The sequence below is a fragment of the Culex pipiens genome, chromosome 3 (assembly GCF_016801865.2).
Source record: "Culex pipiens pallens isolate TS chromosome 3, TS_CPP_V2, whole genome shotgun sequence".
In the NCBI taxonomy this organism is placed as follows: Eukaryota; Metazoa; Arthropoda; class Insecta; order Diptera; family Culicidae; genus Culex; species Culex pipiens.
In genome coordinates this window covers 36459920-36532008 of record NC_068939.1, presented here as the reverse complement: position 1 = coordinate 36532008, position 72089 = coordinate 36459920, and the positions used below count along the sequence as shown (strand labels likewise).

Sequence of the window (72089 nt, the reverse complement as noted above, 5' to 3'; positions counted from 1 at the left end):
GAAGGCTTGATTGTTGAGGCAATTGCAAACCTCTTTTTACACCTTAGCTTCCATCCACCCCGGGATTCGAACTGACGACCTTTGGATTGTTAGTCCAACTGCCTACCAGCGGCTCCACCGAGGCAGGACCCAGGGAGACGACTCCTACACCTGGACTGAGCTAACGACCTAACCTTTTTTAGGTTAGTCCGGGACCAACAGTTACTTCCCTTCCGACGGAAGGCGTGATCAGACAAATCTCGTCTCGAAAAATGCCACCGGGACCGTCTGGGATCGAACCCAGGCCGACTGGGTGAGAGGCAATCACGCTTACCCCTACACCACGGTCCCGGCTCTTCAAAGAAAACAGATTTTAGAATATAACCGTTCCATTTTTTTTGTATTACCAGCTGCTGAAATTGTGTGGGGTGGGGTGTACCAATGACCTAAAATGGCTTCTGTGGTCAAAGGAGGGTTCCACATAGTTTGAACCAAATGAAAAAAAAACAAAAATGAAAATGCATTAAGAGCTGATTTTGTTAAGAATTGCTCTAAAAACAATCCACGATTTCAAATGAATTAATCATAAAAAAAACAAAGATAATTTGTTTTCAGAGAACAATCGAAATTGAAATTATAAAATGTTTGTAATAATTTGATGTAATTTAAAAAATGGAATTGCTTGAACGCAACTTTGTGCTGAATCAATTGATTTTTAATTGATATTTTTCTCCACTCCACAAAATTTGCTAACATTTAGTTATAACCAGTTGGTTTAAATTTTCAGATAAATCTGACTGCTTCTAAAAATATTTTGTTATTTTGTCATGAAATTATTTTTTTTTTCAGAACTCTCCAAAGTTCTACTGTAAAAAATATTTTAAAATAGTATGTTTTATTACAAAATACGAGTGCCCATTTGTCACAAACAAAATAAAACATGTTGCTCACAAAACAATGCCATATTAACAATTGATGAGACGGATATCAAACAACATAAAAAAACTCGTTTCCAAATGTAACCAAGTCAATGATCTTTGAGGCTTCGGCGAAAATAATGTTTTAGACAAATATTTGAAAAGAACTTATCTACAAGCATGCAATTTTAAATTTATTTGTTTTTTTTTATGGAGATTTCTGTTGATCACCAATCCAATCCGTTAATAAAAACTGTCAAAATTAGTATCCCATTGTGTGTTTTCAACGCAAATATTATGTATCTCATTTGATTGTGAGCATCATATAGCGACGATGCTCACATCAATAAAGACCCCGAAAATTGGCATCATTTTTTATTCAAAGGTTAGTGGGTTCAAGTAAGGTAACAGTTTTCTTTTTTGAATCTAATATTTTGCCATAAATTTATTTATTGTTTATCATCAAATAGTGCATCAATCTGACTGGATCTAATAGTGTTAAGTGTATTTTTGGTCATAAACATATGAGTTGACATTATCGGTCTTTACCTTACCCAAAAAAAAAGAAAATGATATGCTGATGAAGAGAAAGAAATCTAGCATTATCAGGCCTCATCATCACATATGCCATTCAACTTGGACTGGACCAAATTTTGCTGTTTTTTTTCTATTATCTTCTCGTGAATGATTACGTAAAAGACAGTCGTATGAAGCTTTTTTTGGGCAAATGAACTTAATCTTAATTCGCCGCGTGAACTCAATTGCAAGTGCGTGTAAATATGCGTGGTCGTGATTTTTTTTAACTTGGATTGCATTTGGGTCGTAATGTGAAATCATTAATGATTGGTGATTAAATTATGTTTAAGAATGAATTTTTATTACGTCGTTCTTATTTTTTTTAATTTAAAATAAAACTATTAACATTTTACTAATGCAAATACAGACCAAGATTGATTTACCAATGTTTATTTGTTTGTTTATTATTTTTTATTTGCTCAGAAAAATGTTTTTGGCAACTTTGTTGTATTTTTGTTGCTTTGTTTATTGTAATATTGACATCAAAAATTGTAGAAAAATCTCTAACCCAAGATGACATAAAGTGTAAACTTTTGAACTTTTCCACCTTCCAAGCCGCGGAGGAAGCTTTCTGCTTCTCACCCAAAGCAAATCGGTTCCTCTTCTCGCAATTTTCTGTTGGCTGTTCCGCGGCTGAGGAAGTGCACAAATCGCGCCACTGGTCTTTTCTCGCCCCAGCTGATTCCAAAGTGTTTGGATGGATGACGACACACAAACGAGATGAGATTTTCGACAAGGAAAGTGAAACAGAAACGACAAATCTACAATTCTTCGGGTCAGCTTCCGCACAAATGAAAGCATTGCCATTTTTCGGTCAGTTACCGATTCGTTTGCAAGTTTCTTTTTGATATGTTGTAGAAACGGAAATGAAATGAAAAATATATTTTAAAAGTTCTCGAGTTAAATTTATATTACAATTTTCTGAGAATATTTAATTTCAGAATTTGACTATTTTGAAGTTTATATCAGTAAACACTAAAGTTTCGTCAAGGTATGATAGATTTAGGCTCCCTGAACCAGCTCAAATTGACATAATTGATTTTTTGTGAATTCCCTGCCAATAAATAAAATTGAAAATTTGGGGAATAGATGCTATCACGGCGTGTTTTCTGGGCAACCTTAAGGAAAAAAAATAGTCTTCGCTACTTTCAAATGTGTTTTATAGGAAATTTTCTCAGCTTCCCAATGCGTCTAAGAGCGAAATGTTTCATCGGGAAATTTCTGAGATATCTCTATTTTAAGTTTTTTTGGTTTTAAATTTCTTTTTTATTTATTCAAAACTTTATACTAACAGTCCTGGAAACTTGTCAAATGATGTGTTTCTTGTGTCATTTACTCATCAAAATGTGCTGAATAAGGCAAGAAACAACTTTGAAGAAGGTTGCAAACCGCTAAACATGTTTAAAATGAAGTTTTAACCGAATTTTTGAATATGTGGGATTTATTCAGAAATTAAAATCATGAAACTGCATTAATATATTATTGTTACAAGAACAAATAGATTATTACATAATTGTTATGTACAAATAACACCGGTCTGCTCTGATTTAGCTTGGAATTAGCTGATTGAACCGATTTTTTACAGGTTCCAGATTGATAGGGTATTACAAGATTTTTATGAATAAATATCGAAAAACGAAACTATTGGCACTACGCCCCCCGGGGCATGGGCTTCCTCTAACGTGGGATTTCTGCTCCAGCGCCTCTGACGAGACAGGAGAAAAATGAATGAATAAATATCATATTTTCTTTATCAAACATTAACTAGTTCCATGGATACAAAATATGTTTAATACTCGAAATTGAACTGCAAACTACTGTTGCAAGCTTAAGGCTATCGGGCAGCAAATCCAAATTTTTTCGGGAGAATATTTCTTTCTCGAATTCTAAGATGTTTTTCAAAAAACCGTCTTTAACACATGTTGACAACATCCCAAAGTATCTCTGGGTAAAATTTGAACATGATTCATTGAGTTTTACGTAAAATATTGGCTATTTAGTGACATATTTTGGTAGTATGTCGAATTCGCATGAATATTTTGTACTTATAAAACACAAATTTAGGCATGATATTTTATTAGGTTGTAGTCGAGATAATTCCCTACAATTTGGTGTATAGAAAGTCATAGTTTGCCTAACAAATATTTGCATATTTGGCTATTTCCGAAAAAAATTTGAAAGCAAATATTTCCACGTGTTCCTTTGCACTCTCACGCTCTCTCACGCTTTTCTGCTGTAGGGTCCGATTACAGTGATGCCAGAATAATTTCTTGTATTTCTTCGTAAAAGTTTATGGTACAATATTTTTTATTTTGAACATAATATTTGGTGAAACTATTTTTTGGGGAAAGTCGACAAAATAGCATGTGACCACCAGTTATGTCGATTTCTTGTTATGTCGACTAAGGGTTTTGTGATCATGGTATGTTGATTGTCGAAAAATATTTTATCATCAAACCTTCGGACATCTACTAGTATGAGGTATTTTTGACTTGGAGGTCATGCTTGCGTAGCTTCAGGGTGTCTCGGGGAATTTTGTATGTAGTGATGTTTTAGGTCATCCAAAGATACTCTATTGTTCCTGTAGAGATGTTTGAAGTTCTCCAAGAACTTCCGGAAGTTACGGCCCAAGGATCTACCGTCGTAACAAGATAGAGGTGGTTGGTTCCTGACCTCACGTCATATACGGATAGCCTCAGGGAGGTTCAGGGACTTGTCAACCGATACGTGGTGATGTTCTGGGTCTTCTATAGAGTCCCGGGAGTTACGGCCCATGGATCTACCGTCGTAACAAAGTAGAGGTCGGTAGTTTTTGACCTCAGATCATATCCGGATATCTTCAGGGAGACTCAGGGACTTGTCTACCGATACGTGGTGATGTTCTGGGTCTTCTGTAGAGTCCCGGGAGTTATGGCCCATGGATCTGCCGTCGTAACAAGGCGGAGGTGGGTAATTTTTGACCTCAAATCATATCCGGATATCTTCAGGGAGGTTCAGGGACTTGTCTACCGATACGAGGTGATGTTCTGGGTCTTCTGTAGAGTCCCGGGAATTACGGCCCATGGATCTACCGTCGTAACAAGGCAGAGGTTGGTGGTTGTTGACCTCAGATCATATCCGGATATCTTCAGGGAGGTTCAGGGACTTGTCTACCGATACGTGGTGATGCTCTGGGTCTTCTGTAGAGTCCCGGGAATTACGGCCCATGGATCTACCATCGTAACAAGGCAGAGGTTTTTGACCTAAGATCATATCCGAATATCTTCAGGGAGGTTCAGGGACTTGTCTACCGATACGTGGATACGTGGTCTTCTTTAGATTCCCGGGAGTTACGGCTCATGGATCTACCGTCGTAACAAGGCAGAGGTCGGTGGTTGTTGACCTCAGAATCATATCCGGATATCTTCAGGGAGGTTCACGGACTTGTCTACCGATACGTGGTGATGTTCTGGGTCTTCTATAGAGTCTAGGGAGTTACGGCCCATGGATCTACCGTCGTAACAAGGCAGTGGTCGGTGGTTTTTGACCCCAGATCATATCTGGATAGCCTCATGGAGGTTCAGGGACTTGCCTACTGATACGTGATGATGATCTGGGTCCTCTGTAGAGTCCCGGGAGTTACGGCCCATGGGTCTACCGTCGTAACAAAGTTGAGGTCGGTAGTTTTTGACCTCAGATCATATCCGGATAGCCTCAAGGAGATTCGGATACTAGTCTACCTAAATGTAAATGTATTTTTGATTTTCTGTAGTGTCCCAGGAGTAAACTATATAAAAATACAAAAATACAAAAATACAAAAATACAAAAATACAAAAACACAAATATACAAAAATACAAAAATACAAAAATACAAAAATACAAAAATACAAAAATACAAAAATACAAAAATACAAAAATACAAAAATACAAAAATACAAAAATACAAAAATACAAAAATACAAAAATACAAAAATACAAAAATACAAAAATACAAAAATACAAAAATACAAAAATACAAAAATACAAAAATACAAAAATACAAAAATACAAAAATACAAAAATACAAAAATACAAAAATACAAAAATACAAAAATACAAAAATACAAAAATACAAAAATACAAAAATACAAAAATACAAAAATACAAAAATACAAAAATACAAAAATACAAAAATACAAAAATACAAAAATACAAAAATACAAAAATACAAAAATACAAAAATACAAAAATACAAAAATACAAAAATACAAAAATACAAAAATACAAAAATACAAAAATACAAAAATACAAAAATACAAAAATACAAAAATACAAAAAATACAAAAATACAAAAATACAAAAATACAAAAATACAAAAATACAAAAATACAAAAATACAAAAATACAAAAATACAAAAATACAAAAATACAAAAATACAAAAATACAAAAATACAAAAATACAAAAATACAAAAATACAAAAATACAAAAATACAAAAATACAAAAATACAAAAATACAAAAATACAAAAATACAAAAATATAAAAATATAAAAATACAAAAATATAAAAATATAAAAATATAAAAATATAAAAATATAAAAATTTAAAAATATAAAAATTCAAAAATATAAAAATATAAAAATATAAAAATATAAAAATATAAAAATATAAAAATATAAAAATATAAAAATATAAAAATATAAAAATATAAAAATATAAAAATATAAAAATATAAAAATATAAAAATATAAAAATATAAAAATATAAAAATATAAAAATATAAAAATATAAAATATAAAAATATAAAAATATAAAAATATAAAAATATAAAAATATAAAAATATAAAAATATAAAAATATAAAAATATAAAAATATAAAAATATAAAAATATAAAAATATAAAAATATAAAAATATAAAAATATAAAAATATAAAAATATAAAAATATAAAAATATAAAAATATAAAAATATAAAAATATAAAAATATAAAAATATAAAAATATAAAAATATAAAAATATAAAAATATAAAAATATAAAAATATAAAAATATAAAAATATAAAAATTTAAAAATATAAAAATATAAAAATATAAAAATATAAAAATATAAAAATATAAAAATATAAAAATATAAAAATATAAAAATATAAAAATATAAAAATATAAAAATATAAAAATATAAAAATATAAAAATATAAAAATATAAAAATATAAAAATATAAAAATATAAAAATATAAAAATATAAAAATATAAAAATATAAAAATATAAAAATATAAAAATACAAAAATACAAAAATACAAAAATACAAAAATACAAAAATACAAAAATACAAAAATATAAAAATACAAAAATATAAAAATATAAAAATATAAAAATATAAAAATATAAAAATATAAAAATATAAAAATATAAAAATATAAAAATATAAAAATATAAAAATATAAAAATATAAAAATATAAAAATATAAAAATATAAAAATATAAAAATATAAAAATATAAAAATATAAAAATATAAAAATATAAAAATATAAAAATATAAAAATATAAAAATATAAAAATATAAAAATATAAAAATATAAAAATATAAAAATATAAAAATATAAAAATATAAAAATATAAAAATATAAAAATATAAAAATATAAAAATATAAAAATATAAAAATATAAAAATATAAAAATATAAAAATATAAAAATATAAAAATATAAAAATATAAAAATATAAAAATATAAAAATATAAAAATATAAAAATATAGAAATATAAAAATATAAAAATATAAAAATATAAAAATATAAAAATATAAAAATATAAAAATATAAAAATATAAAAATATAAAAATATAAAAATATAAAAATATAAAAATATAAAAATATAAAAATATAAAAATATAAAAATATAAAAATATAAAAATATAAAAATATAAAAATATAAAAATATAAAAATATAAAAAAATATATAAAAATATAAAAATATAAAAATATAAAAATATAAAAATATAAAAATATAAAAATATAAAAATATAAAAATATAAAAATATAAAAATATAAAAATATAAAAATATAAAAATATAAAAATATAAAAATATAAAAATATAAAAATATAAAAATATAAAAATATAAAAATATAAAAATATAAAAATATAAAAATATAAAAATATAAAAATATAAAAATATAAAAATATAAAAATATAAAAATATAAAAATACAAAAATACAAAAATACAAAAATACAAAAATACAAAAATACAAAAATACAAAAATACAAAAATACAAAAATACAAAAATACAAAAATACAAAAATACAAAAATACAAAAATATAAAAATATAAAAATATAAAAATATAAAAATATAAAAATATAAAAATATAAAAATATAAAAATATAAAAATATAAAAATATAAAAATATAAAAACAAAAAAATATATTATTATTCAAGAAAAAACTTATCTGATGTAATATTGAAATAAATTATTCGGGAATGTAACAGGTAATCACCAGCTCAACTAATTTGAGGTTGCTATAACCAAATATGACTTCAAAAATACCCCAAAGCACACAGAACGACGCCATCTTGGATTACACATTCCCTGTGTACTTTGGAGTATTTTTGAGGTCATATTTGAGTTTAGCGACCCCAAATTAGTTAAACTTGAGATGCTGATTGCTTGCTAAACTTCTGTATAAACATTTCCAATATTCTACTACCGCCATATTGGACGCCATCTTGGATTACACATTCCCTGTGTACTTTAGAGTATTTTTGTGGTCATATTCGAGCTCAGCGACCCCAAATTAGTTAAATTTGAGATGCTGATTGCTTGCTAAACTTCTGCACAAATATTTCCAATATTCTACTACCGCCATATTGGACGCCATCTTGTATCACACATTCCCTGTGTACTTTAGAGTATTTTTGAGGTCATATTCGAGCTCAGCGACCCCAAATTAGTTAAATTTGAGATGCTGATTACTTGCTAAACTTCTGTATAAACATTTCCAATATTCTACTACCGCCATATTGGACGCCATCTTGGATTACACATTCCCTGTGTACTTTGGAGTATTTTTGAGGTCATATTTGAGTTTAGCGACCCCAAATTAGTTAAACTTGAGACGCTGATTGCTTGCTAAACTTCTGTATAAACATTTCCAATATTCTACTACCGCCATATTGGACGCCATCTTGTATCACACATTCCCTGTGTACTTTAGAGTATTTTTGAGGTCATATTCGAGCTCAGCGACCCCAAATTAGTTAAATTTGAGATGCTGATTACTTGCTAAACTTCTGTATAAACATTTCCAATATTCTACTACCGCCATATTGGACGCCATCTTGGATTACACATTCCCTGTGTACTTTAGATTATTTTTGAGGTCATATTCGAGTTCAGCGACCCCAAATTAGTATAATTTGCTTTTTGATACCAACAATAAGCACCTGTTTTGAATTCGTGTCTTGCCTATAGTGTAAAACACACAGTCTGGCAGCACGGCACAGCAATGAGAGAGTTTTCGTCGCATTCGCCGCTCGCGCTGAGAGCGACAATAACGTAAACAAAAAAGCGAAAAAATCGTCCCGCCGGCCTGACCTCAAGCCTTAAGGAGACTACTTTTCATTAGTATGAAATGATTGTTTTAGTTTTTTTGTATTAAATGATCAAGGAATTAGCAATATTCTAAAAGTTTATAAGATTGTCATCTTCAATCTTATCTTTAAAAAAATGTTTTATTCCTTGATTTTTGTTCAAATAGTTTGGAAAGAAAGTTTCTGTTTTTTTTTTTTGTTAAAATAATGAATAATATTGTTCAAACAAAAAAAGTTTGGGACGGTGTTTTCAGCATTCTGAATTGGAAGACTCGAGTTTTACTACAACTTTAAGTGCATTTTCAACAGTAAACATTTAATAAAATTTTATATTTATTTTATTCTCTTGAAAATATGACTTTTGAAGCTTGCAACAGTAATACATTTTCGATTTTAAATCATATTTGTATTTATGTTCCTGGTTATTTTTGCTTAAGAAAATATCAAATTTATTCATTAAAATTCAATAATACCATGAACAATCACAAACCTGCCAAAGTTTTGGATGAACAAGCTAAATCAGAACAGACAAGTGATATTTGTACACACAAAATGTTTAATAATCTTATAATTCTTGTAAATAATATATTTTTACATTGTTTTATGATTTCTGAATTAATCCCATATATTCAAAAACTCAGACAAAACATAATTTTTAAAATGTTTAGCGGTTTGCAACCTTCTACAAAGTTGTTTCTTGTCTTATTCTGCACATTTTGATGAGTAAATGACGCATGAAACACATAATTTGAGAAGTTTTCTGAACTGTTAGTGTAAAGTTTCCGATAAATAATAAAGAAATTTAAAACCAAAAAACTTAAAATAGAGATATCTCAGAAATTTTCCAATAAACATTTCGCTCTTAGAAGCATTGGAAAGCTGAGAAAATTTCCTATAAGACATATTTGAAAGTAGCGATGACTATTTTTTCCTGAAAAGTTTGTTCTAGAAAACACGCCGTGGCTATGGAATCATCTTAGGCAACCATGCGCACTCCCTTAGTTTTGCTACCCCACAGATAAACGTGGGTGCGCATGGTTGCTTAGGATGATTCATTCTATTTACAAATTCATTTATTTGCAGGGAATTCACTAAAATGCAATTCCGTCGATTAGAGCGTGTTCATGGAGACCTAATCTATCATACCTTACCTACCGAAACTGAAGTGTTTCCTAGCATCAACTTCAGAAATGCCGACTCGTGTTTTGTGATATTTCAAAGCTCTTTTACTTTAAGATTGCCCTCGACCTTCCCGCTACTGTTCTGATTCAGCGATCATCAGAGTTGGACTATAGTCACACTTACATAATCTTGAACCAATCATCCTCAACCCACGATCGCATGCATTCTATTTAAAACGAGCAAATGTTCCAAGACTCAGACAGTGACAATCGTGTCCGGTGCCAATTCCCGCGGGTCGTCCTTGAATGACGTATCAATGTACAAAAGCAGTGCATCACATCGTTTAAAAGCTCGCAAAGACATCAGACTAACTAACCAGCACCCTTAATCGGTTCTTCGCGGACCTTCACCTTGTCACACACCGCGAACGATCGATCGAACGACATTGGCGATGGTCGTTGGGCAAGCAAGGGAATGCCTTTTGTGGTGGCTACCTCCCCCCCATCTGACGAGCAATTCTAATCAAAGTGCGGCGCGAAAATCAATCGCTAGCAGAACTTGGCCGCTCCATTGTTTTCAGAGTTGCTGATTCTCCTCAATGAAGGCATAAAAGCTCATGTGTTTAGGATCGTGACTCTAATAAATTAATGAAATCAAGATGCGGCGAGGCGGCGAATAAAAGCGAGAGTCTGGGAAATCAAATCGAATCGCACATCGAAAGCAATTATAAAGGAAAGGGAGAGCTTCTTGAGCTTCCAAGGGGATCATGACTTGGACGATTCGGTGACTAGTCGTGCTCGCGTGGAGAGTGGCCAGATAATAACACACCCCTGACCCTCCTCTGACTAGGCGATTCATTCATGGGTGAGATTTACTGGCATCACGGGCTGACACTACGATGGTAACGGTATCGAATCATGCAATTGTTGTTTCTGGCAATAATCAGATATCATGATGCATCTATCCAGGGAACTATCATTGCCGATCGATGCAGGGGGCTTATGTAAGTTTGATTAGTGGTTTTATTTTAAAGTACCTTGAGAACAAACGTCGACACGTTTTACGATCAGTATCGTTAGAATGTTCCATAATCATACAGACACGTCGAACGTTGATTGATAACACGGTGTTGACTGATGGCATTACAAATCGCTTGAAACATTCAATCATAATCCATTAAGATTCTGTTTAATCCGTTATTATCCAGGAAATGACGCAAAATAGCTGAAAATGGCTCTCACAAATCAGACAGCATGCTCAGCTAAAGTGCATCTAAAATATGATGCAGAGTTTTCTAAAGTAATGTTTTTAACTAGTCAGTGAAAATTATACTTTTTGACAACACTGTCAAGTAATTACGATTTTCTTGTGCATTTTTTTTAAACATGTTTAAAAAATGTTTCAACTTGGTACTAAAGCCAGTTGTCAATTTTTATGTACAACGGGAAAAAACACGATTAAAAACTATTTTTGCTCATTTTTTTTCATTTTAATACAAAAAAAATATTGACAAGACAACATTATTTCGTTTGACCAACTATGGTTCCCTTGGAACGAGCTTTCAAGTAGGAACTTTTCTGTCAAGAAGGACCGTGAAGTTATTTTTTTTTAATTGAATTAAAAATTCATTTTAAATCCTTTGCGGTCGTTCAAAGAGTCATTGTACTCAGAAAAATAAGCTGCATCGTTGTGAACAATAATATCACAAATTTAATTTTTATTTTAGGACCCAATTCCAGAAAAATATAAGTTTGCCAGCATTTTTTTTTTTTTTTTGTTATTGATTTTTTCCGCTTTCGCCTTATCTTACCTAGTGTAGGGAAATTCCAGCTCAAATCAGAAATTTTTCTGGTACTTTTGTACCCGACCCTCTCCGATTTCAATGAAACTTTGTAAATATGTTATCTTAGGCTTATATAAGCCATTTTTCTGTACATAGAGCGAATTGTACTCGAAAAAGACATTTGAGAAGGGCGTAAGTTATTTAAGTATTTTTTGTATTTTTCTTATTTAAAAATTACTGTGTCTCGAAACCATTGCATCGTATCAAAAACTGGCCAAAGACAAACTTGGAGGAATTTGGGTCCTAAAATGAAGCATAATTTTTTTGATATTAGTGTTCACAACGATAAAGCTTATTTTTCTAAGTACAATGACCCTTTGTTCGACCACACAGGAATTAAATGGATTTTTAAATCAATTTAAAAAAACGAACTTCGCGGCCCTTCTTGACAGAAAGAAAAGGTCCTTCTTCACAGCTCGTTCCAAGGGAACCATAGTTAATCCATCGAAAATATATTGTCTTGTCGATTTATTTAATTCCTTTAAAATGAAAAAAAGTAATCAGAAATGGGTGTTAATAGTGTGTTTTACCGTTGTGTATAAAAATTTAGATAGAGCTTTAGGCCCCTATTGAACGGGCTTGCTGAAAAAAACACACTGAAAGAAAAATACACATCACTTCTATCAGATTTTTCAATTATTAAGTTTAAAAGATAAATTTTATGGTGATGTAACAATTTTTTTTCGTTCAATTTTTTTGAGGAAATAGTCTAAAAAATTGTGTAGCAAAAAGACTCACGAAAAACGCAGGATGGTATGTCTCTCCTAAAAAATACAAAAATCCTTTACTTTAACTGTAAAGGAATATTTTTTTCAATGTGGTAGAAACCTGGATAGTAAATAAGCATACGTAAATATTAAAACGAGTCAAATCAAAAAGCTGTCAAAGGCAAACTTATGGGTAATTGGACGAGCTTTCCGGTAAACATATTTTTGAGCCTGAAAAATCAAATCTGTCATATATAAATCACCAAAAACCTTTGAAAAAGCTTTATTTTTAAAACCGCTGTATCTTAACAAGGATTGGAAATAGGTCAATGGTCAATAAAGAGTCAATTTTGACCGAAAAAAAAGTTACATAACATTAAAATTTAACTTTTAAACATAAAAATTTAAAAATCTGATAGAAGTGGCGTGTATTTTTCTTACAGTGTTTTTTCCAGAAAGTCCGTTCAATTTGCTACAAGTTTTGATGCGACGGATTCAAGATACAGTATTTTTTAAATTTCAAAGTACAAAAATATTTAAAAAATTAACCAAGGATTGGAAATAGGACATTGGTCAATAAGGAAACATTATGTAAAATTGTCTGGAGAATCGATTCCCACTATCGCTTTTTGAAAATTTTAGGACCTTTAAACCTTTTAACTTTTAAACTTAAAAAAAAAAATCTCATAGAATTGGCGTGTATTTTTCTTTCAGTATATTTTTTTTAAAAAAATCGCCAAGTTTCCTACAAGTTTGTCCTTGATCATTGTTTGATACAATGCAACGGCTTCGAATTACAGTAATTTTTAAATTACGATATACAAAAATACTTAAATAACTTACGCCCTTTTCAAATGCCATTTTCGATTACAATTGACTCCATATACACAAAAATGGCTTATGTAAGCCTAGGAAAACATGTCTGCAAAGTTTCTTTGAAATCGGAGAGGCACGGCGTGGCTGAAACAAATATTATAAACCGAGATACCCCATCGGAGATTTACACGCAGAAAGTTGTGTTTTACCCAGTGTTGCGTTCCTCACGCGCTCACGCGCTCGTGAGCGCTCACTTTTCGCTCATTCGTGAGGAGGAGCGCTGCGCGAGCTAGCTCACGTTTGCCCGCGCTCACGTTTGCTCCGATTTTTTCAGCTCGCGTTTGCTCCACGCTCGCGCTCACGCTCATATTTCGCTCACGGAGCGCTCATTTTGGACGTGTTGCTAATCATTTAACGTTTATGAGAAAGTTTTTTTTTCAATTCTAGATGGAATTTTTGCGTAAGGTGCAGTAAGGCTGTGGAAATATGACTTTGTGAACAAATTGTATGATATATGAATTGGAATAGCTTATTTTCATCAATCATGTTTTTACATAAAAGGTTGGATTCGCAAGGGTCAAATAATTTTTTAGACATACAGTTGAATGTATAAATATTTTAGAATTTAAAGGCCTTATTGTAGCAGAGAGGGGCGGAGGGGTATAGACGCCTAAATAAAAGGGCCTGTAAACCTTAGAAAAACTTACAGAACAATGAATTGATTCAAGAGGATTTATGCTTTTGTGAGTTCGATTCAAGGTTAAATGCTTGGTTGATTAAAATATAACATTAAACTGTTTTATGTACCTAATCAGTGTTTTGACTACATTTCCAGATTGCGGGTCAGAATGAGCTACCATTAAAAAAAGTTATTCCGTTTATTAAATCTTTCAGTGATTCAATGATTAGAAACGAATAATCTTTATTTCGCAAACATTTTAGAAAATAGGGTAACATTTTTGAAACAGTTCTATTTTAAATATATGCCTCAAAATTCCTAAGGGTTGAAATAACCCTTTTGACTCAAATCAAATAAATTGTCAATATTTTTCACCACGAAAAGGTTGGCTCTTCTTCCAACAAGTGGATTTTATTCAACATTTTCGCAACCAAACCTCTGAAAATATTCAATTACAAGTTATATATGATTTTTTGAACATGGATGATTGTAACTGTTTAAAAGATTATTTAAAAATAAATAAAATATACATAAATTGTCAATATTTGTGTACATAACAACAATACAATATGGTCCAATATGGATTTGATTTGTGAACAAACAGTGCATCTCTTCACGTCAATGAATGTTTACATTATGAATTTAGTTTTTTGTTCCTTGTTCGAAAAATGTCTAGATTTTAAATAGAACGTAAATATCGGTTCGCTGATCAAATCCATTTCATTGCCTACTTTTGTTTGTTCGACCACTTTCTTGATTGTTTTTGCTGCCTGTGCTAAGATAGTTCTAGAAACTTCGTTTCAAACAGGCAGATGCTTCAACAGGAAAAAACAACTACCTACTTTGGCTCACCAGCTCACGTGAGCGCAAAACGCTCCGGTGAGCGTGAGCGAGCACGAGCTACCTGATAAAAACTCACGCTCCAGCTGGAGCGAGCAAGCCTTCCGTGAGCGCTCGCTCATTCGCAACCCTGGTTTTACCGGCCCGAATCAGAATCACAAATATGAAAATATTCTATCGGTAAAAATTTCGTTTTCCAAAATTTTAAGGTTTTTGATTTTTTGAGCGGATTTTTTACTTATCTTTCCTTAAAGGTGGATCGATCTTATGAGCAGTTCTCTACGAAATCGGTCTATTTTTTTTTATTTTACAATCCGACTGAAACTTATTTTGTGCCTTCGGTATGCCCAAAGAAGCCATTTTGCATCATTAGTTTGTTCATATTATTTTCCACACAAATTTGGCAGCTGTCCATACAAAAACGATGTATGAACATTCAAAAATCTGTATCTTTTGAAGGAATTTTGTGATCTATTTGGTGTCTTCGGCAAAGTTGTAGGTATAGATATAGACTACACTGAAAAAAAATTGTACACGGTAAAAAAAATTGGTGACTTTTACTTAATTTTGTGTCACTAAAAAACACTATTTTTATTTTTTTAATCAAGACTAACATTTCAAATGGGCCAAATATTCAATATTATGCCCTTTTAAAACATTAGTCTTGGTTTAAAAAAATTCAAAATATTTTTTTCGAAAAGATCGGAAAATTTCACGAATGTTTCATATTTTAACATTGTAAATTGGACCATTAGTTGCTGAGATATCGACGTTAGAAAATGGTGGGTTGTTTGGATGATAACTGGAAAACATCAATTTTCATGTTTTTACCATGCAAATATGGCAATATCTCAGCAACTAAGGATCGTATCAACAAAGTTCAAAATAGCAAAATATAAAGAATTTTCTCAGCTTTTCAAAAATATTTTTTTCAGATGTAGGCAAACATGTGCATTAATTTAAAAAAAAACGAAAACTGCGACCATTTTCAAAAAAGTCACCTAAAATGGATTTAACTTGAAAACGGTGCACTTTATCAAAATTTCACTAAAGTACGTTTTGATTGCCAATTTGATTTTACATCGAAAAATGAAGTTGAAAAATGTTGGCGACCAATATTTCAATTTTTTGAAAAAAAAAACTGTATTTGATTGTATTGGTTGGCATTTGATGTCCTTTAAAATTGAAAAAAAATACAGTGTTTTTTTTGCAAATCAAATTTTAGAGACAAAAAATTAAATAAAAAATCACCAAAAAAATTTTAACATGTATTATTTTTTTTCAGTGTAGTCCATATCCACATCTACAATTTTGCCGAAGACACCAAATCGATCAAAAAATTCCTTCAAAAGATACAGATTTTTGAATGTTCATACATCGTTTTTGTATGGACAGCTGCCAAATTTGTATGGAAAATTATATGGACAAACTAATGATGCAAAATGGCTTCTTTGGGCATATCGAAGGCACCAAAAAAGTTTTAGTCAGATTAAAAAATACAAAAAAAATCGAATGACCGAAATCTGAGAGAACTGCTCTTATAATAAGATTTTATGTAAAAAATCTCTTACCTTTAAAACGTTTTTTAAGGTTTGTACATCTCCTTTGATTGTCTTTCGACACTTTAAAGACGTCCGACTTTTATGCGAACTTCGTTTGACCTTCGTTCGAAGTCTCCTTAGGACATTCGTATATTCTTGGATTCGTATAAACAGTACGGACTGTATTTTAAATATCATGATTTCATGCTTAGATTTTTTTATGCATTATTTTCATTATTTTAATCTAAAATTTAAGCATGCATGAATACAAAATTTCACAAATTTCAATTGAAGAATTAGAGAATTTGAATATCAAGCATCTCAGTTTTTTTTTAATTTTTGAATTTTTCAGCTTAAGATTTTTTTAATAAATGCAATTTTTATATTTCAGAATAAGTTTTTTTTATATTGTGGTTTTTTGACTTCTAGGTTTTGAATGTAAATTTTTTGCATTGAAGATTTTTGAAAAAAATTAATCTAAGATTTTTTTATTTTAAATTCTATTTTCCTAGAGGCATGTTTCCAGACTTAAACACAAACCTTAATTTAAAAAAAAAGACTTCAATGCGTTGGGTTCGTCGCCTTTATTTTAAAGTTACCACCATCCTCGTTACAGCACTGTACACATTACTGTAACCGGATAAAATTGGTTAATGGTATGAAAGGCGACTTCCAAATGCTTTGCTCCGATCGATGACAACAAAATGTGATAAATGACTTGCATAAACAAGAAAAAATTAAAGGATAACATGTATAATGAGCCTCTCTCGGCAGATTCCGGAAGAATCACTTTTTGTTATCTCTTCTGCATTGCAGTGATTGTTTGTTGTTGCTCAACACCTTTCTCGATGGTCGGGGGGAGCGGGTGGAAGCGTAACAATTTCCGCCACAAACACAAACACGAGACAAACAGTTCATTCAGTAACACCGAGTGAAAAAGAGGCGTGGCAAATTGATTGCTTCTGGAGACTCTGCTGGTCAAAGCCAAAGTCATCCATCGACCATCAGCTGGCGTGTATGAATAACATATCCGGTTAAAGTTAATTTTGGAAATATATTTTTTGCTGGCTTCGGTAGCGCTGCGCTGTGACGATGCTTGTTGTTTGTTTACTTTCTTCGAATTAAAGGGGGGAGAGGAAGGTGCATTCATCCCAATTTGCAACCCCCTCAATATATTCATTGTTCGGTTTTTGGCAAGTGAAAATTTCCACACCAATTTACGTAGCCTATGTATGTGTTTTAATAAAACAAAAAGAATTTCTGCGATTTTTTTTTTGTTTATTTCGTAAGAAACTTTTTTTTTAGTTCATGATGATAAGTCACCATGAACATTTTAAACATTTTAAAGAAAAATTTCGACCTATCTGGTTGCAAACCGTGAAAAGATTTTAATAGTTGGTAGAATCCGATTTCCAGGAAAATTCAAACCCTGCCAAATTTCTATAAAAAAAAACTTGTGCTGAACTTAATAATTGGTATTATTAAGATTGTAATTTTAACTGACAAATAAAAACAAATTTTCAATGGAAGTCATTTATTCTTCATCCTTCTCAAGTTGGAATGGATTTTTTTTCCAATTTCAAATCCCAAAAAAAAAAGTTGCGCAACTAACAACTTGCGATGCGCGAGCAGTTCATAATTAAAACCACGGCGATGGTTATTTAAAATGAATGCATCAACAATCGAATTTAATCAATTAAACAGAAAGCATTGTAAATGGGAGCATTTTTTGTTTCTTCTTCATGTGTCGTCTTCATTTTTTTTTTCAATTTCAAATCTCATTATAGCTTTCAGGTGCAAACGAACTTTTTTTGTTGCAAGCATTTTCAATTTCGGACAGCCAACGAAACGGACTGGCTTTTAACCTCTGCGAATTAATTAGCGTCGTTACAAGCGTCAAGTGTCGCACGTTTGCACATAAATAATTCGCCACAAAAATTGGCCCAAATTAGCGGCTCTAATCGATCGCGGTGCATTATTTTTCCTCTCACACCCCAATGATTCGTTAAATAATGGGTGTTGCCTTTCGCGGTTTAAGGTTTGCCTCGATCATTATGGATTAAATAAGCATCTCGAATCTTGTTAAAAATCTGCATACCAAAGATTGGAGGTCTAAGCCAAATCGATACCGCGCGCGATTCGCCACTGTAACGATAATAAAAAAAAAACCTCATTCAAATTGGGCCTGAGCAGCGGCATGGCCAAAGTCGCACAGAAAAACAGAAGGAACTATGAAACAAAACCCTAATCAAGAAAGCAGTTCAGTAGGAGCAGCAGCAGTCAGCAAATCTGCTCGACACACTGCACTGCATTGGCACACGTAACGGATCGGTTTGTGGCTTTTGGGCACGCGGTTATAAAACTATTTAGGCAGTTTGATAATGACAAACAAATAGTGTCGTAAAGTGGGAACTGGAAACTGCATACCGGCCCCATTATAAGATGGACATTTTATAATATTTTATGTAAAGACAGAGGGTTATTGAGTCTGGTCACGGTATTGTTAAATAATGGATTGTTGATTAAGGGGTCGTGCATAAACCACGTGGTCTCCTTAGGGGGGGGAGGGGGTCCGAAATCCGACCGAAAAAAAACATGAAAAGCCATGGGGGGGAGGGGGGGGGTCGACGGCTGACCACGTGGCCTTTAAAAAAAATCTTTTCTTAAAAAAAAAAACAAAAAATACGCGCTTTGAATTTACTTCTATGCATACATTTTTTGTTACACTTCAAAACCATACAAATATTTTTGTTTAAAATTATTACTTATATTTCAATGTCACACAATTTCATTTTTTTGTTGATGGTATCAAGTAGCTAAAAATGTGCTTGCAAATTTGCATTGAAAGTAGATGTAGTCTTCGATAGTTCTATTTTGGAACAACTTAAAAAATGAATATTGCTGACAATTTTATAAGATTTTCGTAACAAGGCAAAAAACTAAATAAGTTGAAGTTACCGTTCCAACGTTTTAGGGAGGCTTTGGCATCCGTGTATATTGGACATGCGTTGGGCGTTCCAGTGTTAATAATTACAAAGATATTGAAAAGATTGAAAAATTAACTTATTTAATATTTTTATTGTATTTATTTTGAGGTAATATCTCCAACCAAAAGTTGGATCAAAAATCTTAAATCGTATATAATTGTCTTTTTAAAAAACTGAAAAAAATGTAAAATAAATTCCAAATTTTAGCTCAATCTTTTTTAAATTTATCAAAACGCGTAGTCGATAGCAAAATCAATTCAAAGTAAGCGTAAGACTAAAACAATTTGGATGTCCATGACTAAAAGAATGATTTTTAGCGCGTTGTCTACAACTTTTCCAAAGACACGAAATCGATTTTCGAGCAATTCTATACAAAATCGGTCTTTATTCTTAAATTTTAATTTTTTTGATTTTTTTAATCCGTCTGAAACTTTTTTTGGTGCCCAAGCCATTTTGCATCATTTTTTCCATATAGTTTTCCATACAAATTTGGCAGCAATGAAAATTAAAAAATCTGTATCTTTTGAAGAAATTTTTGGTCGATTTGGTGTCTTTGGCAAAGTTGTTGGTATGGATGAGGACTACACTGAAAAAAATGATAAATGGTAATTTACTTTGCTGATTTTTAATTTCACTTGTTGTCACTAAAACATGATTTGCAAAAAAAAACACTATTTTTATTTTTTTTTTAATTTTGCCAACTTTTCAGAAATTTTCAGAACGGGCAAAAAATTGTTGTTTGAGTTATGAATTTTTGAATCAATACTGATTTAAAAAAAATCGAAATATTGACCGCAACTTAATTTCAATTTTATTTTTCGATGTAAAATCGAATTTGCAATCTGAAATTTTCATAAAGGCCCATGTTTGCCTAATTTTGAAAAAAAAAATTTTTTAAATGCTGAGAAAATTCTTTGTTGCTTTGTTGCTAAGATATTGCCATGCAAAGATTTTAAAACAGAAAAATGGATGTTTACTACCCAAACAACCCATAACTTTCTTATGTCGTTATCTCAGCAACTAATGGTGCGATTTTCAATGTTTATAAATAAAACTTTCGTGAAATTTTCCGATCTTTTCGAAATCAATATTTTCAAAAAAAAAATTAAGACTAACACTTCAAAAGGTCGTTATATTGAATGTTTGTCCCTGTCTCTGATTCTTGTATGGAGAAAAAAATTAAACAGCTTGACTTTTTTGGACACACTGAATCATTGGAATCAATCATGCTTAATTAAAAAGAAAAGTTGCTTTAGTTTGGATTTTTATGAATGTTTGGAATAAAATAAATATCTAGTATCCTAGTTTCATAACTAGATATTTTCCTTAAAATAAAAGAAAGTATTTTTTTCCTGAAACAAAACTTTTCTATTTAATTAATTTCTATTTTAAGAAAATATTTTAAAGCGCTTTTAAATTAAATCATGAATGCTGTTTATATATCAAACTAGCTTTAATTCTTAAAGCATATTTATTCTGGATGCAATTAATTGCACTGCAATTCCATAATTAAGAATACATATGTTTTACTAAGGTGCTTGTTTTGTTGAGAGTATTTTTTACTTTCTGTACCATTTCAATAAATTGTTATACTGTTATTATTTACCTTAAACTTTGTGATATCATACCTTTTTCACACTTTTAAGTGAATTTCTGTTTTTTTATATATTATTAAATTGGTTTTAATGGTGTTACAGCACCTACACAAATTAAAATGTTTTCTGTTTGACCCAATGTCACCCCCTCTAAAGGGTGAGTTTGAGTTAATTTTAAAACGATTGGCATTTATGAACGGTGTGATTATACTAGCCATATTCTGGGAAAATGTTCGTAAATTCAGGAGCATTCCCCAACAATATTTATTTCGATATAATTTGAAATATTTTTATTGTGTTAAAATAACAACAGTAATATCGTTTTTTGACCAAAAGTCACCACCACTGACGGTACATCATTTGTGGATAAACATTTTTGAAATCTATACTTATTTTGTTTTTTTTTAAGATTTTTCACCTGGGAGGAAAAAGCCACGTGGGGGGGGGGGGGGGGTTGGCGTGAAACCACGAAAAACCATGAGGGGGGAGGGGGGTGTCAAAAATTCTCCAAAAAAAGGCCACGTGGTTTATGCACGACCCCTAACCTGAAAATCACAATTATTATCATGTGTACTCTTTATAACAAATCTTATACACATCCAATCATGGCTTCGTTACATCTCAGATTCTTGATTTCGGAAAGATTTTAACTTAACTTGAAAAAAAATCTGCTCATTCGGAAATATCCTCTAAGCATCGCTTATAACTTTTTGGGTTAAAATCGTACCCCTCTCTATGCTCTTTTAAATGTATTGTGTAGAGCACCAGTTTTATAAAACAACTGAGCATTTCTCCACCAAACCGGAAATGGATTCTATTTTATTTTTGAATTGGGTATTGTGGATTTAGCTCTGGCATCTTCTCACGGTCATTGGAAACGGTCGTGGATAGACCTAGGGGTTTCCAGTTGGAGTGAAAAAATTCAATTTGTAGAAAAGTTATGGATTAAAATTTTGCTTTTTTATCACTTCTCCGACATCAGGAATAATTGTTTGAACATGTTCGCAATTTTTTTATTCGGTCGGAAAAATAATATTTTTCTTGAAAAAACGTTCATTTTTAATCACATGATCACCCCTAATTCTGGCTCGATGCCGCCATCATGTGACCGCGTGCTCCGTTTGTTTGTCAACAAAGCTGCAGCTGGATGGTGAGACGAAGTGAGGGGGGAAGCAATTTTGACATTTTTATGCCCGCATCTGGCCCGCCACCTATTTCATCGGTCGTTGAGTCGCCGGTCGTTTCCAGCGACCGAGTCCAGCTAGGAACTGATCGTACAATACTAAAGCCCTATGTCAATTTTTATGTACAACGGTGAAACACACGATTAAAAACCATTTCTGATCACTTTTTTTCATTTTAATGCAAAAAAAAATGACAAGACAACATTTTTTCGATGTATTAACTATGGTCCCCTTGGAACGAGCTGTCAAGTAGAAGCTTTTCTGTCGAGAAGGACCGCGAGGTTAATTTTTCAAAATTGATTTAAAAATCCATTTTAAACTCTTTGTGGTCGTACAAAGGGTCATTTTACTCAGAAAAATAAGCTATATCGTTGTAAACAATCATATCAGCAATCTAAGCTTCATTGAGCAACTCTCTACGAAATCGGCCGACCATTTTTATTTTTTGTATTTTTTGATTTGGCTCAGACTTTGTGGGGGCCTTCCCTATGACCAAATAAGCTATTTTGTGTCATTGGTTCACCCATACAAGTCTCCATACAATTTTGGCTGCTGTCCATACAAAAATTGTATGTAAATATTCAAACAACTGTAACTTTTGAGTGAATTTTCTGATCAATTTGGTGTCTTGGGCAAAGTTGTAGGTATTGTTGAGGACTATTGAGAAAAAAATAGGTACACGGAAAAAATTGCAGATTTTTTAATCAACTTTTTTTCACAAAAACTCAATTTCCCAAAATACGTATTTTTTATTTTTGAGATTTTTTTATGAGTTTTAGGAGACAAAAACCGCAACTTTTGAGCCATAGAGAAACATGGTCAAAAAATCTGCCGCCGAGTTATGAATTTTTGAAAAAAATAATGATTTTTGGAAAAAATCGAAATTTCATGCTAAAATAAATTTGACGTTATTTTTTAATGCAAAATTGAATTTGCAATCGAAAACTACTTTACAGATTTTTTGATAAAGAGCTCCGTTTTCCAGATATAGTCACCAAAAGTTTGTTTTTAGCGAAATATTAGCAGTTTTTCGATTTTTAAAAATAGTGATCATGAGTGACCATTTCTAGAAAAATTTTTTTGAAGTGTTCATAAGGCCGATGCAAATATTTTTAAAAGTTTTTGTCCCTTGGCTCTGGCCGGAGTCAAGGAGGGGGGGGGGGGGGGCAAAAAAATATAAATATTAAAATAATATGCCATAGTTTCAACATTTGCATAGAAAAAGTGTTTTAAAATGTATTTTACACTAGTTCAGTTGTTTTGCAATAAGAGTTTTAAAAAAATGTAAAATTTGACGAAAACAAAAAATTTAGCGAAAAAAAAACTTTAGCGATAGTAGACACCGAAAATTTTCAAAAATTCAAAAGATTTTTAAATCAACCCAAACATGCTAAAAATGATTCTAAACGCAGGGGAATTCATTTTAAATTGATTTTAACTAATTGCACTTAAATTTTCATAAAAATATTGATGTTTTTTGAAAAAATATTTTTTTGCCTCCTGAATTTTCGGGCCAGTTTTGAAGGGGGGGGGAAGGTAGGACCTCTGGTTGCTGAGATACAGCCGCTTTAAGAAAAAGAAACACGAAAATTGAAGTTTTCTAAGTCTCAAAGTTGTAAGTATTGTTGATGACTTTTGAGAAAAAAAAATAGGTACAAGGAAAAAAAAATTGCAGATTTTGTAATCAACTTTTTTTTTACTAAAACTCAATTTCCCAAAATACGTATTTTTTATTTTCGAGATTTTTTGATATGTTTTAGGGGACAAAAATCCGCAACTTTTGAGCTATAGAGAAACATGGTCAAAAAATCTGCCGCCGAGTTATGAATTTTTGAAAAAACAGTGATTTTTGGAAAAAAAAAATCGAAGTTTCATGCAGTTTCATTACAGATTTTTTGATAAAGGGCTCCGTTTTCAAGATATAGCCACCGAAAGTTTGATTTTAGCGAAATTTTTACAGTTTTTAAATTTTTAAAAATATTGACCATGAGTGACCATTTCTAAAAATATTGTTTTAGGAAAGTTCAGAAAATTTGCTATAAAATTGTCTAAGAGACATTGAAGATTGGACCTCGGGTTGCTGAGATAGAGCCGCTTTTAGAAAAAAAGAAACACGAAAATTGAAGTTTTCTAAGTCTCACCAAAACAACCCACCATTTTTGACGATATCTCAGCAACAAAATTTCCGATCTTTTTGAAAAAAATATTTTGAAATTTTTTAAATCAAGACTAGCATTTTAAATGGGCGTAATATTCAATGTTTGGCCCTTTTAAAATGTTAGTCTTGATTTTAAAATTTTCAAAAAAATTTTTTCGAAAAGATCGAAAAATTTCACGAATGTTTCATGTTTTAACATTGAAAATCGAACCATTGGTTGCTGAGATATCGTCATTAGAAAATGGTGGGTTGTTTTGGTGAGACTTAGAAAACTTCAATTTTCGTTTTTTTTTTCTTAAAGCGGCTCTATCTCAGCAACCCGAGGTCCAATCTTCAATGTCTCTTAGACAATTTTATAGCAAATTTTCTGAACTTTCCTAAAAAAATATTTTTAGAAATGGTCACTCATGGTCACTATTTTTAAAAATTGAAAAACTGCAAAAATTTCGCTAAAATCAAACTTTCGGTGGCTATATCTTGAAAACGGAGCCCTTTATCAAAAAATCTGTAAAGTACTTTTCGATTGCAAATTCAATTTTGCATTAAAAAATAATGTCAAACTTGTTTTTGCATGAAACTTCGATTTTTTCCAAAAATCACTATTTTTTTAAAAATTCATAACTCGGCGGCAGATTTTTTGACCATGTTTCTCTATAGCTCAAAAGTTGCGGATTTTTGTCCCCTAAAACATATAAAAAAATCTCGAAAATAAAAAAATACATATTTTGGGAAATTGAGTTTTAGTAAAAAAAAAGTTGATAAAAAAATCGTCAATTTTTTTTTCCGTGTACCTATTTTTTTCTCAAAAGTCCTCAACAATACCTACAACTTTGCCGAAGACACCAAATTGATCAGAAAATTCACTCAAAAGTTACAGTTGTTTGAATATTTACATACCATTTTTGTATGGACAGCTGCCAAAATTGTATGGAGACTTGTATGGGTGAACCAATGACACAAAATAGCTTATTTGGTCATAGGGAAGGCCCCCACAAAGTTTGAGCCAAATCAAAAAATACAAAAAAATAAAAATGGTCGAAATCGGCCGATTTCGTAGAGAGTTGCTCTATTGTCATTTTGACAAAATTGTATGGAAACTTTTGGAAACTTGTATGCACGAACCAGTGTTGCGTTCCTCACGCGCTCACGCGCTCGTGAGCGCTCACTTTTCGCTCATTCGTGAGGAGGAGCGCTGCGCGAGCTAGCTCACGTTTGCCCGCGCTCACGTTTGCTCCGATTTTTTCAGCTCGCGTTTGCTCCACGCTCGCGCTCGCGCTCATATTTCGCTCACGGAGCGCTCATTTTGGACGTGTCGCTAATCATTTAACGTTTTTGAGAAAGTTTTTATTTCAATTCTAGATGAATTTTTTGCTTGAGGTGCAGTAGGGCTGAGGACATATGATTTTGTGAACAAATTTTATGATATATGAATTGGAATAGCTTATTTTCATCAACCTTGTTTTAAAATAAAAGGTTGGATTTGCAAGAGTCAAATCATTTTTTAGACATACAGTTGAATGTATAAATATTTTAGAATTTAAAAGCCTTATTGTAGCAGAGAGGTAAGGGGGGAGGGGTATAGACGCCTAAATAAAAGGGCCTGTAAACATTAGAAAAACTTACAAAACAATGAATTGATTCAAGAGGATTTATGCATTGGTAAGTTCGATTCAATGTTAAATGCTTCGTTGATTAAAATATAACATTAAACTGTTTTATGTACCGTCAGTGGGGGTGACATTGGGTCTGGGGGTGAGATTGGGTCAAAGTGATTTTTTACGGATTTTACCATTCCTCAGATTCTTCTCAATGAAACTGGATTCTGCTAAAAAGGTTGTGTAGGGGACATCTTAAGATGACTTCGCTGAAAAAATCTCGTTCCTAGAACAAATCCGGTTATTTTGGCAGCTGTCTAAAATTGAGGTACGTTTTTGGCCAAAAATGACCTCTCGAAAAATCATTTTTCTAATATTTTTGTTGGGATTGCTCAAAAACTACCCAAATGTTTGAAAATCTCCACTTCAAACATTGTCAATACGATTCCTTCGAACAAGAAACACTGTTGGATGACTTGTTTTTACCATATCGTTGTATTTGAGCATCATTTTAGTTCAAACTATTGGCATTAAAGGTAGTGTTCATCAAAATTTCCCATATTTTGGGAAAATGTTAGTAAACTATCTAAGAACAAATCTACGTTGAAAGATTTTCGATGTTATTTAAATTGTTTTTGTTATTAAGAAATTACAAGAGGTGAATCGTTTTTTGGCCCATAGTCACCCACTGACCACTGACGGTACCTAATCAGTGTTTTGACTACATTTCCAGATTGCGGGTCAGAATTAGCTACTATTAAAAAAAAGTTATTCCATTTATTAAATCTTTAAATGATTCAGTGATAAGAAATGGATGATCATTTCTATAAGGTTAGTCTTTATTTGGTAGAAGTTTCAGAAAATAGGGTAACATTTTTGAAACAGTTCTATTTTTGAATATTAGCCTAAAAATTGCTAATGGTTGAAATAACCCTTTTGACTCAAATCAAATAAATTGTCAATATTTTTCACCACAAAAAGGTTGGCTCTTCTTCCAACAAGTGGATTTTATTCAACATTTCCGCAACCAAACCTCTGAAAATATTCAATTACAAGTTATATATGATTTTTTGAACATGAACGATTGTAACTGTTTAAAAGATTATTCAAAATAATCAAAACATACATAAATTGTCATTTTTTTTGTACATAACAGCAATACAATATGGTCAAATATGGATTTGATTTGTGAACAAATAGTGCATCTCTTCACGTCAATGAATGTTTACATTATGAATTAAGTTTTTTGTTAATTGTTCGAAAAATGTCTAGATTTTAAATAGAACGTAAATTTCGGTTCGCTGACCAAATCCACTTCATTGCATACTTTTGTTTGTTCGACCACTTTCTTGTTTGTTTTTCCTGCCTGTGCTGAGATAGTTCTGGAAACTTCGTTTCAAACAGGCAGATGCTTCAACAGGAAAAAAACAACTACCTACTTTGGCTCACCAGCTCACGTGAGCGCAAAACGCTCCGGTGAGCGTGAGCGAGCACGAGCTACCTGATAAAAACTCACGCTCCAGCTGGAGCGAGCAAGCCTTCCGTGAGCGCTCGCTCATTCGCAACCCTGGCACGAACTAATGATGCAAATGTCTGCTTTGATCGTAGAAAAAGTTCGCACAAAATTTCATCAACAAATACAAAAAAAAATGTAAATTTACTTATACTTGGGAGGATTGCTCAAATGTATTTAAAATTGTTTTTTTTAAATTACATGAAAAATGTTTAGAGTCAAATCGTCTTAATTTTTCACAAATTTAAAAGGGGTAACAAAACTAAAAAATGTAATAATTAACCGACTTTTGCATTTTCGTTTTAATTTGTTCTTACCCGAATATTTAGGTACAACAATGAAAAAATAGCTACTTTCTAAACAAAATTTTAATTTAGGTAACACAAAACAAAACCTTAAGAATTCATTCGTTTGTCGCATCGCATTCCATCTTGGCACCCCTCACGCGCTGCAAGCACTTTAAACGCTTGAAGCTTTCTTCCACTTTCCGACAAGCCACCGGAGCTTTTCGCCAGTGTGTGCGACGCGCGTAGCAGCTGTAGACTTTTCACACTAGTGGCACAGAAATTCGCAAACGAGTGCAGATAGATGGTTAGTTGTAAAATGTTATTTATTTTTGATATTTTCATGTTTAGTTGGATTGAAATGTTGCAATTAAGAAATTGTTCTAATTTAAACTAATGAAACGGTTTTAAGTGTATTTGAGGCGATTGAAAAACTTGATTTAACTTGCTCGCTTGCTCTGCAGACATTTCGCTCCGGCTGTTGACAAATCTGACAGCCCGGCGAAAGCTTCTCCCTCGGAGACGACCGTTGACCGTTTTGAATCGAGTCATCACAATCATCCGCGTCGGTCTTTTAAATTTTCTGTCTCGAAATAAAAAGTGAATTTATTAAAAGTGCGCGTCCTAAATTAATGGAGTGATCTGCGTGGCGTGCCCGATCCACCATGAATCGCGTGATGCGCAGCTACACGCCCGACCTGAAGGTCGCGGGAACGACGCCCTCGCGGATGTCAACAATCGGAACCTCGACGACAACTCCGATCGGTTCCGCCACCCGGCGTCGGTACTCCGTTTCGTCGGTGGTCGGAGCCGGTTCGGCGCTGGTCACTCCGCCGGCGCGGAGTTTCAGCCAGGATGCCGTCGGGACGCCGGTAAACAAACGGATGAGCCTGCACGAGAATCTGATGCTGAAGATCTTGGCCACTCCGGTGGACCAGGCGCTGCACGAGCAGGCCAACTCTTCGGGGGACGAGTCGTTTTGCAGCTCGCTGGGGACGTCGTACTCGATCGAACAGCTGCTCGAATCGGATGGTGAGTTTGGATTGGTTATGGTTTCTGGAAGTTCCGGATTGATTGGTTTGTTGGGTTTGATTTTTACAGATCAGCTTCGCTGCACGACCCCAACGAACGGGTTGGACATTCAGAATAATCCGCGGTTGGCGCGGCTGTATAAGGATTTGCACAGTCCGTCGGCTACGACCCGGGTCCGGGCGTTGAGGGCGCTCAAATCGCCGTCTAAGCGGGACGCTTACGGCCAGTTTGATGTGCCCCACGAGGAGCAGGACATAATTACGGAGGAGGAGCGGCGCACGCCGACGGAGAAAACGATCCAGCAGGTGATGGCCGGCGTTTGCGTGTACATTGAGGTGCGTTCCGGCGCGGACAATCGCAGCGACGGCATCAAGGACGTGGTGGCCTCGCTGGGGGCGAAGGTCAACGATAAGCTGTACAAGGACACGACGCACGTCATCTTCAAGGACGGGCTGATGTCCACCTACCAGAAGGCCAAGAAGATGAACATCCCGGTGGTGTCGATTCTGTGGATCGAGGCGTGCAAGCGCCATCTGTGTATTATGAATCCGGTCAACTTTCCGATCTCGAACCAGGAGCGCTACGATAATCCGGAACTGTTCAAGAAGATTCGGGTAAGAATGGCTTGTTTTGTTGAATTTTAGGAATGTTACAGGAAATTCTTTCTCCCCAAACAGCGCCAAAAGTCGATGCAACCGCGCGCCGAAGAGCTCAACAGTGGCTCAACCGGCAAGAAGCGCCCCACCGAAGGTGGCAACTCTTCCGCCACGTCCACCCGCAAATCTGTGATTTCCCCGCCGGCGAAGCTGCCGGTGCTGCACCGCATCCGCAAGGACGACGGCCTCGAGCGCATCCTGAACGAGTTCCAGATCGACAACGCCATGACCCAGGAACCGCAGGACGATTTCGACAAAATGCTGGCCGGTCCGATGCGGCTGCTGGAGCGGTTCCGTAACTCGCCGGTCACCAGCTCGGGCGGGGGCTCGTCAAAGGCGAAGAAAAGCCAAGAGGAAGAGGTGACCACGCCGGAGGCTCCACCGCGGTCGATCCGTAAGTCGCTCGCGTTCGGCGGATCGGCCGAGAAGGTTACGCCGGGACGACGACGGAGCACCAGCAAGGAAGTTACGCCGGTGGCGAAGCCGACTCCAAGGCAGCGTCGCAAGACGATGCTGTTTACACCACGAGTGACCAGCGTCGAGGAGGAGGTGGAATCGCCGGCGGTGGTCCCGGTCGTTCAGACGTCAACGCGAACCCGCCGGAAGACGTTGGCCGTGTCGATGGACGAAAACAGTCCGGTCAAGCGGCAGGACACGATCCGATCGCCGAAGCCGATGGAACTCTCCAAGCAGAATAGTGAGAACCAGCAGGAGAATGTACCGCCGTCGGCGGCGGCCAGAAATAGCATCTACTCACCGAGCAAGATGGAGCAATCTTCCGACAAGACTGACAAAGTGGTGCGAGTTGAGATGGGATCGTCACCGCGGCGTACTCTCGGTCCCAAAACGTCCGAAAACGTTGGCAAATCCAACTCTTTGAAGAAAGCAATCACGCCAGAACTGGACGCCAAAGATCTGGAGGCGTTCCGGACGAACCGGCGCCGAACGCTGTACACTCCCGGCGTCTACGACGAGTCGGATAAGGCGACTCTGGCCAAAGAAACGCCCGTACGGAACCGACGAAGCACCTTCTTCAACCCTCCAGCCAACTCAACGGCAACCGACAGAACTCCACTCGGAGCGTCAAACAAACGCCGAACGCTGTACTCGTCCGCGGTCGACGTTCCGGAAACGCCGGAAGAACCGTCCCAAAAACCAACCATCGCCCCCAAGAAGACCCTCCTGGAAGAGTACCAGTCCAGCTTGACGAGCTTCAGCTCGACCCGCACCCCAATCTCCGAGCGCCGCAAAACCATCTTCGACATCTCGATGGACATCATCGACAAACGCCTCTCGCAGATCAACCAGCAATCCAAAGCCTCCGCCACCCCAGAACCAACAAACCGCGTCGAAGCCGCAGCCGCAGCCCTCAAATCACCACCCCCACGGCCATCCTCCGTCTCGCGCCAAACCTCCCTGGAAAGCTTCTACCGAAAAGCCTCAAAATCAACCGAGAAATCCATCAAGTTCAAATCCTCCACCGAGCTGCGCTCCTCAACCGACTCGGACGTCACCTCAACCGCACCCCGCAAGCGCAAACTCTTCAACGCCCAGCCCTCGCTCAGCACCGATTCATCCTCCCAATCCGACACCCTAACCCTCCCGGACAACCCCCCGAAGCGCGCCAAAACTCCCCCACTGCCAGCAGTCAGCAAAACGCCAGCGCCCTCCAAACGGCGCTCGCTGGCCGTGGCGAAGGCGGCCACCGCCGTCAAAACAACCCGCCGCAGCTCGGTGCTGTTTGAGGCGCCGGTGAAGCAACCCGCGCGACCCGTCATGGGAACGCAAGCCCGAACCATGAAGGCGCTCGGGCTGGGAGCCGGACTGCCGACGGCGAGTTCGCAGTCCTCGCAGCAGAGCAGTAACGGGTCGCAGCAGTCGGCGGCGGCGCAGTTCCGGCTCGCGACGACGAATCTTCACGCCGATCAGCAGCGGTTCGTCAAAGAGGTACGACTCGCGTAGATTTGGTTGATTTTTTTTTCTTTCTATTTTTATGTGTGTTTTTTTGTTTGCTTTCACCAATCTCAAGACTGTAATCATTTCGGGGCATTGTTTCAAACAAGTCGACAAATTGTAATATATTAACAAAACTTCAGTTGAATAAACGTTCTTTAGAAAAATTTAACAACCGATTGTTTTGCTGTGTTGGAAGAAAAGAAATATGTCCAATCTTGGCTGAACAAAAAAAAGATCTCCGAGGTGGGTAAGTTGAAATTTTGAATTGCTGTCACTGTATGTTAACACTATTTATAAAACCATGTTCTAACATTTGTTGGGTAAATTAAAAACTTGTTGTAATTTCTTCGGCAAGATTGGCTTCATTTCTCTCTTCACTTCATCAGCTATCGGTTGTCGGTTTTTGTTGAGCTATCGTTTATGGTTAGTGAAATATGATTATTCTATCGGCGAACCGATGATAATTCATTCAATGCAACTTCTTGAAATTAACTTGTTTAACACTTACAGGCCTAATGGGTCATATATGACCAAAAAATCTAAACTTTCTAAAGTAGCCTATAATTTTCGTATGATCCTCAGGATTATTTTCCCATCCTTACCTCAAAGGGTGAACTTAAGGTTTTGACGAGTATGTCGTTAGATAAAATCTGGAGTTTTTTTGAAAAGGTCCAATAAACCAAAATTTCAGTTTTTGCATTTTGGGTGTTTTTTAATACCCCTGACTCAAGGCGGTTTCAAAAACACCCAAAGAGCAAAAACTGGAAATTTGGTTTATTGGACCTTTTCAAAAAAAACTCCAGAAATGTGAAAATACTCTGAAACATTTGGGATCACCCATAAATAACATGAACATTTTTCAATAATTCGTTTGTAGTGTAAAATTCTAACATTTTAACAAAGTATCGTATTTTCAAAAATACTGTAATTTTCGTGTGCATGCAAAATGGATATCAAACGATATAAAATTTTGCGTAGATTTGCACTAAATTAAAGGTAAAACTGTAAAATACTTTTTTTGGGTCAAAACCGTATTTCTTTATGAAAAGTATTAAAATTTGCATAATTTACCCATATCGCAAATTACGGTATTTATCCGGTATTCTGTGAAAATTTTTGCATTTGAGATTGTTGTGGAACTCGATACAAACGAAAAAAAAAATTGAAATATATATACTGCCGTTCTACGCATAATTGTCCCATGTCAGTTTTGGACGATTTTGACTTTATGACATTTTTAAGTTTAGTCTGATGTGTACTTTAAGAAAAACACATAAAATCTGGTACTTTGTTCGCAAACTCATTAAAAACAACACCAAGTCTGTTTGTCCCATCGTTAAACTTCTACGCATAATTGTCCCACCAAGTATTTTCTAACACGGAATCATCAGTTTTACTAAGCATTATGTCTTGTTTACCAGTTGTATATCAAGATAATTACAAATAAGGGTGATAAATTGCTAACTGGGGCGATTAGGGACACATAGGGCGAATAGGAACCCACGGGACAATTATGCGTAGAAACACAGAAATCGATCGAAAAATTTCAATCGCGTTTTTCTCAGTTCCACTTTTTTGAACATGGGACAATTATGCGTAGAACGGCAGTATACTATATAAAAATTTAAATTACAAGCCTTGGTATTAAGTTGTTTTGCATGCATTAGTTTTCAAAATGTCGAAAAATTGACGGAACTTTTTTTTGCCGAAAAAACTTTTTTTGCGGTACTGTACAACGGAATTTTACAAAAATTCGAAATAGTTTTGATCGATCCCAGACATGCTAAACGTGTTTTTAAACGCAAGAAAATGCATTTCTAATTGTTTTCAGTTGATTAGACATCTACTTCCATTAAAATTTTGCAGTTTTTTGGAATTTGTTTTATCCTCTGATTTTTCGAACAGATTTTGAAGGGGGCGACATAAACTTTAAAAAAATCAACGGCCCAAATAAATATTCAATTTTTTCATATTTTTTTAAATTAAAACTTCTAAAATCAAAATATAAAAACAAAACCTTAAAAGAATCATACCTATTAAATAAAAATTATTAATTTGAAAAAAAAATAGAAGTTTTCATTTAGTTTCAAAAATAAAGAAATTTGAAAATTAAAAAAAATAAAACCTAAAAAAATGTGAAAAAAAGAAAATTGCTGAGATTTTTAAAATCTGAGTACATTTAAAGTTAAATTTTAATAGAAAACTTATGTTTTGCTAATGTTTATGATTCAATTTTCAATTATAATTAATTATTTTCAATTAAAAATTAAATGCGTTACTAAAACATGTCTATGATCTCTCAGGGTGGCCACTCAAGTCGGGAAATCGGGAAAGTCGGGAAAAAGTCGGGAATTCGCCAAAATCCGCCAAAAATCGGGAAAAAGTAGGGAATTTATGAGCATACTTGATTGAAAATTATTTTTTAACTCTTGAATAATTTTGCAATATTTTGTAAAATTTTCAAAATGAATTCACTCATTTCTGCTTTAGTAACTTACTTTAAATTTAAGGTTCTTTTCACTATTTCAATATATTTGAGTATAGAAAAGCTGTTAAAGGCATTCAAAATCTTAATGAATATTGGAGTCTTTGACACAGATTTTCATAATATTTTTTTATGAATCAAATGATCGCTTTAATTTTTGTTCATCAAACAAGAGGTAAAGTTAATGAAACACTAATATAAAAATAGAACATAATGGCCAGCTTAGAATTATGATTCTATTTCATTTTGACACATAATTGGATATTTGGTAACAGATTCCAACTTGAGATTGGCAACGGTTTTTTTTTGGTGAATATTTTTAATTGTTTAACTAAATTCATTTAGTAATTTAAAATATTTTTTTCCCCAAATGTTGCCCTTGAACTTTTTTTGTGAAAATGGCTAAATTACCTACCATAGATAAAGCTTGATTTTCAGTTTTCGGAAAACCTAAATTTAATATCAAAAATTACAAAATTAAAATTAAATTTTATGAATTCCTTGACATTTTTCTAAATCCTTTGAATGAATAATAACAGCAATTATGTTTCAATCATTCTTTGATTTAAAATGATGATGAAGTTTTGAAAAAATAGGAACGCTATTTTAAGTTCAGTTATCTTTAACTTTTTGTCATTTTCAGTTGAAACGAAGTATCAAAAACTATACGTTTGCCAATTTAAAAAATAACATGGAAGTTATAAGTATTGTTGAACTTTCGATTATTTTTTCAAAGACTAATTGTTTGTGTTTCTACTCTGAATCATAATAATGAAATTCCATTTTTGAAGTGTTTTTTTTATTTATTGTTTAGTTTTTGTATTTACAAAAAATGCCTATATTTGGATTTTTTTTAAATTCATTGTGATTTTTTTTTCGCTGGTTAATATTGACTGTTCTTATAGAAAGTTTTTTGTTTGAAATCATTCTTTAGATAAGAAATGCCTATTATTTGAGCATTCTGGAAAAGTCTGGAAAAAAGTCGGGAAAAAGTCGGGAATTTGAAAATGGAATTTGAGTGGTCACCCTGATTTAAAACGTGTTTTTCATTCCAAACCATCTCTGCTAGTTGAATTCCTGTGCATTTCACTGAATTCGAAATTACCCTTTAAAATTATTGCCTCTCCTAATTTTAAGATATTAGGATTGAATTTTATATTTAGATTGAAACATTTTGCTACTTTTTCAATATTTTATTCATTTGAATAAATTCTGAAACAAATTTTCAGAATTTCGTTTTTAATTGCTGATATTTCGAATACTGGCTTGTCTTATTCAACAGTATTAAACAATATTGTAATATTTTGTGTCCTAAATAATTATAATCTGTCTAAAAAAACTTTTTTAAAGTAGATGAATATTCTGTATCTAACATCTGTACATTAAAAAAAAAACATTTAGCTCCATTCTACATTCTACTATTTTTATAAAAGGTTTTTAATCACTTCCAAACCGAATTGAACTTGAGTTTTATAATAAATTTGATTCAAATTTCTACCAGAGATTTTTTTCAAAACTCCTAACAGCTTTTTAGGATTTCTCTGTTTTTAGAACTCGGTAAACATCCAAATTTGGCCGTTAATTTTGCCTGCTTTGTTTTATACTAATCCAAGAAAGATAAGTTGTTTCTTCGGAAAATTAAAGATTTCAAGAAATCTATCATTCGTCAGATTTGTATTATTTTGTATGTGATTCCTACCGCTTCATTGGTTCATTAATATTTAATTCCTAATTTTTGGATTATGACAGGCCAAGGGCGAATGATGCTGATGATACCTCTTCAGTTGACGCTCAGGCGAGGAATATCCTGGAAGGAGCGTCACTGACTACGTCCGTATAGTCCTGTTAGATTATCTTGATCAAGACAGTATAGCTCTGGTTCCTTGCAAGTGTCCTATCTTCTTACCTCCACGTTGGCTTGGTTTTCATGATGACCTAGCTAGCCTGGCCTGTGGAAACGGCTCGTAAACCTTTGACCACCGCGGGTCAGAGTCGAGACGGCTAAAAGAAGGTGGCGCGACAATGTGGGAAAGGGAAGTAATTTGTGATTGAAGACGGTATTGTTTTGATTCGCAGTATGTTGAGTCAACTGCTGTGGATGTACCTGAAACATCGCACAACGGGGTTTCTCTTCTTTCCATTTTTATCTACCATTAGAGAGCCTGGAGCTTATTAGAGACAGGGAGTAGACGACCTGTCAAATTCCATACAGTGGGAGCCTACCTCTCACCTTTTGGTACTTTGACATGTTTTGGTACTTTGACAAGTCTGAAGTGTCAATGTTGGTACCGATGAATTACCCTTTTATCGCACAACTTGCATTTCGTTCGGGTAAAACGTCAATTTATCAATGTTACCTATTTATGGAAATTCAAATAGAAAGTGATTTCACGTAATTTATTGATTATTCTCTTTGATGGAACAAACATTAGTAACTTTGTTTTAATTCTTATGTCGCTATTATTTACTCGGCTATCGATATTTGGTAAGCCCACACCGCCGGAAGCTGCGCTGGCTAAAAAATAAAAAAAAATAAAAAGCACGAGTTTTACAAGCTACTTCGCTTCCAGCTAGAAATTTTTAATGTTAGTAAACAAAAGACGCCATATTGCAAAAGATGTGCGGTAGGCTGGAATCGCCATCTGTCATCCCCCTGATTAGAGAGCGGACACCACGGGCCTGAGCTGCCAATCGTGGCGCGGGAGCTGTCAAGCGGAGGTGCCTATCGAGCAAAATCCTTTGTCTTTTGCTCGATTGGTACCTCCGTTTGACAGCTCCCGCGCCCCGATTGGTGCTTTTCGTTTGAGATGTCCGTTCTCTAATAGGCTCCAGGCTCTCTATCTACCATCTATATTCTGTTTATTTTGTTTCACTGATTCTCTAACACGCCTTCTGTTTATTATCGTCCATTTGTTTTCGATTTTATTTTCTTGATTCTCTTATTTCTCAACGCTTTTCCACTCTATTTACTAATTGATGCTCCTGTAACAAACTGTCTGTTTTCCCTTAATTTGGCAGCGATGACAATTTTGTTTATCTTTATTTATCTATTTGAATCATTTTTCGTCTGCCCTATAAATTGCCCTTATACAATCTAGGCTTGCTTGTTGCCTCTATTTATTAACTATTGTTAATTTCTTTATCTACTTCATAAATTACTATCTTTCTTTTACTATTGATTCTTCAAATAGTATATTTCTTTCACTGTCCATTGTTTTCAATCTTCACCCTTTTCTTTAAAACAAGTGAGGTTCGAGCCCTTACTCAATTTTTGGAATGATCAAAGAATTAACACAAATATTACTATTGTACTTTTGGTAAACTTTTATAACATGCTTAGGACCAAAAATTATAACAAAATACCGCGACAAAAGAAATAGCAACAAATAAACAGACTCAACAATAGGGAAGATTTCAGGAGAAAACAATACACAGTGAATAACAATAAGTTTTTGAATTGAAACTAAAAATAAAACAGTTTTTGCTTTAATGAAAGTTGATAGGCACACTTTAAATGGTTAGGCGCTTATACTTGCATGAAACCCTACTTAATGTACCACCCCCGGCCGAGTTAAAATGCGTAACCGGAAAAGAAGGTGTGCATGCCTGGCACGAACACTCAAAGCGTGTTCTAGCGTGCTGCTCGTACTGACTCAGAGCAAGGGTGAGATGTAGGTGTAAGGGCAGTGCGTGTTCGTCGGGAACCTAGTGCATAAGATCGGTCAAGGCCCGTTCTTACACTGAAAAAAAAAATTGCGAATTGCGAAAGTTTAAATTTGGCAAAAAAAAGTTTTTTTCTGCGTCATTTTTCAATTCGCGAAAGGTTTTTTTATTGTTCGAAAATGAAACTTTTGTGAAATTTTCTCGTCTTTGCAATAAAATAAATAGTAACCATTCGAAAGAGCTGAAAACACAATATTGATTAATTTTTGTTGAAAGAGCAGAAAATTTCACCAAAGTTCATTTTTTTAAACTGAAAATAGAATCAAAAGTGTCCGATATACACATCAGTGGTTGGTACTAGGCATAGTGTCCGACAGCTCTTCGTTTTCTGTAATATTAAACGCCTTCCATCTAACCCTTCCAGACCGTGTCCGCCCTCGGCGGCTTCCTCATCCAGCCGAACGTCACCGACCGCACAACGCACCTGGTCAGCCTGGAAACGCGCCGCACCGTCAACCTGTTGCGCGCCCTGACGCGCGGCCTCTGGATCGTCAGCTACGCCTGGATCGAACAGTCGGCCCGGGCCGGCCGCTGGCTGCCCGAGGACCAGTACGAACTGTGCGAGTTTTCACCGGCCGTCCAAACGTGCCGCAGCGAGCGGCAAGCGTTCGGTTCGCGCTACCGGATGGACCTGTTTGGGGAGTGCGGGGGGACGTTCTACGTGTCGGAACGGTGCGAGGTGCCGCAGGACCAGCTGCGCGAGCTCATCATTACGTGCGGCGGGAAGATTACGGGGAACGCGCTGGCGGCGAAGTATTTGGTGGTGAGTTCGTTGGAGGACGTTGGAGGCGTGCCGAAGGGGGCGTTCTGTGTGAGCCCGCAGTGGATTCTGGACAGTATTCAGGAGAACCGGGTGAAGAAGACGTACCGGTATTTGGTGCGGAAGTGAGACTGATAGGCTTGAATTAGATGAATTGTGAAGTAATTTATGGTCGAGAGAGAAATCATATTTTGGAATAAGAGTTACGGACTGAATTCAGACAAAGAAGCTAAATGTTATTATTCTTCGAAAGAAATTCCTTTAAGCCAGTGGTTAACAAACTGCAGGGTATGAATGAAACTTTTTATGGAATCTGGCCCATTTAGAAGTCCTTATATCAAGTTCTCTTCAAAAATTATGAACAAGTTATAAAATATTAACCTGAACAAAAAATAAATAAAATTATTGTATTGTGAATTCAATTTTCAAACCTGCACTGCCGTTCTACGCATAATTGTCCCATGTCAGTTTTAGACGATTTTGACTTTATGACATTTTTAAGTTTAGTTTGATGTGTACTTTTAGAAAAACACATAGAATCTGGTACTTTGTTCGGAAACTCACCAGTCTGTTTGTCCCATCGTTAAACTTATACGCATAATTGCCCACCAAGTATTTTCTCACACAGAATCATTACTTTTACTAAGCATTATGTCTTGTTTACCTGTTGATAGCAAGAGAATCACAAATAAGGGTGACAAACTGCGAACTGGGGCGATTAGGGACACATAGGGTGAATAGGAACCCACGGGACAATTATGCGTAGAAACACAAAAATCGGTCGAAAAATTTCAATCGCGTTTTTCTCAGTTGAGCAATTCTCTACCAAAACCGGAAATGGATTTTATTTGTATTTTTTGATTTGGCTCAAACTTTGTGGGGGCCTTCCCTATACCCAAATATGCTATTTTGTGTCATTGGTTCACCCATACAAGTCTCCATACAATTTTGGCAGCTGTCCATACAAAAATGGTATGTAAATATTCAAACAGCTGTAACTTTTGAGTGAATTTTCTGATCAATTTGGTGTCTTCGGCAAAGTTGTAGGTATTGTTGAGGACTTTTGAGAAAAAAAATAGGTACACGGATTTTTTTTTTTTTAAAAAATAGTGATTTTTTGAAAAAAATAGTGATTTTTGGAAAAATCGAAGTTTCATGCAAAAACAAGTTTGACATTATTTTTTAATGCACAATTAAATTTGCAATCGAAAAGTACTTTACATATTTTTTGATAAAGGGCTCCGTTTTCTAGATATAGCCACCGAATGTTTGATTTTAGCGAAATATTTGCAGTTTTTCAATTTTTAAAAATAGTGACCATGAGTGACCATTTCTAAAAATATTTTTTTGAAAAGTTCAGAAAATTTGCTATAAAATTGTCTAAGAGACATTGAAGATTGGACCTCTGGTTGCGGCTTAAAGAAAAAGAAACACGAAAATTGAAGTTTTCTAAGTCTCACCCAAACAGCCCACCATTTTCTAATGACGATATCTCAGCAATTAATGGTCCGATTTTCAATGTTAATACATGAAACAATCGTGAAATTTTCCGATCTCTTCGAAAAAAATATTTTGAAAATTTTAAAATCAAGACTAACATTTTAAAAGAGCCAAACATTGAATATTACGCCCATTTAAAATGCTAGTCTTGATTTAAAAATTTTCATAATATTTTTTTCGAAAAGATCGGAAAATTTCACGAATGTTTCATATATTAACATTGAAAATCGGACCATTAGTTGTTGAGATATCGTCATTAGAAAATGGTAGGCTGTTTGGGTGAGACTTAGAAAACTTCAATTTTCGTGTTTCTTTTTCTTTAAGCCGCTGTATCTCAGCAACCAAAGGTCCAATCTTCAATGTCTCTTAGACAATTTTATAGCAAATTTTCTGAACTTTTCAAAAAAAATATTTTTAGAAATGGTCACTCATGGTCACTATTTTTAAAAATTGAAAAACTGCAAATATTTCGCTAAAATCAAACTTTCGGTGGCTATATCTAGAAAACGGAGCCCTTTATCAAAAAATATGTAAAGTACTTTTCGATTGTAAATTCAATTTTGCATTAAAAAATAGTGTCAAACTTGTTTTTGCATGAAACTTCGATTTTTTCCAAAAATCACTATTTTTTCAAAAATTCATAACTCGGCGGCAGATTTTTTGACTATGTTTCTCTATGGCTCAAAAGTTGCGGATTTTTGTCTCCTAAAACATATCAAAAAATCTCGAAAATCAAAAAATACTTATTTTGGGAAATTGAGTTTTAGTGAAAAATAAGTTGATAAAAAAATCTGCAAATTTTTTTTTCCGTGTACCTATTTTTTTTCTCAAAAGTCCTCAACAATACCTACAACTTTGCCGAAGACACCAAATTGATCAGAAAATTCACTCAAAAGTTACAGCTGTTTGAATATTTACATACCATTTTTGTATGGACAGCTGCCAAAATTGTATGGAGACTTGTATGGGTGAACCAATGACACAAAATAGCATATTTGGTCATAGGGAAGGCCCCCACAAAGTTTGAGTCAAATCAAAAAATACAAAAAATAAAAATGGTCGAAATCGGCCGATTTCGTAGAGAGTTGCTCAGTTGCACTTTTTTGTACATGGGACAATTATGCGTAGAACGGCAGTATTTCCGTTGAAATTTTGAAGTTTTTGGGTTTTTTTATCCCACTGTTTTTTGCAACGGCCTAGGGGAACAACATCTAATTCAAGCGTGTTGGCACATCAGCACTTTAACGTTCAATTGCAGCTCATAAAAGCGTCTTCAACTGAAATCGAGTGTTAAATAGTTCGAATAGTAGTTCAAAAGTGTTGGAGAATAAGTTGTTTAAATAGTGGAAATCAGTAAATTAAAATTAGGAGCGAGTAATTAAAAAATATATAAATATTTAAATAACAAGCCATAGTTTTAACATTTCCATGGAAAAAAGTGTTTTAAAATGCATTTTATACTAGTTCAATTGTTTTGCAATCATTAGTTTTCAAAAAAATGTAAGATTTGACGAAAACAAAAATTTTAGCGAAAATAAACTTTTTGCGATAATAAACATCGAAAATTTTCTAAATTTCCAAAGATTTTTAAATCAACCCAAACATGCTAAAAATGATTCCAAACGCAGGGGAATGTATTTTTGCACTTAAATTTACATTGAAATTTTGAAGTTTTTAGTTTGTAATTGTTAAAAAATATTTTAATTCATTCTAAATGGCAATTTTTCCAATCAAATTTACAACTCCAATACTTCTAATTTACGTGAAATTGTCCGGGGATTACGAATACCGTAATCTGGGGCGAATCGGGACTACAGTCTGAATAGGGACAGCTGTTTTTAGAGCACTTGAAGCTTTTAAATTTGGAAATGAATGTACTCATTTTGTTGGTCTGAGTCTGTTCTAACCGAAACCAACCAGAAAAATCACAATATTGTGCTCCAACATCGTTAAAACTGCTGTCCCAATTCGCCCCAAGTGTCCCGATTGACCCCAGTTTATGGTATAACAAAATTGAAACCAAAAAATGCCGCTATGGTGGCCTACAGGGCAAAAACTAACGTTGTAAAATGTTTGTTCTAGAAAAATCAAAAAACCATGAGAAAAACTGCGATTGGCCAAAAAGTTAATACCATAGTCTTTTAGTCCATGAAATTACCTATCTTTTGACCTGTAGGAGTATGGGTGTTGGAGGCTGTTGCAAAAAGATATTAAGGTTTTAAAAAAATCCATTTTTAACAGTAATTTGCAAAAGCTATGAGAAAAAGTTAAACCAATCCTGAATGTCTATGGCTCATTTTGAAGTGCTTCAAAAGACCTGTCGAATGCATCTAAAGAGAGTTGGAAATGATGCAGGGTTGTTACGGGAGAGTCGAAAAAAAATCCGCGCCAAATCCGCGCCGACCTATAATCCGAAACCGCGCGAAATCCGTGACATATAGAAAAATATCGCGACCAACATTTAAGAAATTTTATTTTTTAATGAAGAAAAATTAATTCAGAAAGTATTTGATAAAAATCTCGTTTTCTGTTTTATGAAAGCAATAAATCCATTTAAAAAAATACTTCAAGAGACGGCCAAGGCAAGGGTCATGAAAAAAAATCTTCAAAAAAGAAAATACAATACTTGAAAACCTAAAATTTAACTTCAAAAATATAAGCTCAAACATAAATCAAAATCTAATATTTTAATATGATAAAAAAATTATTTTCGAAAGTCAAAAAATTCAAAATCTAGGCATTTTTATACAGTTTTAAATCCAAAATTCTCACTTAAATTTCACTCCGAAAGAAATTTAATTTCCGATAAATATTTAAAATGTTTTTTTTTCTCATAATTTCAAAATCCTAACATAAAAGATGACTTCAAAAATTGTGGCATTCAAGAATTTAAAAATTTAAGAATTGAAGAATTGAAGAATTTAAGAATTTAGGAATTTCAGAATTGAAGAATTTAAGAATTTAAGAATTTAAGAATTTAAGAATTTAAGAATTTAAGAATTTAAGAATTTAAGAATTTATGAATTTAAGAATTTAAGAATTTAAGAATTTAAGAATTTAAGAATTTAAGAATTTAAGAATTTAAGAATTTAAGAATTTAAGAATTTAAGAATTTAAGAATTTAAGAATTTAAGAATTTAAGAATTTAAGAATTTAAGAATTTAAGAATTTAAGAATTTAAGAATTTAAGAATTTAAGAATTTAAGAATTTAAGAATTTAAGAATTTAAGAATTTAAGAATTTAAGAATTTAAGAATTTAAGAATTTAAGAATTTAAGAATTTAAGAATTTAAGAATTTAAGAATTTAAGAATTTAAGAATTTAAGAATTTAAGAATTTAAGAATTTAAGAATTTAAGAATTTAAGAATTTAAGAATTTAAGAATTTAAGAATTTAAGAATTTAAGAATTTAAGAATTTAAGAATTTAAGAATTTAAGAATTTAAGAATTTAAGAATTTAAGAATTTAAGAATTTAAGAATTTAAGAATTTAAGAATTTAAGAATGTAAGAATTTAAGAATTTAAGAATTTAAATCTAATCTAATCTAATCTAATCAGACCCTAGCGCAGCCAATCTTTCGAAGGGATCCTGGAGAGTGCCTTAGGTTAGATGACGCCTAGCACTCTTCTTGTCATTTATTAACATTTGTAGTGCGCCATTGCATCGGAATGCATTGAAACATCACAAGCGTTAAAGCGGCCAGGCCTACTGCGTAAAGCCGTATCGCAGAGATGACTCGTAATTGGGTTGAGTTTGAGCACTGAGTGTTCGAACAACAACACAATTCTGAATCGACAGGGGAGGAAGAAGCGTGGGGACACACCACCATACGCTCCGAGATTTTGGTTGTATTCGTTGGGAGCACCATGCTAAGAAGGTTTGGTACTCCGGGACCCTCTGGGATGGGACATTGTATTTCCACGAATGCCCTGGACACTATTTGCCGTGGTTATAGCGCCACAACTCGCTCTCTGTAACAGTATTCCTAATTCCAGTCCAAGTTCACCAAGTCGTCATGGCCTAGTGGTTAGCATTTTTGCTTACCAATCCAAAGGACGGGGGATCGAATCCCGCCTCGAGCGACTTTGATTTTTCGTTCATATTCATCATTTCAAATTCATGTGTTCTTAACTTTCTCGTTGGGAGCAGATGGGAATCGAACCCAGAATCATTCGCTTACAAAGCAAACACCGTAACCAGTCAGCCACGGCCGCTCCTTTAAGAATTTAAGAATTTAAGAATTTAAGAATTTAAGAATTTAAGAATTTAAGAATTTAAGAATTTAAGAATTTAAGAATTTAAGAATTTAAGAATTTAAGAATTTAAGAATTTAAGAATTTAAGAATTTAAGAATTTAAGAATTTAAGAATTTAAGAATTTAAGAATTTAAGAATTTAAGAATTTAAGAATTTAAGAATTTAAGAATTTAAGAATTTAAGAATTTAAGAATTTAAGAATTTAAGAATTTAAGAATTTAAGAATTTAAGAATTTAAGAATTTAAGAATTTAAGAATTTAAGAATTTAAGAATGTAAGAATTTAAGAATTTAAGAATTTAAGAATTTAAGAATTTAAGAATTTAAGAATTTAAGAATTTAAGAATTTAAGAATTTAAGAATTTAAGAATTTTAGAATTTTAGAATTTAATAATTTAAAAGCTTAAGAATACTAAAATTATTTTAGATTTGAGAAATATTTTTTGTTTTTTTTCTATATTGTTTTGAATTTGATATTTTTTAGTTTTTAAATTATGACTTTTTAATTTTGATTTTTTTTAAATCTTCAAATTTTTGATTACTCAAATTTTTGGTATTTTAAATTTCAGATTTCAAAAATTTTGAATTTAGAAATTTCAGATTTTTTAAATTACAATTTTAGAAATTTCGAAAATAAATTAGTAGGTATTTTGATTTTTTTTTAATAAAAACTATTAAAACAAAAAAAAAGTTTCGAATTTTTGAATTTCTGAAGCTTTGAATTTGGAATGTTCGGATTTTTTTAATTTTCGCCAAGAATGTTTAAATTTAGAAAAAAAATATTTCTACCGATTAAATTCCATCTAAAATTCTAAAGTGGAGGCCAGCTTCTGTTACGTCCTATCAAGCTCATATTTGGCGCCCACCAGAACAAGCCCCAATAATAGTTTTTGTTACACATTCTAATGTCTATATCTTCGGGAAAAGTTTGATTTACCACATTAAAAATTTAATAAATCCAGTATAAAATTAAAAATAAATAAGGTTAAAAATCATTACTCAAAACTCAAATGAAATTAAATATTTAGAGAAATGACAAGAAACATATAAAAAATAATGTCTACATAATCTTCATCTTCATTTTTCGACGTTTCGTACTAAAACAATACAAACAAACAGTTTCAGAAGAAAATTCAATTAATAAAAAATATGAAATTCATGCACCCAAAGGAAAAAACAATTTTTCGTAATTCCTGATAATATTTTTCTTAATAACTTGAAAGTAATTCTATCTCTCTCAATTAACTTATTTATCAAAATTGCCATCCGCGCGAAATCCGCGCCTGAGCAAAATTAGCCAGCAAATCCGCGCCAGATCCGCGCGAAACGCGCCATCCGCGCGATCCGCGCCGTCCGTAACAACCCTGGATGAAGTTTTACTGAAATGCGAGCAATTTTAAGATTTTTTATGTTTTTTGGACCTCAAACTTCAAAGCCCGTTTTACCCCCACTTCCCTTTGTCGTAGAGGGCTCATATTTGGCATGAGTTCATCTCATGTATAGACAAACAAACGCTGAAAGTTTCATCCAAATCGGAGAACCTCGATACGACCTCTAGAACAAACCGAGCAATATTTACAAATACTGCCTCTTAATTACATATAAAAATCAAGTAAAAAAGTTTTATAAAAAGGATGTTTATCAAAATTCAAGTTTCAAACAATTTCGAATTATAATTCAAATGCGTTCAAATGCCAAAACGGCCCGCCAAGTCTAGCTTTAGGCGAAGTCCACGTGTTGCGCCACATGTCTCAATCCGCCTGTCTCCTCGTGGCCATGCCCAGCTTAATTGCTAATCGCATCAAATTAACCTGTCGATTGTGCTGTAGAAACTCAGTTTCAATTTCCAAGTGGTATTTATTTACCCATTACGGCGCTCGCGCTGACATTGATACATTTTAGAACGTCTCAACGAAAAAAAAATCCTGTTCATCGAACCAAAACAAAATTTGCTTTTGCAGCTGAGCAATTCTCTGAGATTTCGGTCATTTGATTTTTTTTTTGTATTTTTGAATCCAGCTGAAACTTTTTTGGTGCCTTTGGTATGCCCAAAGAAGCCATTTTGCATCATTAGTTTGTCCATATAATTTTCCATACAAATTTGGCAACTGTCCATACAAAAACGATATGTGAATATTCAAAAATCTATATCTTTTGAAGGAATTTTTTAATCGATTTGGCGTCTTGGGCAAAGTTGTAGGTATGGATATGGACTACACTAAAAAAATGATACATGGTAAAAAAAAATTGGTGATTTTTAATTTAACTTTTTGTCACTAAAACTTGATTTGCAAAAAAACACTATTTTTAATTTTTTTTATTTTTTGATATGTTTTAGAGGACCAACTATTTTTAGGTAACTTTTTTGAAAATAGTCGCAGTTTCTCATTTTTTTTAAATAGTGCCCATGTTTGCCCATTATTGAAAAAAATATTTTTATAAAGCTGATAAAATTTTCTATATTTTGCTTTTTCGGGCTTTGTTGATACGACCCTTAGTTGCTGAGATATTGCCTTTTTCAAAAAAGTAACCTAAAAATTGTTATAACTTGAAAACGGTGCACTTTATCAAAAATTCACTAAAGTACTTTTTGATTGCAGATTCGATTTTACATCGAAAAATGAAGTTGAAAAATTTTTGCGACCAATATTTCGATTTTTTGAAAAAATCTGTATTGATTCAAAAAATCATAACTCGGTCAAAGATTTTTTGCCCATTCTGGAAATTTCTGAAAAGTTGGCATTTTATGTCCTCTAAAACATATCATAATAAAAAAAAATTAAAGATAGTGTTTTTTTGCAAATCAAGGTTTAGTGATAAAAAGTTAAATTAAAAATCACCAATTTTTTTTTACCGTGCATAATTTTTTTTTTCAGTGTAGTCCATATCCATACCTACAACTTTGTCGAAGACACCAAATCGATCAAAAAATTCCTTCAAAAGATATAGATTATTGAATTTTCACATATCATTTTTGTATGGACAGCTGCCAAATTTGTATGGAAAATTATATGGACAAACTAATGATGCAAAATGGCTTCTTTGGGCATACCGAAGGCATCAAAAAAGTTTCAGCCGGATTAAAAAATACAAAAATTAAAATTAAAGAAAAAAGACCGATTCCGTAGAGAACTGCTCAGCTCTATTTTAGTTCGTAGCGGCAATTCCGCTTCCGGTTCACAACCCAAAATAAGAAGGGGAAAATCGCACCTCGTGGTTTATTTTGGGGACCATTCAACCACGACACGCCAAAAGTCGACCATGCGGCCGTCTCTCCTCTCCAGCGAACCGTGTAGCAAAAACACAGCTTTTTTTCGCAAAAATAAAAAAAGGCAGAAAAATTCCCGCATGGCAACAGGGATCACTGGACGGGCCAAAAACCGCATCGCGACCACACCAGTCTCGCAAGAAGCGAGGAGAAGCATTGACCCACACACGTTGCCAGCCTTCTTCCAGATCCAGCCGCGCGTTCCACGTTTAGCGCGCCAGTATCTGTGATGTGGAATTAATCGCGCAGACACAGCAGGACAGAAATAGCATCGACACTCTGGAATCATGCGGCACCAATACCTTCGAGACTAAGTTTTGACTACGGTTGTATTAATATTGAAGAAGAAGAAGAGAAGAAAAAACGATCTAATTTTAGTAACCGGTCCACCCCTCTGAGAGAAAGGGAAATGTCCCTAGAGTTGGAATGCCAACGCAAAGCAAAAAAAGACACGGTCCTCAATCTCCGAAACTGCAGCTGAAAACATTTAGTGCTTGATGACGAATCAACGGCACCAACACTTTGAATGAAACCTCACAGTCACGAAAGAGGCACTTTCCAGTGCGAATGTGAATGGCAACTATACGTTTGCAAATGCTTGAAGCGTGCGTGCAAGTATTGGTTGAGGCGCGCCGGTTTTAGGTTTGCGTATGCGGCTTTTGACCGGCCGGCTTATGCAAAGCGAATAAGCCCAGGTTGGACTTGCAACGCTCGCTGGTGTTGGACTTTGTCGGATGCAGTTTTTTTTTTGTTGTTGTTTCGTTTCTCTTTCTCTTTGTAGCTAGCGATTCGAAAGGGTTTCTTGACAGGTTTCAGTTTATGTAAGATAGAAATTTATATAAGAATGGAAAATTTACCCTTTTGATGCTTTTCTTTTTGATTTCCACTTGTTTTTTTTTATTTTTAGAAAAAAGCACGGATGCTTTTATTTTTACTACAAAAAAATTAACTTACACCAGGCCTGCCCAACGTCCGGCCCGTGAAGCCATTTCATCCGGCCCGCGACGGCTTTTCAAAATAGTTCTATGACCGGCCCTTCATAAAATATTCAATAAATAAATTGAGTGTCTATATAAAAATAAAATATCTTGAGATCAATTTTTCAGATAATATAACAAAACATTTATTTGTTTATTTTGCTTTTGACATACAATGTTGCTAATTCAACGTTTGTTAGGATTATGCCTTTGTATTTTTTGAAATGATTTTATTTCACATCTAAACATTCTTTATGTTTGAATTTACTTCTTATCATTTCAATATTGGTGTTACCAGAATTAATAATTAAACTTGAAAATATGTAAAAAGATTGCAAAAGACACTGAAACCTTATTTCGGATAGTTTTGGCTGTTTTTTTCTAATTGTTTCTTTTTTGAGGATTTTGATAAATTATTAATTATTTTTCAGAGCAACTTTTCAATGATAAAGTTTTGCTGAGAAAAAGGTTTAAAAAGGCAAATTAATCATATTGAAAATAAAGATCGCTGCAAATATTTAAAAAAAAATAAAAACAGTCTTAAGAAGTCAAGAAATTAGATAGCGTTTTTTTCACAATCTTCAATAATTTTAGGAAATTTTAAGAATGACGAATCAGATATATATTTGCATATACTTTTTTTGAATTTCATGTCTTTAAAATAATTTTGAAATGTTTTGTAAAATATTTTAATAAAGGTGCATAAAAACGCAAAAATTTTTTTTTTCGTAGAGAAGATTTAAATCAAAATTTCGTTTTAATTTATTTTGTCTTGTCTCGTTGATTTTCAAACTTGAATAAAAACTTGCAGCGACGAAATTTAGATATTTTTTTAGTTAATGATGTCAGGAAATTGAATTTCAATCGACAAAAACAATTACAATACAATGTTGAAAACAAAATAAAAGTAAATCAAATAAACACATCTTTGAGAGTAATCTTTGTTTTTCTTTTTTAAAATCAAGTTATAAGGCTTTCTAGGCCCAGTGAAAAAAATATAATTTAACCCAAAAATTACGAACTTCTCGTCACAGTGTCCTGATGCAAACAATGATCGAGCTCGAGCTGTCACAGCCCTGCGAAGTATGTTGGCTGTCATATCGGGCAGTCAGTCAAAAAAACCAACTAGAAGTGGCCTGACAAAAAACTTTTGCTAGAAAGAGATAGGAAACCTGATGCAAACAATTGTCCAGCTGTAATGTAAACATACTATGAATGTATTGGTAAATTTCTGACTAGAAAGCCTTATTTGAATCTTTTTTGCAACACTTGTTTATGTATTTGTTTACTTGAATTAACCTATTAAAATAAATTTTATAAAAAAATGTTTACTGTTTATTACTTTCACCAACATAAGTTCCGGCCCACCACTTCTTAAGAAAAATCAGATCTGGCCCGCAGGGCCAAAAGGTTGGGCACCCCTGACTTACACGGACATTTTTTTTTCGTTTTTTTTTTTATTTTCTTATTCTAACCATTGAATTCGAGTTCTGCGACCTCAATTTTGACAAAAATTGAATAGTGTATCATCTGTAAAATCAATACATGTATTTTTTTCAATATTTAATCATCGTCATTTTAAATTTAAAAATTTTAAATCACTCAATAGTAGTTTAAGGGCCATACTGAAGCTTAACAATAAAAAAAAGACAACGAAAAAAAAAATTTTTTTTCATGGTTCGATTATCCCAAGTGAAATTTTGCCACGGCCTTCGGATAATCGAGTCTGCACTGTAAAACAAAAACAGGTTTGTGAAAAGTGCTGGCAAACATTAGTTTCTCGGGTTTGTTCGCAACAGGTCATATCAGCCATCACGACCTCCAACATCAGGATTTTTTTTCTCTAAAACATACTGAATTATCTAAACTTAGAAATATTTATTTTCTCAGTTGAAAAGTTTTCCAAATCGGAATTCAATTACAGTCTAGACTCGATTATCCGAAGCCTCGATTATCCGAAGTTTCGATTATTCGAAGTTCGATTATCTGAAGGTTTGTATGGGACTTCGGATAATCAAATCACAAACAAAAAAATCGTATTTTTTTTCTTTTTTTGTTTTTAACATAAAATTTGAGTTCTACGACCCCATTTTAGTTAAATTTGAGTTGTTGATTGACTTTTAAAAAATAAAATGCATTTTTTTTCAATATTGCATCATCGCCATTTTTGCCGCCTAAAAAATAAAAAAAAGTACAGAAATTAAAATTACGAGCCATGGTTTCAACATTTTAATGAAAAAATGTTTTAAATAGCATCATACACCTGTCCAGTTGTTTTGCCATCATTAGTTTCCAAAATATCTAAGTATTGACGAAAATTTTATTTTTTGCGAAAAATAAATTTTTCGCGCTGCTGTACATTGGAATTTCATAAAAATGCAAAACATTTTTAAACAAGCCCAAACATGCTAAATATGATTATCAATGCAGAAAAATGCATTTGAGATTGTTTTCAGTTAATTAGACTTTTATTTTCATGGAAATTTTGAAGTTTTTTGGAAAAATTATATTAGGTGGTAGAATAGGCTAAATACTACAAAAAAAAACAAACATACAAACAAGATAAACGAAAATTAAAATACTAAAAATAAAACTAGAAAAACATAAACAAGAGAGGTAAAGTTTTCGTAGTACGAAAGTTGCTCAAAATTACCTCATGAACACGAGAAAAATAAAAAAAAATTTAAAAAAAAATGGGCAGTAGAGGGTAAACAAATCTTTTTTTTTTTTGCAAAAATGGCTCAAATTTACTTATTTAGCATCAGGTACAATATCATTACACATTAGATTAACTGTTTTAATGCATGACCGTCTTATCCCCACATTCCCCACTTTCAAGGAAGCGTTTTTGATCGGTTTTCATTCCAAAACCCTAAAATTTGGCTTGAGATTTTCAATTTTGCCAAATTTAATATCAATAAACCTACTTTTCTCCAAAGACATTTGTAAATTGTTACTAGAAACTTGAAAATGGTTATCGGAGTGTTTTGAAAATGGATTTTAATTTTAATAATTAAACCTCAAAATAAAAAAAAAACATGGGAGAAGAAGAAAAAAAAAGTTTTACTACATTTATGAAAATATTTTACAATGTCTCCTTCTTCGATAATTTTGGGAAATATTTGTGCCTCTTTTTCTGAAAAAAAAGCTCGTATAAATTAAACAAGTAATTAAATGTTCAAATAACAAACTATTTCTAAGATTTTTTTGCGGTCTAAAATGTATTGAATACTTTTGCTTTGACCAACATCATCGTCCATGCAAAACTACACAAAATTTGCACAATTGTCCATAAAAAATTCTATTTAAAAAAAATCTAAACATCGTTTTTCTTCTGCTCGATTTTGTTTCTTCCACACAATTGTATGGTAAGTAGAAACATTAGCATAGCATAGCATAGCATTGGTGTCTACCCGTAGCTGCTACTTCGTTATTGACCAGGACCCCCAAACATTGCTCCGTGGACCACAGATGAAAAGTAGGAACCAATCATCACCCCTTCGCAATTTTCAAAGGTCCCTATCGTGCTGATCAATACCGACGCCGGCCACGACCAGTGGTAAGACACGGGGAAGTGGATGGGAATGTTAGCCGATACTTGAGTGATGGGACCGCCAAATCGACTGCGTCTCCGACAAAGTATCACATGAGATTTGAGGGGTTAGTAAGATGGGTATGAGGTCAGGATTCACTGTGGTAGGTGATGCAACCATGAGCAATTTGTTTATCGGTTGAAATTTTAAAAATCTTAGGCAGCCGGCTGCGGAAAGATACCTATCTGGGGATTTAAATATAGTATTAATTCGACCGCGATTCTCCAGAAATTCTCCGTCGGCGTGCCTTCCGATCAACGGTGATGTAGGAAGGGCTTCATTCAATAAAATTATTTTATATCATAAGCCTTAAAACATATCCGTCGACGTGCCTTCCGATCCTCGATGATATGGAAAGGACTTAATCCAGCAATACGACTTGCTTGTCTCAAAAAACAAAAATCGGATCGTTTCTATCGAAAACTATATAAAGAGAACAAAAATAAAATTCATCGGCCAACGAACGCGCGAACAAAAAATAAATGAAAAAAGAAGAAGAAGAAATCCAATAATTTAATAATACTGACCAATCACCCCATGCACTCGAACAGCGACACAAAAGAGACGGAAAATAACACGAAAAAACGGGACTGCGCGTCCACACAGGCACCGCACTACTGATCGCATTTAATTCAGTAATAACAAAAAATAAAAACTTCTAGCATTTTTTAAAATCTGGCAATAAATGCTCCGTTCTGGCATCCCTGTGTAGAAAACATGACTCTCTCTCTCTCTCTCTCTCTCTCTCTCTCTCTCTCTCTCTCTCTCTCTCTCTCTCATCCAATCATCAGTCCGTTCACTCTTCACAAAGCACACACACTGGCAATCAAAGGGCTACATGATTACAATGCAAATAAGACTGATCTCACCCGAATTCAGCATTATCTTCCACCACCACCCACGTGATCCTCGGCGCATGGTCGAAAAGGCATTGGGCGAGTCACCGCTGCTGCGGACCAGCACCAAAATTGCGATTGTATGGTAAGTTGAAACATTCTAGAAAAAGTTACAATCTAAAAAGCTATAATTTTTTTGACATGATACCAGAATGGCGTATTTTTGAAATGTTTCAGTTACAGAAAATGTTTAGAAAATAGGTTAGATATCATACGGCAGTTTCCCAGTCACGAAATATTCTAGCAGAGCTGGTTCTGTCAGAATCCTGCTAGAACGCTGGAACATTTCTGCTAGAATGCTCTAAGAATATCCAGCTCTCTAAGAATTCTGCTAGAATCTTGCTAGAACGTCGTGACTGGGTTATCGAGTTTTTTTTTAACAAATTGTCATTATTCGAAAACGTCTAAAATACAGTCAACAAAAACATTGAAAAATATTCGATTCAGCTTTGTCATCAATAAGTTATTTTATATAAAATTATTTATATAAAATATCTTAAATTTAATGGAAATTTGTCCAAAATAATTTCAAGAAATTTTTAACAAAAAACGCTAAAATTACAGTCCAGATTCGATTATCCGAAGGTTTGTATGGGACTTTGGATAATCGAATCACAAACAAAAAAAAAATCGTATTTTTTTATATTTCTACTTTTAACATAAAATTCTAGTTCTGCGACTCAATTTTAGTCTTATTTTAATAGTTGATTGTATATTAAATTAAAATATGCATTTTTACATTATTTTATCACCGCCATTTTGGTTGCCATCTTGGATTTTAATTTTCTAAATCTAAAGTGCACTTTAGAGTAGTTTAGGGTCTACAATAAAAAGACAAAGAAAAAAAAAATATTTTTTTCGTGATGGGACCATCCACAAACCACGTGGACACCTTTTTGGTAAACTCAAACCCCCTCCCCTCGTGGACACATGTAGCGTGGACAATCGCCAAAAACTCTTGAACTGATTGAAATTTGTGTTGGCTTGGACTGTAGTTTTCAAATAAATTAGAAATGAAAGTTGGTGTCATGCGAAATTAATATTTTTCCAAATACATAATTGAAAAAACAAGATAAGGGGTCCGGGTTTCAAAGTACCCGGGAGTTTGAACCATGACGTTATCAAAGGACAAAAAATCAATGAAAGCAAATGAAAAACCAACTTAATCCACCTATGTGGTTGGAGCCTTCCTCACTTATTACCAACAATGGCTAATATGATGGAATTGTACAAAAATTTCATCTATTTTTAAGATCCGGAATAAAAAAGTACATAAATATCACTTAAGTGGCCATACCTCGAGACAGGGTTGCCAGATCATCAATGTTTTGGACTCGTTGGAAAGGTCTTTTGATAATCTAACCAACGATAGGTCGGATAGTGAATCCAAACATAGTTTAAATACATTTAAGTGAGATCCAGCATCCAAAAAGTACATCAATATCACTTAAGTGGTCATAACTCGAGACAGGGTTGCCAGATCTTCAATGTTTTGGACTCGTTAGAAAGGTATTTTGATAACCTAACTAACGATGGGTCGGATGGTGGATCCGGACATAGTTTACATACATTTAAGTGAGATCCGGATATATGTGAAAACACATTTTTATACATAACTTTTGAACTACTTATCAAAACTTCAATCTGTATAAAAATCGATCTATGGGACCCTAAACCAAGTCGAATGCAACAGGTTCGGGTCAGATCGGTTCAGCCAGTGCCGAGAAACATGAGCTAGTTTGTTGGTCACATACATACATACACACACACAAACACACATACATGTGTTCAGTTTTTGATTCTGAGTCGATATGTATACATGAATGTGCGTGGGTCTTCGAGCTTTTAATAAAAAAGTTCATTTTTAGGGCAGCTAGGCCTTACCTCAGTGAGGAAGGCAAAACGTGTTTGCAAACGCCTTCCATTCACAACGCAGAAGAGCAGACACACCATCAAGGGGTTGGGCACATGCTTGATCCGTATGGCATTTGGAGCAAATCCAGTAAATAATGGTAAATAATGGTAAATACGGATTCACGAGGATGAACTTAAAGATTTGAGAGAAAATTTCGATCAGTGTGGGCTGTGACGTTTCTAAACGTCATTGGCAACTGTCACCTAGATTAGTTTTGTATTTCGAAGAAGATTCGGATGGAACTAGAAAAACTAGAACTACCCGGACTGGAGCCGGAAGCTGAGGAATGTGGCCAAATCATTTTTGGTCAAACAACACCTGCTGAATAGAGCGGCAAAGGCGAAGGTGTCGTTTACCTAGTGATGGAACTGGGTTGTCGTTGATCCAGTTGTGTACGGTAAAAAATTGGCATGCTGTGTTCGACACCTATAAAACCGGAACAAACCCCTCCCCCCACGAAGTAGCACCTAGCATCCCCGCTGATCGTGTCGAAGCTTACCCGGGACGACCCCGACTAAAGTATCGAAGAAGCGCTTGTACGGTCTTTCGCACATCATCAGCGACGTAGTGCTCTTGCGGTAACTACGCCCTGTCCGGCTCTTGGGACAAGGCCTTCGTGGTGATTATTGCATTCGATCGTAATATTTCGATCGTAATTTCTCGACTCACGATCGAGATTTCTCGATCGTAATATTACGATCGTAATTTGTCAATGGTAAGTCGTAATTTGTCGATGGTAAGTCGTAATTAGTCGATAGTAGATTGAGATCATTCGATCGTAATTTCTCGATCTACCATCGACAAATTACGACCGACGATCGAGAAAATCTCGATATGGGTTCGAAGCTCGTTTTGAAAATGTTTTTATTTAATTCATGATTTTCAAAAAAAAAACAAAAATTTCAAAAAATTAAAAAATTCAAAAAATTCAAAATCTTTAAAAATTTCAAAAATTTTAAAAATTTCAAAAATTTCAAAAATTTCAAAAATTTCAAAAATTTCAAAAATTTCAAAAATTTCAAAAATTTCAAAAATTTCAAAAATTTCAAAAATTTCAAAAATTTCAAAAATTTCAAAAATTTAAAATTAAAAAAAAAATTTAAAAAAAAATTAAAATTTTTAAAATTCTTGAAATTTTTGAAATTTCTGAAATTTCTGAAATTTTTGAAATTTTTGAAATTTTTAAAATTTTTGAAATTTTTAAAATTTTTGAAATTTTTGATATTTTTGAAATTTTTGAAATTTTTGAAATTTCTGAAATTTTTGAAATTTTCGAAATTTTTGAAATTTTCGAAATTTTTGAAATTTTTGAAATTTTTGAAATTTTTAAAACTTTTGAAATTTTTAAAGATTTTGAAATTTTTGAAATTTTTGAATTTTTGAAATTTGATTTTTCTTAATTTTTCTTATTTTTCATATTAAAAAATTGAACTTAGATTTTTTTTAAATATTTTGTTTAAATAGAAAAATATTCAAAAAAACGGTATTACAAATTACGATCGTAATTTCTCGATCCACGATCGAGATTTCTCAACAGTCAAATTACGATCGTAATTTCTCGATGGTAAGTCGTAATTTGTCGATAGTAGATCGAGATTTGTCGATGGTAAGTCGTAATCTTACTATCGAGAAATCTCGATCGTGAGTCGAGAAATTACGATCGTAATATTACGATCGAATGCAATAATCACCACGCTTGCGTCTGTGGGACTTGGCACTCTTGTATTGTCGGTTACGTTATCCGTGCACAACCGTCAGATCATGTCCGCCTCGCGATTATCAAGTTGCAGAACATCAACCTGGGGACTAATTTTTCTAAAGCGAATGCTGATGTCTTATCGTTTTCGCCATAACCTGTTCACCGACAAAAAAGGTGCCGTCGATTGGAGGCGTAGCGAAAAGAGTTGGACTCTCCGAGCAAAAAAAACACCCTGACCAGCCTTTTTATTTGGTACTGATTAATACATGTTAAATTGAATTAAATTGCCACAGGTGTTATCACTAGGGTCAGAATGTACGAGTACTTCGCACAGTACTTAGCTCGTTCTTCTCGCGATGCTTATGACGACGTATTCACCGGCCCAGACCCGATCCATTTTCTGCAAACATTACAAATTTAGTTTTATTTTAAGCTTAATTTGAATAACTCAATCGTGAAACTCACTTCCAGCATCCGCCTTCTTCATGGCTTGGTCGCTAACGTCTTGCCGCCGGTGCTCGATCAGCATTGACAAGAAGCGGGCCATCAGCGACAGGGAGCGCTGTTCCTTAGGTGGCGGCGGCTGCGTAGATAGCGTCCCGGCGGTTGATAATCCTTGCACGAGCAGCAGCAGGGACTACTGTTACGTCGTTGAAACTAAGTCGTAGTCTACCTGGTGACGAAATGTTCCCTGCAGGTTGGTTTCCGCGGCGCATCGAGGCCGGATCGAACTTCTTGACCGTTGTTGTCACCATAGCAAACCCTAAATCATCCTATTGCGACAAAATTGACTCTTCCTTGGTCTGGATCTACTTTAGTAAAGATTCCTGTTCGTTCCTTGGCCCTGAAAATTCACGGAAAAGAAAGAATTTGAAAAACATAACCTATAGCTTTTATTCGTTTCTCCTTGTACTCACCCACACGTCCCGTTCCGTGGCAGCTCCCATTCCATAGATAGGTTGTATCCGGCAGTCACTTGCTTGTCGAAGAACCATTTCTGGGCCACTGTTCCGGAATCCACTCAAGCAGGTTCAACTCCGGCTACAGGAAATTTTCCTGGGGTGCATCTTAATTTTACCGGAAAGTGATTGTGACTTCCGTCTGTTGGGACTGCGAACCAGCTTGATACTTGATAAAGAACTCGGTCCCGGTTTCATTTGCCGGTTCCTTGGAATGCTAGTGGCGGTGATGGAACCGGGTGCGCTGTCTTGAACGCCGTCTGTAGCAGGACCGGGAACGCAATCGCTACTTTTCGTGTGCGTTTTCCTTTTTTCTTGTTTGTAAACAATATGCAGCGCGCGACGACGACAACTGACAACCTGCACCACTGAAATAAATCGTAAAGTAGAATTTCGTGTTTTTTTCTATCTCGTGAATATGGATGCACATACGGATTTACCGTAGTAAATACATGCGAAATATGCTATATATGTATAGTGACCACCCCGTGCACACCATTCAAACAGACGACCAAACAACGTGGCAGCAACACGCAACAAGTGGAAACCAAGACAATCAGCTGAGAGCCGCGGCAACATTTTTGCCATAGCAACCGTGAAGTAACACATTGATCGTGCCACGCGGCTTCGCAAATTCGCACCATGTGGCCGGAGCAGATTACGGCAGGAGAGGGACGACGAGCGACGACAGAGAGAAGGGAATTGTCAGCAAGCAGTGAGATTTGCTTTTTTCTACGTTTTGCGGAGGTTTTTGTTTGGCTGGTGTGTCCAAAATGTTTGCATGATTTTTTTTTTATTGCCCTTCTTGAATCTCATCAGAGAAGACAAAGTCACAGTCTTATCGGGAGGGTGGTTGCTTTTAAAATTATGAGTTTTTTAAATTCCGTTCTCTCTCTCTCTCTCGCCTTCGTAAGTCTTCTTTTTGTTTTTTTTTCTTGTGAAAAATGATAAAATAGTTGCGTTTTTTTTTGACTTCAAACAAACGTTGAATGTTTTTTGTATTTTGTTAATTTGTTGTGGAAAATCGCGATCGCTTTTCCCATTCTAGTTGCATTCACACAGTGTGTAGTGTTCTGTTTCACCTAGTAGCGTTTTAAATATTAATTGTTATTAATAGTTGTGTTCTTCTAAGGTAGAAAAAAAGGAATGAATTAAAGATCCCGTTTACTTTTCGTCTGAATGCCTTTCGATGGAAGCAGTGATACGATTTGATGTTGGTCAGCCGTCTCGAGATGGAGGACATCGGATGTTGTTTGATGCTGCTGTTGTTGTTGTTGCTGCTGTGAGCGGTGTTGGGCTCAGCAGGTAGAAGGATGTGGGCTGTTGGCGGCTATTTCTTGCCCTTGGTGGCCTTTTCGGCGGCCTTGGTGACCTTGCCACCGGCGGCATCCTTGAAGGAGACGGCCTTGATGACACCGACAGCGACGGTCTGTCTCATGTCACGCACGGCGAAACGTCCGAGCGGGGGGAACTCCTGGAAGGATTCCACGCACAGCGGCTTGGATGGGACCAGGATGACGATGGCGGCATCACCGGACTTGATGGACTTGGGGTTGTCCTCGGTGGACTTGCCGGAACGACGGTCGACCTTCTCCTTGATCTCGCTGAACTTGCAAGCAATGTGAGCGGTGTGGCAATCCAGCACTGGGGTGTATCCGTTGGAGATCTGGCCGGGGTGGTTCAGCACGATGACCTGAGCGGTGAAGTCGGCGGCACCCTTGGGCGGGGCGTTCTTGGAGTCACCGGCGACGTATCCACGACGCAGTTCCTTGACGGACACGTTCTTGACGTTGAAGCCGACGTTGTCTCCGGGCACGGCCTCCTGCAGGGCTTCGTGGTGCATTTCGACGGACTTGACTTCAGTGGTCAGGTTGACCGGGGCGAAGACCACAACGGTACCGGGCTTGATCACACCGGTTTCCACACGACCGACCGGGACCGTTCCGATACCACCGATTTTGTAGACGTCCTGCAGGGGCAGACGCAGGGGCTTGTCGGTGGGACGCGACGGGGGCAGGATGGCATCCAGAGCCTCAATCAGGCACTTGCCGTCGGCCTTGCCTTCCTTGCGCTCGACAGCCCATCCCTTGAACCAGGGCATCTTGGTGGACGGTTCCAGCATGTTGTCTCCGTGCCATCCGGAGATGGGCACGAAAGCGACGGCAGCCGGGTTGTAACCGATCTTCTTGATGTAGGACGAGACTTCCTTCTTGATTTCCTCGAAGCGGCCCTCGTTGTATGGCGGCTCGGTCGAGTCCATCTTGTTGACACCGACGATCAGCTGCTTGACACCGAGGGTGAAGGCGAGCAGGGCATGCTCACGGGTCTGTCCGTTCTTGGAGATACCAGCCTCGAACTCACCGGTACCGGCGGCGACGATCAGCACGGCACAATCGGCCTGCGACGTTCCGGTGATCATGTTCTTGATGAAATCACGATGTCCGGGGGCATCGATGATCGTCACATAGTACTTGGCGGTCTCGAACTTCCACAGGGCGATATCGATGGTGATACCACGCTCGCGCTCGGCCTTCAGTTTGTCCAACACCCAGGCGTACTTGAAGGAGCCCTTGCCCATCTCCTGGGCTTCCTTCTCGAACTTCTCGATGGTACGCTTGTCGATACCGCCGCATTTGTAGATCAGATGGCCGGTGGTGGTCGACTTGCCGGAATCGACGTGTCCAATCACGACAATGTTAATATGAGTCTTTTCCTTACCCATCTTGAGTGATTACTGCAAGAGTAGAGAGAAACAGAGAAAAAAAAAGAAGATAATTAGATTTACCCATGCGAATCTTCATCGTGCGATTCTTCTTCGTCTTCTTTTTTGCTTATTCAGTGCTTCCAAAGTGCCACGCAGCTGTGTGGTGTGGCCTGACGTGCTTCATAACAGTGTTGGTGGTGGTGGCGATTCGCGTCCATGTGGTGGTGGTGCAAACGATTCCAGTCTGACCACGTCCGCGTGCGCATGTGTGTTTGTGACACCGGATGCCTTTCACATCACCTTTCCCTCCCCCCACAAACACCGCATGGAATACCAAATTAACGAACTTATTCCAGAACAAAAGTTCAAGAAATCAGAATGAGTCACAAAATTAAACAGTGTTGCAATTTCACCATATTGCAATCCAAGTTGGCTTTGGATGCTCATCTTGTTGAAATGCCAAGAGGGGAGGGTAATTTTCCACCCCTCCAGAGATGTGAGGGGAAACTCCAGCGGCAAGATGGCGACCGGCTTCGGCTTCCACACCACCAGGGTGAGCGGCCATATTTGGTGGCAGCTGGAACGGATTTTTTCCTCCATCAGGAAGTCTTTTCCACAATCCGGATGAAAAACCGACGAGGACACGTTGTTTTATTCAAACTGGTTGCCACGGTGATTCCCAGGGTTGCTAGGAGCGCATGGACAGGCCAGCTTGAAAGTTGGCCCGAAAATCACCACGTGTTGATCCGATGGAAGCGCTTGGGCCGGTCCCCGAACCGGACTCGACGCCGGAACCACTTTGAAAACGTTCCGAAGCGACCATGGAACCGTTCCAGCTGTGCCACGTGCCAATATCGGCCACTTTTCACCGGCAAATAGTCACCAAGTCCAGCCGGAAGAAAAACCGAAAATTATTCCCATTTTTCCACCAGCAATTTGTTCACCAAAACGAAGCACGAATTTCCACCAAAAAACCACAGCAAGCAGCGTTGCACTTTTTCACAAATTCGCACCAAACAAAAGAAAAAGTTAACTTTTCGCAAAAAAAAAACTAATTAGCTGAATTTCACCACTTACAAAGAAAACTGAACTAGTACAAGTTCCTCAACAAATGCGCAAATGGATCTTGTTCCGGCGAGAGGCCCGATAGAAGTGAACGAGTCGACGGTTGTGCAGCCAACTCCTACCCCCGAAACGCGACCCGACGCACACACGCCCGTCTCGCGTACGAACGCGCGTGCCATCGTTGTGTGGGTGCGAAACGCAAACTCCGTCCCGGAAAAGGTTGCGTTACGTCGTTTGACGGTTTCCCCTTGGAAAATACACGTGTTCCATGAGATTGTGTTTTATTTTTTAACGATTTTTACAAACGAAGGATTTGCTTCTGTTGGCGTGGGTGGATGGCGGACGGGGCGTGAGCGGGATGCGCATGCGCGCTCGTTTTACGGTACAAGTGGGAATTGTTGGCAACTAAATTTGATACATATTTTTAGATATTTTCCACTGATCTCACAACACCAGAAAGGGTTAAATTTAAGATTTAAAATTAAATTTAAATTGCCTGCTGTCAAACCCAGTCACCACGTTCTAGCAGGATTCTAACAGAGTTCTTACAGAGCCGTAGAGGTGGGCAAAAAAAAGAGCGAGCCGCTCAAAGAGCCGGTTCACTACAAAGAGCGAACAAACCATGGCTCACAAAAAAAAGAACCGCGGTTCTTTTTAACTCCGGTCTTTTAATGATCTTTTTAATTTTTTTTATAAATATAATTTCTTGAACTTCGCACAAATTGTAGCATAAAATTTGTTTTTGAAAATTGAAAGTGAAATAATAATAATTGGTCATATAAATTAATCCCAAAATAGCAGTGGCGGGCCGGAATTAGAATTTTATAAAAGCTGAAAAAGTAAACGCATTTTTTTAATTTGCTTATGATTCGGTTCTTTTAAAGCAAATACATAAAAAAATAGTGTAGCAAATATGATTCAAATATCTTGATATTTAAAATGAAAAATAAAGATTACATTAAAAAATGTGTTTATTTGACTTATTTTAATTTTTGCTTGTTTAAAATTGTAAAGATATTGTTTTTGACGATTGCATTTAAATACCTTGATTTTTTTACATAAAAAAACATTAAAATTTGAATGATCGTTGTAATTTTTTGAAGTTTTTGATACATTTTTCCATATTTTAAAAATATTTCCAGCGATCTATTTTCAGTATTCGATTTTTATGCTTTAAAAAAAACTTAAAGAAATAACATTTAGTCTCCTTTTATAAATTATATAGAATATTTTAAAAGGCCGTCGCGGGCCGGATGAAATGGCTTCACGGGCCAGATTCGGCCCGCGGGCCGGACGTTGGGCAGGCCTGGCTTAACTTGTAGAAATTTTGACATAGAGACCACCAAGACCAAGACATAGAGACCACCAAGACCTATATCTTCTTGGTTTTTGATTTTGTTTTCAAATGACATGTAACTCTTCTTAATATGTATCGCACATTGAAAAAAAAAAACACTTTTTTCAGTCAGCACTTTGTTGGCTTTTTCTGTAAAATAAAAACCAATCAATTAATCAAAACCAACCGATTTAAAAAAGTCCAATGGGAAATAGCTTTAAAAATCACACCATTCTTGAAAACAGCCTTTTAATCAAAATTTTGAAAAAGAGCCGTTCAAAAGAGCGGCTCTTTTTAATGGGCGAACGAAAATGAGCGGCTCCTAAAAAAGAGTGGTTTTGGCCACCTCTAAGCTGGTTTTTATAGCGTTCTAGCAGAATTGGTTTACCGTTCTAGCAAGATTCTGGCAGAACCAGCACGGACACGGACGTTCAAAATCACTCAGTTTTGTCAAACCGAATTCAGAAATTAGTAAATGGGCCTTATGTCTGGATTGACTGAATTTCGCGCAGATTTGGGTACATTTCACTAAGTTTCTGTTGAATTCTGTGTGAAATTCACTCAAATCCGACAGATGCCCCATTGACTAATTCGGAGTAGGTTCGGTTTTGAGAAAAACTGAATGATTTTGAACGTACGAGTAAGAAATCGTCGGACAATAGAGGAGAAAATCGTGACGTCAGAAATGAACTCAAATCACTCAAAGTCCATTTTGTGAGTGACTTTAACATTTTGGCCTAGTTTGACAGCTACCTCGTTCCCAGGTTTTCTGTGGGAGAGAAAAAGAGGCGAATACTTTATGAAACTCATACCTGTCAAAATTCCTAGCCTCAAAATTTGGTTGCGAGTTGCTTTTCTCCTCTATGTGGATTGAATGTAAACCTCAGTTTGACAACTGATTTTCAAATCAAATCTAGAGTTTTTATTTTAAAAAAAGGTCCTATGAACTATTGTCTTTTATATTGTGAAAGACAACAGGTGGAGTCTATCCGGGCGATTCTTTATGTAAAATTTTAATAGACGTGAGCAGAAAGCGATCCCGTCCTTAGAAAACACGTTGTTCAACTATCGAGGTTGCAGTGTAGTTTAGCCGAGACACAGACCTTGGTAAAATGTTTGCGTATTTGTTTTGTTTTTGAAGTGCAGTACGCACGTTTAAGGAATATGGTGTCATTTTATAACACAGATCAGTAGGGCTAGTGATTTTTCGCGATTTCACGGAAGCCGCGTAATCCGCGAAATTCACCCCAGTGAAATACCGCGAAATTTGAAAAATTATTTGATTTATCGCTACTAAGTGCATTCAAGCTTTATTTTTTTGATTTCAAACATTTTAAAAGATTTTTAACAAGCATTTTAAAAGTAGTTGTTAAATAAAAAAGTATTTCATATCAGATCTACTACCATTTTTTGAAGATATTATTCATTAGAATATCTATTTTTATTAAACAACGATGAACAAATACATTTTATATTTTTTTATTTTTTTTATAAAAAATTTTGATTTGTAAAATAATACGTATTGAAATCATATTTGTTTACCATTTTGCAATGTATTTTATTTTTTCTTGAATAATATCAATAAATGTAAAAACTGCTTTTAATGAGGTACTGAACTTTATTAAAAAACTTAAATTTTCCTATTGCTGAAATTAAGGAAAGTAAAAAATAAATCATTATCGCACTTATTTCGCACTGATTCTAGTTTTGATGAATTAGAGGTTCAGGAAAGGAATTCAAGGAAATTAATTTTATAAAAACTGAATAAAATTAAATCATAAAATTCTTGATTTTTTTTATTAGGTCCTATAAACAAATGTTAACATTGAGTGTATCCCTTTCACACCTTATTTCATTCAAGATTTCATTTCATTTATTTCACCGCCTTTATCTAAAAAAATGTCTATGTTCATTGGATACACTCAATGTTTACATTTGTTTGTAAGGCTCATTAAAAAAATCTAGAATTCAACTGACGGAGATTCTTCAAAATTTTCCAAGATAAATCCAATACTCCTTTTTCAAATAAATAATTTGTGTCAGGGAGTTTTATTTTGTATCTAGAACTACTGCTAACTTTTAAGATCCTTTTCTGTTAATAATTTTGCTAAAAGAATACATTTTTACGTTTATTTTGAGCAGTTTTAGATTACCGTGAAATTGCCGTGAAATATCAATGTTTTGTAATTGGCATGCCGCGTAATTTCTTTTTTTTTGCCGTGAAAAATCACTAGCCCTACAGATCAGTGTAAAAAGTTACACAGATTTCCGTTCAGCTTTTAAACCTGGATTAAAAACCAAAAAGTGAAGATGGCGTCTTTCATGCAGCTCCGAGAATCTGAGGATTTTTTCCAGTGTGTTTATTTTTTCAATGAAATATTGTTAATTTGTCTTTTTTATTTAGATTTGTAATATTGAAATCACTTTTGCTCAAGAATGGAATAATCACACGAAAATCTTTTTCGATTGCAAACTTTTTTCATTCGCAAAAGAGAGAAAAGACGAAAAACGCAAATAAAAATCGCTCCCAAACTTTTCAAAGACAATCAATCAGTCACTTATTTCGTTTTGTTTACAAACATTGTTCATCTGCGAAAAGTGACTGATCATTTTTCAACATGTGACACAACACCAGCAATTGGGTACTAAAGCCCTATGTAGATTTTTATGTACAACGGTTAGAAACACGATTAAAACCGTGATTAAGGTGAAGCCGTTGATCATTTTTGAAGAAAATTAATCATCACTATAAAATATTCTGTATTAAATTCAATTTAACGAATTTCAGCACTAAAAGGAATCAGCATGTGCCGGTTGTTGCCTTCTTGAAGCCACTGAAAGAATTTTTGATCTGAATCAAATGTGCTCCAACATTTATATAATTTTGTGGCACAGTCATTGACGTCCTAGTTGGCAATCATTGATTAATGACGATTTCCATAACTTCACAAGGAATGGGATAATCGTTACCAAAAGGAATCAGCATGTGTAGGGCACTATTCTAAACAACTTGTTGAAGGAATTTTGTCAAAATATTGAAAGCGACACAAAAATTATATCTTTGAACGAAAAATCATGACAATGATGGAAGTCTTCACGTTAAAACCCATTTCTGATCACTTTTTAAATTTTAATGCAATTTTTTTTACAGGACAACATTTTTTCCTTGGAACAAGCTGTCAAGTAGGAGCTGCTGTCAAGAAGGACCGCGAGGTTAATTTTTCAAAATTGATTTGAAAATCCAATCTGAACTATTTTTGGTCGTACAAAGCTTTTGTGTTTAATATTGTGGATTTAGCTCGTAGCTGGATTTTCTGGCATCTTCTCACGGTCATTGGAAACGGTCGTGGATAGACCTAGGGGTTCCCAGTTGGAGTGAAAAAAATCAATCTGTAGAAAAGTTATGGATTAAAATTTTGCTTTTTTATCACTTCTCCGACATCAGGAATAATTGTTTGAACATGCTCGCAATTTTTTTATTCAGTCGGAAAAATAATATTTTTCTTGAGAAAACGTTCATTTTTAATCACATGATCACCCCTAATTCTGGCTCGATGCCGCCATCATGCGACCGCGTGCTCCGTTTGTTTGTCAACAAAGCTGCAGCTGGATGGTGAGACGAAGTGAGGGGGGAAGAGATTTTGAGATTTTTATGCCCGCATCTGGCCCGCCGCCTATTTCGTCGGTCACTGAGTCGCCGGTCGTTTCCAGTGACCGAGTCCAGCTAGGTACTGATCGTACAATATGTTTATAGGATCTTAAAAAAACTCTGAAGATGTTGATTTTTTGAGTTTCTGTTTATCGATCTTTTGAGCGCGAGAGAGAAAAGCCAACATAGCCAACAGGCCAACTTTCCGATTTTTTTCTTGATGAGGGTCAAATGATTTTCGTTTGATGAAGATTTTTCCATTTATTTCACGGTTGTTTATTTCATTAGTATACTTAATAATTTTAACAAAATGATGGTATTTCCGTTGAAATTTTACAGTTCGTCTAACAAAAAGTCAACCGATCAGATTTACAGTGTACTTTAGCCAAGACACCCACCTTGGTTAAAAAGTTTGCGTTTTTCGTTTTTTAATCGAACCATGTCACGTTTTTCATGCATGCTCCATCGTTTGACGTTTCGTTCGCGCCGCCGAGTTCAAAATTTACTGCAGGCGCAAACGTTCGGGATTCGGGATTTGTTTACCAACATTTCATTTCACGGCCATTCACGACGTGTTCTCTGTTGGCACGCCGGCGTTCTTCTACTTGTTTTAGTTGCGTTGCAAATTTTTCTTTTGCACATTCACATTGCACTTTACGGCTTTACGATGGCTGACATGTTTGGCGCCAATTTGGAGAAGGTGTTCGAAAGTATCAACAGCACCATCCGGTTGGCCGCCGAGTTTGGGGCACCAGGTGAGCTGGTTTTTATTTATTTTTTTTAAGATGTCTAGTCAACATTCAACCTTTTTAGAGCAACAAGAGATAGCCATCTATTCGAAGTTGGCGGAAAAACTGGTGGCCATCGAGGTCAAGTACAACACACACAAGAAAGCACTCCAAGAATCGACCAACGAAGTTACTCTGGAAGAGTTCGACAGGGTAAGCTATTTTAAAACAAAATTATTTGAAAAGAACCTAAAGATATTAAATTCACTCCAGCGCTATCAATCCAACACGACGACCGGCAAAACCAACGTGAAGCAACTGAAGCGGTACAAGGACTTTATCGGGCAGGCCAAAATGTTCCTCAAAGCGGACCAGGAGGGCGGCCCGAGCGGCGACGATGACCTCCAAGTGGAGGACACAATCTGCGACATCGATCCGATCACGAAGCGGCCGCTGGAGATTCCGGTGCGCAACAAAAAGTGCAATCACGTGTACGAGAAGCGATCGATTGAGGAGCTCATTCGGAACAACCCGCGGACGCGGTGCCCTGTGATGGGGTGCGCCGCCAACGAGTACGTCTCCTTGGGCGACCTGCAGGAAGATAAGATGCTTCAGCACAAGTTGCGACTTCAGCGCCAGAACGAGCAGGAGATGTGAAGGCCGAGTTGGATCGGATTTGTTTGACTGATTAATTTAACGTTCCTTGAATTCTGTACCTTGTTTAATAAATAAAATGACAAAAGTATTTATTGGATATATTATTACTTATTAGTCTAAAAAAAGAACCGACTCAATTCTTGCTTATTTTTCAAGAGGTCCTATGTACATAGGAAACTCGGGTGTATCCCATTTGGCATAATGCCATTTTGCATAATGCCGTTTGGCGTAACGCCGTTTGGCATAATGCCGTTTGGCATAATGGACGTTTGGCATAACGGTCATTTGGCATAATGGCCATTTGGCATAATGATATTAAATTTTCAACATTATTTCAATTCCATAGACTGGGATCAATAAAAATAATTTTATGAGAAAAAAAGAAGAAAAAAAATAGACTGGGATCAATCGGCACTACAGTTTGAATGAGGACAGCAGTTTTTAGTACATTTTAAAGCTTGACATTTAGAAAACGATGCACTTTTTTGAATGTTACAGAATTTATAACACTTCTTCAGTTCTTCAGGCAGCTTGCTTGCCCACTGAGAATTTTGGCTCGAGCCTTGAGTCGATCTGGTTCGAGATCGAGCCCGAATCGAGTCGAGGCTCAAGCAAAATTCTCAGTGGGTGGTTACATGAGAGTAGCCTACCTCAATATTTTCTGAAGTAGCAGCAAGTGCTGGACAAAGAGCTTAAAGAAAAAGTTGAAGTTTTCAGCGGTGGTGTTATAAAATCTGTAACATTCTTAATATTTGACGGATCTTGTCGCACTCTTCGGTTCCCAATAATCATTAAGGGACTAAAAACTCAAAACCAAAACGCACCGATTATACGGGTTTAAATCCCATTTAAATTTCAAAGTCAAAGCGCCAGGTCCTGTCACAATCAATCAAGCTCATATTTGGGATTCGGGCTTAGTGCATCCAGGGAATCATGACCTGAAATGAACGCAAAATTCGCTCATTTTGTTACATCCTACCAACATATACTCATTCATATTACAGGGTAAATATTAATTGAATATTTTATCAGCAAGTGGCGCTACTTCCATTCAAATATACACAAAACTGAGATTTTTATTTGAAATGTAAACACGAATGTAAAGCATTCCACTTTGTCATATACGTAGAAACATATTCACCGTCTTCAGCTTTGGATCTAACCCAAAAAAGCTGCGGGTCATTTTTTCTGAACTCTCAACTGCTGACTCAAGGTTTATATTTCCTTTAAAGAAGGGGACACTTTGTAGACTTGTGACAACTGCTGATAAAAGTTGAATTTTCCTTCTAAAGTTGAATTTTCTTCATTAAAAAGGGAATAATGCGCTTCAGCGGTGGTCACAACTCAAGCGAGTTTTCCCTTCCTTTAAAAATATTCACCTATATCAGCAGTCAAGGAGTTTTCCCTTCTTTAAAGAAGGGAAAATTCAACTTGTATCAGCAGTCAGGAGATTTTTCCCTTCTTTTAAAAGTGTTTTCCCTTCTTTAAAGAAGGGAAGATTCAACTCATGTTAGTAGTTATCTCAAATCAAAGAAAGTTTTCACTTCTCAAAGAAAGGTAAATTCAACTTGTGTCAGCAGTCAAGAAAATTTTCCCTTCTTGATTGGAGAGAAAATTCAAACATATAGGGATAATTCAACTCGTGTTAGTGGTAATCACAAGTAAAGATAATTTTCCATAATTTAAAGAAGGAAAAATTCAACTTGTGTCAGTAGTCATCACAAGTCAGTGAGTTTTTTTTTCCTTCTTTAAATAATGGAAAATTCTCTTTACTTGTGATAACTACTAACACGAGTTGAATTATCTCTATATGTTTGAATTTTCTCTCCATTAGAGAAGGGAAAATTTTCTTGACTTGTGATAACTGCTGACACAAGTTGAATTTACCTATTTTCAAAGAAGTAAAAACTTTCTTTGATTTGAGATAACTACTAACATGAGTTGAATTTTCCCTTCTTTAAAGAAGGGAAAACTCTCTTGACTGCTGATATGGGTGAATATTTTTTGAAAAGAAGGGAAAACTCGCTTGAGTTGTGACCTGGGTGCTGAAAAGACAGACTGCGTAACGTGATTTTTGAAAGCTCTCCACTGCTCCCCACTAATACAGCTGCACTACAGCTGTAAACATAAACAAAGTAGAAGGCTATGTTCAAGCTCAAGTGTGACATATTTTTTGCTGCTTAAGTGAATTGTTTTGAAACAATTAGGATCTGTTGATATTAAAGTTTTCGCTGAAAAATTAAGTGCTTTGCGCTTTTTTTCTTCGTAGACTAAACGATGGGAAGCCAAAAGAGGCCTTTTTTGTTTTCCACGTGATGACAAAACAAAATAAATTATAGATCGATCACAATACTTGCCACTTCTTGGTAGCATTTTGCGAACAGTAAGTTGGTTCCGCTTTGACAGATCTAAATTGAGGCCGCTTTGCGAACCACTATTCTGCACCCAGACCACAGCTGAAGCGCATTTTCCCTTGTTTAATGAAGAAAATTCAGTTTTAGAAGAAAAATCCAACATTTTTTAGCACACAGAAAATAAATGATGGTAATATTCATCAGGAAATGGTGCAACATTTTGAGTAACAAAAAAGAATAATTTTACATCAGAAATTGGTGAATATTCATCAGTTTCTGATAAATATTCATCAGTTTCACATGTTTAAAAAAAATTAGGTAATATTACTAAAAAAAGAGGTAATATTCAAGCAAACAAATTTTCAACTTTCCCAAATTCAATTTTGATTCTGTGCAGTTGTCGCAAGCTTAAAAAGTGTTCCTTTCTTTAAAGGAAATAGTAACCTTCATAAATGTTGAACATATTTGGCTCAATCTAGGGGTCAATGGCTTAAAATAGCCCTGGGAACAATATTCAGCATGTGGAGCAACGTTTTGAACAAACGGTACAAGTTCTGGGCACCCATACACAGAAAAAATGATGGTAATATTCGTCAGGAAATGGTGAAGAATTTTGTGTCGAAAAATATGCGTAATATTACATCAGGAATTGATGAATATTCATCAGTTTTCGATGAATATTCATCAGGTTCACATTTTAACACATTTTTAATGTAATATTACATAAATAAAGAGGTAATATTCAACCTACCTAATTTTCAACATTCCAAAATTCAACTTTTTTTTTGTGAACTTATGAAACACAGCAAAAAAAAGTTGAATTTTGGAAGGTTGAAAATTTGGTAGATTGAATATTACCTCTTTTTTGAGTAATATTACATAAAAAATGTGTAAAAATGTGAACCTGATGAATATTCATCAAAAACTTATGAAAATTCATCATTTTCTGGTGTAAAATTTAACATTTATTTTGCCACAAAATTTGTCACCATTTCCTGATGAATATTACCATCATTTTTTTTTCTGTGTAGCCAGCAGTTTAAAAATCAAAAAAAAACTTAAGGAAAAAAAAATATCAGCTTTCGCCGGCAGTTATCATTCTTAAAGCAATTCCAATATTAACTTTATTTTGAAGTTTTTACATCATTGTGCCAAATGACCATTATGCCAAATGGCCATTATGCCAAATGACCGTTATGCCAAACGTCCATTATGCCAAACGGCATTATGCCAAACGGCGTTATGCCAAACGGCATTATGCCAAATGGCATTATGCCAAATGGGATACACCCAGGAAACTCATGGCGCATTGGTTGTTTTGAAAAAGTACTCTTAAATTCTCCATACATAATTTGAAGAAAATCCACTCGGCTCTGTCTAAATATTTTTGAACAACTATTGAAACGTTCATGCTTCCCTTCAAGTTTGTTGATTTTCTGGCAGAAAAAATCAATAATAAATAAAATCTTAAATTTGGAAATTCAACAGTAAAAAAATCTAAAATAAAAACAAGAAATTCAGAAATTTTAAAATACAGAATACATATAAATTAAAATTATTATGGAAATTCCAACAATTTGAAAAATCTAAGATTTCAATTTCAATTTGTGTTTTTATTAGAATTTAGCAGTTCTGTTCCCGGATGTAACATTTGCAAATGACCGATTCTTTCATGGCGGGACAACGTTTGTACGTTTTCAGTTTTTTTCTGATAACTTTAAAATCTGTGAGAAAAGGTGCCAATATTTATTCAAATTTGGAAAGTACATTAAATTTCCAATTAGATTCACTCCAGCAAACATTTAAAAACACAAAATTTGAGCCATGTGATATACAAAGGTAGCGTGACGGGACAACATCTGCTCTTCTAGTAAGTTTTTGAAAAAAAAAACCTTTTTCTACAGTTGTTTTTAAAATGAAAAACGAAGATTTTGCTTCCTGGATCACGCAATTTCGTCAAATTTGGTTAATTTGACAGGTACTTCTTTTCGTGACGGGACAACGCAGATATTTTGCAAAAGAGGGTTTTGCTCGCG

At 34.8% G+C, this 72089-nt stretch overlaps 3 protein-coding genes and 2 long non-coding RNA genes across 5 annotated transcripts; 3 read left to right on the top strand and 2 right to left on the bottom strand.

Annotated features, from left to right (window-relative positions):
• The first annotated feature begins 28412 nt into the window (after positions 1-28412).
• Positions 28413-38686, top strand: LOC120427565 (mediator of DNA damage checkpoint protein 1). The gene is made up of 4 exons (XM_039592439.2): positions 28413-28917; positions 28987-29531; positions 29595-31520; positions 38102-38686. Exons 1-4 carry the CDS (start codon positions 28551-28553, stop codon positions 38624-38626), a joined length of 3363 nt encoding a protein of 1120 aa, XP_039448373.1. The 5' UTR covers positions 28413-28550; the 3' UTR covers positions 38627-38686.
• A 16260-nt stretch (positions 38687-54946) lies between these two features.
• Positions 54947-57103, top strand: LOC120427563 (uncharacterized). Its single transcript, XR_005606911.1, has 2 exons — positions 54947-55480; positions 57073-57103. It is a non-coding gene; the product is annotated as an uncharacterized LOC120427563 (long non-coding RNA).
• Positions 56374-58043, bottom strand: LOC120427561 (uncharacterized). Its single transcript, XR_005606910.2, has 3 exons — positions 57519-58043; positions 57067-57445; positions 56374-57001 (listed from the first exon to the last, which is right to left on the bottom strand). It is a non-coding gene; the product is annotated as an uncharacterized LOC120427561 (long non-coding RNA).
• A 699-nt stretch (positions 58044-58742) lies between these two features.
• Positions 58743-61501, bottom strand: LOC120427560 (elongation factor 1-alpha). Its single transcript, XM_039592437.2, has 2 exons — positions 61342-61501; positions 58743-60294 (listed from the first exon to the last, which is right to left on the bottom strand). The coding sequence occupies exon 2, from the start codon at positions 60280-60282 to the stop codon at positions 58891-58893; it is 1392 nt and encodes a 463-aa protein (XP_039448371.1). The 5' UTR covers positions 60283-60294; positions 61342-61501; the 3' UTR covers positions 58743-58890.
• A 5312-nt stretch (positions 61502-66813) lies between these two features.
• On the top strand, positions 66814-67787 carry LOC120427566 (E3 SUMO-protein ligase NSE2-like). Its single transcript, XM_039592440.2, has 3 exons — positions 66814-67069; positions 67128-67255; positions 67316-67787. The coding sequence occupies exons 1-3, from the start codon at positions 66982-66984 to the stop codon at positions 67697-67699; spliced, it is 600 nt and encodes a 199-aa protein (XP_039448374.1). The 5' UTR covers positions 66814-66981; the 3' UTR covers positions 67700-67787.
• Positions 67788-72089: the final 4302 nt, after the last annotated feature.

What these genes read in the sequence shown, in the direction of transcription:
- LOC120427566 (XM_039592440.2), top strand. Translation starts at nt 66,982, where the DNA reads ATGGCTGACATGTTTGGCGCCAATTTGGAGAAGGTGTTCGAAAGTATC. An exon ending in CGCCGAGTTTGGGGCACCAG is followed by an intron (nt 67,070 to 67,127) that starts GTGAGCTGGTTT and finishes CAACCTTTTTAG; the next exon opens with AGCAACAAGAGATAGCCATC. An exon ending in CTCTGGAAGAGTTCGACAGG is followed by an intron (nt 67,256 to 67,315) that starts GTAAGCTATTTT and finishes AATTCACTCCAG; the next exon opens with CGCTATCAATCCAACACGAC.
- LOC120427560 (XM_039592437.2), bottom strand. Translation starts at nt 60,282, where the DNA reads ATGGGTAAGGAAAAGACTCATATTAACATTGTCGTGATTGGACACGTC.
- LOC120427565 (XM_039592439.2), top strand. Translation starts at nt 28,551, where the DNA reads ATGAATCGCGTGATGCGCAGCTACACGCCCGACCTGAAGGTCGCGGGA. An exon ending in ACAGCTGCTCGAATCGGATG is followed by an intron (nt 28,918 to 28,986) that starts GTGAGTTTGGAT and finishes TGATTTTTACAG; the next exon opens with ATCAGCTTCGCTGCACGACC. An exon ending in AACTGTTCAAGAAGATTCGG is followed by an intron (nt 29,532 to 29,594) that starts GTAAGAATGGCT and finishes CTCCCCAAACAG; the next exon opens with CGCCAAAAGTCGATGCAACC.